Genomic DNA, 67,942 nt, shown 5'->3' with positions numbered 1-67,942 from the left:
ATGTTTGGAAAAAATAAAGAAAAGAAAAATCTGCCTAAAGCACGTAGGTCTAGAATCCTTAAATAAATGCAAGTCTTTATGCGAGCTTTACGTGCAGCACCTTACGTCACTAACCGGAACGATGAGTATCCCCGCGGAAGGTTATCCGCTCGCAAGTGGGATTTTACGTCGCAATAACAAACTACTAGAATGGACTTTACATAAAATAATATTAGGTCAATGTAATAATGTTACTGCCATGTTATTAGAAATGATAAAAATTAAAGATGATAAATCCACTATCTTAGTATTATTTGTCTTCGTTCTTATCAAAATACTACTTTGTGGGTTTTTTGCTTCTTCCAAAATTTTATTATGACTTTACCTTATTAAGAATCTTTCAAATTACTACCTCAAACGTTTTATCGGTATTTGCTAATACAACAATGCAGCATTAATAAAAAAACTCAAGATGTTTAATTATTTTATAAAGTTTACGTGATTGGAATATCTGTGGCTTCTTAGTTCTATGTTACTACGTAGTATATTCAGGTGAGGAGTGCTGGAGATCTGTATTTATAGTAACTCCGTGCATACAAGCTCACACAACTTCAAGGTAGTCCGTTAACTACAGACGTCCATTAACAAGTAACAACTGATTTATACCTAAGCTAAATACAGGTAAATATTTATGTTACAAACAAAGCGGTTATTTTTTTTAACACTTTGTTTTAAAAAATTAAATCTTAAAGTTTAATTACCTTATTTTGATATTTATTACTTTCTTTGTGATGTGATACATAACTATAGTTGTAATATTCAGTTACAATCAGTGTCAATAGAAAATATTCATTCAGTAATAAAAGAATTGACGGAATAAACCAGGCAACTAACAAACAAGCCGCAATGATTGTATCCATAAAATATTCTAGAGAAAAAGACGTATCAAATTACATCTCAATCTTCAAAACCAGTCTAGCCATTTAAGTGATAAAGGAGACTTACTGCGTGCTAAATTATACCAAATATATAAAGCATTTGTTTCTTTTTCAGACACCATGCATTCCATCAAATTCTTTTTACTCCTGGCTGTCATCATCTCAAGTGAAGCTCAGAGGCCATTTTACGCTGGCTCAAGTGCAATCGGATATCCTGAAACAAAACCTAATAGTCTTCTACTCAACCGTTTCGGAGAAAATGAAGGTCCACTCGAAGCAAGGGGTGACGGAGATCTGGTGAATAGACTGAACCAAATGCCGTTGGATAAGAGACCATTTTGGTTTATCAATGCTCAGGCATACGACGAATTAAGAAAGAATCCACAAACTTATCCAGTAGCACAGAATTCGTTTACTAACAAAAATTGAAGGAATACAGGCCACTAAATTCGATGAAAAAATAGAGGAACTATTATGAAAATTCGTGTCGTAGCAGTTTTTGAATATTATTAAAAATGTGATATAAATACCCATATTATAGTAAGACTATCTTAGTGTTTTTATTTTAACTAATTTTTTGTTCAAATGTTTAAGATTTATTAAAATATATATTTTTTTAAACTTGCTTTTCATTTTCCTTTAGAAAGACGTCCCGTATTTCTGTTCTCTTACTCGTAGCTTTCATTATGTGACTTATAAGCAAATAAACAAATATTTGGTCACTGTCACAAATGTTCAATTATCTCTTAATTGTTTGATAACAAATGACAGTTTACCACAAATGTTGGATCAAACATTTTAGCATTTTAACCCTATCCAAATACATTTCACGGTAACGATTTAAAACATGAAACATTTTCCAATTCTAACATTATTCGCTTTTGTAAAACCCAACTCAGTAGTTAACGAAGCATAGCAAAGGCTATTTCTCAATTCACCCCAGTTACCAGAGTTCTAGAAATTTTTCGTGCATTCATGTTATAAAACTCTGTGAAATTCAAATATGCATTTAAATAAAAGTTCTATATTAGTTTTTACTCTTTGTTACTGGTGCAGAGTACCAATATGACAAATTGACTTATCACTACAAACCCCATTTAGAGCATGTCTTCTTAAAGATCCTAAACTCTAATTTAACATTTACTTAACTTTAAGTTGATATGCTAAAAGTTTACATTATACTCAGTCAGATTATAAACTAACGAAGTTCAAAATCAATTAGCGAAATGTCAACAACAATAAAAAACTGTCTATTGGTTTTTGAAACCAAAATCTCCGTTTAAAACATATTGTTATTTCTGTTTTATCAAAGATAATGACGATGTTTTATACAGATATTTTGGTCTCAGAAACCAATGGTGTATCAAGTTAACAACTTTTTATTGGTGGATAAATTTAATTTGACGTATTAAAAGCCCTCCAAAAATATTATCTTTAAAGCGGTTTATTTAAGCTTAAATTACGATCTTAATGCGGTTTATGTCCAACTACTTTAGTCAAAGACTAGCTGTCGCCCGCGGCTCCGTCCGTGCAGAATTAAAAAGTACCAAGTAACATATGTGTTCTTCCAGACTATATTCTATATCTGTGCCAAATTTCATCAAGATCCGTTAAGCCGAGATACCTTCAAAGAAACATCCATCCATCTATCGAAACATTCGCATTTATAATATTAGTAAGTTTATGTTCATACGTATTATGTTGAATGTCTGGATCGCATGTACGGGGTTTCACATTGTTTTTTACCTATTAAATAGGAATAATTACAAATTGTGGTCAAAGAACAATCATTAAGATATTCTGATGCAGATCACGATTTTTGTCGGCGTTATAAAATTTATATCACGAACGAATGAACGACTATAACGAAACCGCATTTCATTATGCTTCAGCACGTAAGCGAATAATCTTCTTAATAAAATGTTTGTCTCGCAACACCTGCTTCAATATTTAATTTAACAATTTAAAATATTAAAGTATGTGCACTAGACATTTAAAATCAAAGTCCCCTCTCCTGTAAACTGTTTACCTTTCATGTTTCGACAACTGAAAACATTATTGAATTTAAGATTAACTTAACATTAACATTCAAGTTGAATTCAAAAATTACAAGAGCTTTTGGTTCTTTGTTCGATTACCTGGTCCGATTATAATATGACAAAGTTCATTCGGTATTAGGTGACAAACAAACCGCAGAAGTAAAATGACACTGGACCGTAATTGTTTAAATCGTTTCAGATTCATCCTATTAGCGTTTTACAGTCGTGAAATGATTTAAATAAATCGTGACGAAGTTTGGGTTTTACCAACATATTCGAAATTAAAATATGACATAAATCCTTTTTTCCTGTTTATTGTTCTTTTGTAAAATAATAAATCGATAAGAACAAGGAAAAAACAGTAGTCGTAATGTCAGACAAGTTGTTATATTTCAGTTAGTACTTATTTAATTGTAAATTAATTTTATTAATTAAAATTATGGCTTTTTGAGTTACAGTAAAATCATTTCTTTGAACTAGATTTATAAATATGCTAATGGTGTGGTCTTAATACATTCAGTTAGTTAGTTTATTTCAATTTTGGAAGCAGAAAGGACATATAACCGTTAGTTTCCACTGAGGAAACACATTTAAAAAACATCATCCATCTATACTCTTTGAAAAAAAAAAACCACATTAATATGTTTTTTTTTTATCTTAGAAAACTCGCAGTAAATCGTACTGTTATAGACGTTTTGGATAATTAAACAACTACTTTTGTTTTGTTAATAAACAATTTTGCAGTTATCTTAACAAGATTGCCTTCGATAAATAATGTCATATTGTAGGTATACTGTATGAGGAAAACATACACCGGAGCTGACCTTTTGTAACTGATTAAAGTAGCGCTTGTAAATGTATGTACTACCAAGATTATCAGAACTTATAAAACAGAAAAATTAAAACTATAATATCGTGGAATGTTATAAGGATGTTTTGAACAACCGTTCGGAGTTTATTTTTAAAAATATATCAGTGAGTAAATTGAATAAAATCCATGTACCAAAATTACAACAAAATAAAAGTAAAATTGTAAAATACTTAATTACTTCTGAAAAAAATGTATCGTAACCTGAATTATGCAGCAAAGGAATGTGAACACAGGAATTAAATAAATGCAAGAATGTCATTGATATTAAAAAAAAAACTTGATGCTTAATTCTCCGACTGAGAGGTTTTTTATCTTTGGTTTGTAAGCATTTTTGTATGTGGGTTTGTATGTATGTCAGGCTGATTGTTACCACCTGTAACCTAAACTAAATGACTGAACCGATAACAAGTAAGGTCGTTACATTTCTGCCTAAAGTGTTGGGCAACAATCGATTGGAATTTTTAATTATAAAGATGAAATAATAAGTTACTATAAAATTAAAATTTTTCACATAAAAAAATCATGCAACGTGACCTTTTCTTCGATAAATTTTTATGGACTTTGAACGAAAAAATTAAGTAGATTATTCATGAAAGCATTTCAGCTTTGTCATACCACAATATATGCTTATGTTAAAAATACAGCTCAAATTTTTACGTCATTACATACAGACATTCTAATTTTATTGATTGCACCGATATAGATATATCGATATATATTGCCATCCTTTAACAAAACGTGGACTACAATATGTACTTTTATAAAAATCAGCAGTCGAACGAAAGATACTTTCCAATCCATTTTGAAAATGAAAAAGGTTTTTTGCTGGCACTATTTTTATTTAGTTCTTTCTACATTCATACATAGGGACCTTTAGAAAGGTTAAATTTGGCATGCTTTGTGTCATGAATACTTAAAAAATTTAGGCGCTACAATGATGTCATTGCTACATTTTAGTGATAATCCTAAAATAAAATACTTGGAATAGTTTCTTCGTTATCATTATACTTAGAATGTCCATCCAATCTCCAGACTCTGGATCAAGATTAATTTTTATAAAATAAAATTTTATTAAATTAAATAAAAAAAATTTAAATATAAAAAATTAAATTAATTTTGAAGATCTACGAGTGAAAAACTATTGTCAAATTTCAAAGTTCTTTCTACCATAGTTCTATATATGCATGTTTTATATGTATATAAATTTTATTCAGACATCAAAAAAATATACTAAGTTACTCCTTACCTTAATTACCTTCCAGTAAAAGTCTTGTCAAAAACCGTCCAGCCGTTTCAGAGATTATCCGGTACAAGCGTGGATTTGCAGACAGACAGAAAGTCAAAAATAAGAAATAAAAATTCTTCAGCAAAGCAAATAAATCATGTGTAATGTTTTTTTCGATCTTACACACACACCAATGTTATTGTTGCAATATATAGGGGAGGCCTACGTTCAGTATAGGACGAACTAAAGCTGAATATCAAGATGATAATAAATGTTATTATATGTATATATATGTAGATGTATACAGATATAGTTTAAATGTTTAAAATATAATATTAAACTACCTGAATTTGACTAAAATTCATAAAGTTTAAACGATTCTCCCAGGTTTCATTCAGCTACTATAAATATTAACGACATAGTTGGTCCCTAGATCTGCATAGACTTAAGTTTGTTCATGATGAAGTAGCAAACTTTGTAACTAAATATCGTGAGACTTCGACACTTATATGTAATTTCTAAACAAAATCTTTATCTATAGAGACATCAGAAGTATATGTTGTTGATTAAAAACTTCAAGAGGAAAAAAGTTATCTATCCTAGTGTAAAACCAAAACGCATTACGATTATTTATATTTTTAACGCCTAAATAACCTTTTTTTATCAATAATACTTCTCCAAAATAAGCTTAATAATCTAAGGAATTATGTGACTAAAGAAATGAATAAATCGTATTTCAGTACAGTGAATTTAAGTATATTTTAAACTAAAAGTGAATTACATGAGAAAAATTCAATAAAGCTCTAAAATTTTGCCATTAGCTTTAAAAGGGAAAATATAGTAAGAGCGAGTTCTGACTGACGAGCGCTTTCTCTCTCTTTAAACTAATTTAAAACGAAATCTCTTATAATATTAAACTTTTTCTAGTATAAATTCTTTGGTGAAAATTTTATTGAGTGATAAAAACATCTGCTCAAGTAAACTAATAATGTTAATGCAAATAAAAATGTACACAAACATACCGACTTTAGTGGCTTCCAAGGTAATAAATACTAACTAAGCAAAAAACAAATTGAACCAAAAATAATTTTTTTTTTACAACTGGCCCGTATTTCAGGTCGTGTCTAAACCAAAGAGTTTTTACAGCTAAGTATAGATTGATTATGTTACTAATATTATAAATGCGAATGTTGAGATGGATGGATCGATCTTTGTTTGAAGGTATCTCCGGAAATGCTCAACGGATTTTGATGAAATTTGGCACAGATATAGAACACATAGGTTACATTAATTAAGATTTTTTATTTTTGCTCGGACGGAGTCACGGGCGACAGCTAGTCTTGAATATTTTTTACTTTTACAACCGGGTAACAATTAAAAAAAAATCATAGCAGTCGACGTGTTGTGGTTTAATACGCGTTCTGTATTCATGGACGGAATAATTGATATGGTCCGACTTATTTGATTTGCTCGTAAAACTGTAGAAAACACAATGTAAATAAAATTTGTTTAAAAAAAATTATAAATTAATTAAATACGGTCAGTATTTGTAAAAATTGTATACAAAATAAAAAAAAGTAACGTACAAAGATATTTTAAATGTGGCGTAAAAAGAAATTGGCCATTAGGGCCATTTCTATAATGTGTCGTTATTGCGAACTCGCAAAGGGTTGCCTAAGCGTTTTTATGGTTCATACGATCGTTTTGATCGTGTTTTAAAAAATGTATACCCACAATATTCGTGAAAAAAAAACTCCGCTATTCTTACAATGTCAAGTTCATTTTAATTTTAAGAAAATATGTCAATAATATTGGCAATTTTGATGAAAAAAATTTCAAAAGAATTACTAAATATGCTCAATATAAAACTTGTTGCACTATCAAATACTGTTTCAAAAATCTGAGAGTTCAAAGTGTAATTTTGTCTATAATAGGTTATCTAAATTACTAACCTAGTATCTAAATACTTTTTAAAAATCTTTAAAAGCCTATTATAGCAACACATAAAACAACCTTTGAAGTTTTCGACTGAACAAGTCTTTTGGTTGTCTCTAATAGGATTAATGTAGGAATTTGTATATAAATAAAATAATCAATTCAATAAGGGAGTTTAGTATCGTATGATTAAGTTAACTAACAAAACAAACAAGTCAACAAAACTTAATCAATCCGTTTCACCAAACAGTAACTGTTCATAGTTCAAGTAATAGTTGATAACAAAATTGATTTCAAACTCTCAATATACATTATTTCCAAATAAGCAATTTCACTGAATTGATATTGAAATTTCACGGATATAAAGAAAAATCAATATCAAGATTTTCTTTCTTTCTTTCTTTTAAATATTGAGTATCAATATAAACTAATTTAAACTAATTAAAAAACTAATTTACAAAATTAAGTGACAATAATTATATTTACTCTAACTTCCTCTGTAATGTTATAAAGGTCGTCTCCACATGGGACAAAATATACAATGCGTCTGTTTTCAACATATCAAACAAATGTAACCATGTCCCTTGTAAATTATTGTCATCATTACTGAAAGCTGTTTCTGACACAAGATATGGTTTACGTCATTACTCGCAGAGAGCAATAGCTAACTTAAACAAGTAGAGACCAGCATTATGTTTTTATTGTTCGTCTATCAATTGTCTATAATCAAGTTACATTTAACAACTTAATGCTTAACTTACTTTACTATGGTACTTTCTTATTGACTTCAAGTTTTTAGTTTCTTAGTGGGGGTAATTTAAAGTCAGAAAACGCAATGATAACCGAATAGAAAATACTTTTTGCCCAATCAAAAAGGAGGGTAAGGTTTTACGCGGGAATGTACGTTCCATTCTGATCTCCAGTGGTTTAAATGACTAACCTAAGAAAATGGAGTAAATATGATAACAGTTACGGCCTAAGTAATAAATATCAGTTTTCAAAATTTCGATATATTAAGTTTTTATATTTCGATATATTTCAATAAATTTAAGCATAGTCTAAACCCAAATCATTATAATGTGCACAAAAATGTATGCTTGAAATGACTTGGATATATCCAAAATATAGGAAGATTGAAATAAATGCACCTAAATATATTACATTTCGAAACTTAATTTTTGCAGTAGTAATGCAGACTTTTTAAACATCACAAACGCAAAACAGCTTGTATGATGTTACATTTCTGTGAATTCTAGATGGAATCATAATTTTGAAATTTCTTAAAGGATATTTGTTTGTTATTCAAGATTTTCCTCGCTGAGGTAGAAGAATATTTCTCTCAGCGGACCAGTTACTTTCGCATTTGAAGATAAAAAATTTCTTTCAAGTTTACTGAATCTCTAAAAAACATGTTGAAAGAAAACTACTTGATTATTGTTTATTTGTATTCTAGAAGTTTCAAACAAATTGAAATAACGACTGTTGGTAAATTGAGTTATTATTTGGCCCAAAAGAAACATCGATTTATATGTTTATCTAATAAAATAATCTTATTTTCAAGTAGCAATCTTCACAATATTCAATAAGCGAATCAATTTCTATCGCCTGATGAAGTTTGCGGAGAAAACAAACTTGTCATAACTTAAATAAGTTTTAGACTATAGTCTGCAAACTCAAAGTACGATGGGTAGGTTGTTTAATGGATTTGATTTTTTATAGTGATAATAAAGAAAAGAGTTAACGAATATTTTTTAGTTAAATGTTTGCTAATTCAATGCATTAGGAGATAATGGAAATCATTTCAAAAATATAAAACATAAACATGGTGATATTGCCGTAAAATATAGCATTAATTCTTCCCGTACTTATTATAGAAAGGTTCTGTTTTCCTGGTCAGGCTGTAAAAATAATTTTAATTGTAAAGAATAACAATGATTTGATGATCGATCCTGACGAAAAAAAAAACGAGATGAAAAAAAATAGAAGTCAGGAAGAGGTGTCAACTAGAATTTATATCTACCAAATCATAGACGTGTTTATTTATTAGAAACAAATCTCTATGCATACGATACCTTTACCATTTATGAAACTTTGGCTTATTATCTAAAAGTACATAGATCGTTTTTTTGTTTAATTGCTTCGGTCGTGTCTTTGTTTAAGTGTGATTTAAAATAATAAATCGCTACAGGGAAAGCAAATCTCATTAGGCTGACCATGGTCAGTAGAAAAATTACAATTTAAAGATATTATGAAGAATCAGGTGTTTGTAATATTGTTTTTCTTTATAAGAGAAGGGAGCAAACAAGCAGCGGGAACATCAAGGTGTTCATCGACGTCTATGGACATCTGCAATACCAGAGGAATCGCAGATGCGTTGCCGGCCTTTCAGATGGTGTAATATAAATTTCTGCTTTCTGAATAAAATATAATTAACATATGAACTAAAATTATATAAATGAATTCGCAAAATTCGCCTAATTCAAGTCCTCTTACATTTTCCACCCTTTCCTGACAAAGTAAGGATGGGATGGGAAGGAATAGGCAAGGGGGAGGGAATGCATAGGAAAGAGAAATATCTTTTATTTCTTCACATTTGCTCTTCTGTTTGATAAAGGAAAACAACATTTTATTATTGGCTAAAAAACAGATTTATCTGAACATATATGAAAGTATAAATATATCTACATTTGAATTCGTCAATTTGATGAATAATACATGAATTTCGCAGAAAGATTTCGATTGTGTCTTTGGCTTTTATTTCAATTTCCTTACGTTTATGTGAAAAAAATATTTTGCCAAAGTACAATACATACAAAATTCATGAAACCTTACTAATATTATAATTGCGAATGTTTGGATGGATGGATGTTTGTTTGAAGGTATCTCCGGAACGGCTCAACGAATCTTGATGAAATTTGGCACAGATGTAGAACCTAGCCTGGAAGAACACATAGGTTACTTTTTAAGTTTTTTTAATGCCTCGTAGACAGAGTCGCGGGCGACAGCTAGTTGTAATTATAATTCCAAAAAAGTAGGTTCCAATGTGATTTTATTTACGAGAAACATTTGATTATATTTTTTCCCCTCCATTTTTAAAATAAAAGTGTTCCATCTCATGTTTCTTTAAGTAAATAAAGAAAAGATTCTGAGACGACTCCAAATAACTGAGACCAAAATAAAGAGAAATAGTTTTATTTTTATTCAATTCTGTATTAATAAAAGGAAACTGAATTTACACAAATAAGATAAATGTCGAAATACAGGCAAAAAAGCGCTATTCGCTTCAACAGAAGGCAACACAATTTGCCTGTCAAATGAGATTTACGCCATAGTCTTTATTACCGTGGAAGCATTTATTTAAAATTCCATCAATGTCCTGAGTGGGGACACAATTTGAGGGAGTAATGCAAAAATTTAAAGGTTCATTCAGCTAATGTAAAGCTTACGCTATTCAACCAAAAGGGGTTGGAATTATTTTGAATTTAAGTCGAAATTCCTCCATTGTACACTCATAATGTCCGAAAACTGATCATAATTAAGTCTTAATCACTAGTTATGTGGTATAGATTTAGTATAAGAAGTATGCACTAAGGGTCTTCTTTAGTGACCATTTAACCAATAAACTAAGCAGTAAAGTTTTTTTTAATAAAAATTATTAGTTGTTTTTTTTAATTTTTACATTTAATTTTGAATCATATCACTTAATTCCTTATTTTATCATGAACAAGCTAACTACGTTCTCAATTCTCTCATAAAGCTCTTTTAATCTGTAATTCCTTTAGTTATAGTTTCTAAATCGTATAGTTCGTACTGTAGGATAGTAGCTCAGGAATGCATGGAATGTTTTGGTTTACTGGCACCAGTTAGTGTTTACATTATCCCAGTTGTATGGCTACTGTACTGTCGTAATGTAAACCAGGCTTTAATCGTTTTAAATCTGGAATACCCAACGGTACAAGCCTGTACCTACGTCACTTTAGCAGTGATGTATCTACATACGTCACTAATAAAGTCATTAAAATAATATAATAAAGCGATTATGATATGAATAATGAATATACTTGTTACTGCATCAACATATAAGTAATTTGGAAATCAACTTTTAGTCAGTAATATAGTGGTACAGTATATGTACCAGTAATATGGTGGTATAGTATATGGCAACGTAACCAATTTTTTTATAATTGAAAATAAAGATTAAAATTTGTAAAAGACGAAAAAAAAACTTTTATACTTTATTATTTTTGTTACATCAGAACAGATTTAGGTAAGTACACGAAATAATATTTTGCTTAAATGAAACCTCTTCTGTTCTGGGTAAGCTCTTTTGCGCCTTTTAAAAATATCACATGTGCAGGTGTTAAATAGGATTACGACGGTAGATTTATTTTAATCCAGAGCGTTAAAAAACAATTTCCATATTATCTTATATAAAACTTGCTTTTACCCGCGACTCCGTCCGCGCGGAATAAAAAAAATAGAAAACGGGGTAAAAATTATCCTTTTCCTGGTTCTAAGCTACCTGCCCACAAATTTTCAGTCAAATCGATTCAGCCGTTCTTGAGTTATAAATGGTGTAACTAACACGACTTTCTTTTATATATATAGATATTCTCGTGTAGTTGTAAATATTAGTAACCATACTCCTCCGAAACGACTTGAACCGAACGATTTAGTAGGTCTGTGAATCGGCTTCTATCTATTTTTTATACCCCTATTATGTTTTTTTAACTACGCGGATGGAGTCGCGGGCGACCGCTCGTATTATTATATTAATCTATGCCCATAGATACGTCATCATCGATTATTTTCAGAAACTAGCTAATTACAAATATAGTCGAATTCAAAAGAAATGCGAAATTATTACAAACCTATCTAAATAATTTTATTTTTAGAAGGCTATAATCATAGACTTATTAAAACACGATTGTATTATAAATTTGAATTTATAATTTATAATTAATTAATTTATAATAATTTATAAAAATTTCTTAATTCCATGGAATTCGACGAGACATCTTTTACGCTTTATTATAATTTTCCTATTATTCTTATTAGATTAAATACCATTTAAAATGTCATTAGTAATACTAATGACGATTGATATAAACGATCGAAAACGAAAAGTTGGCGTAACTTTATCGACTCTGTATTGTAATTTGTGCAGCACCCTTCCAGGGCATAAAGTACACCGACAAATCTCATACAAATGTTGTCGATGACGTTACGATTACGTTCTCCCACTGTCACGCAACTATTCCTGATAGACCTTCAGATAGAAGTCACTAGAAAAAGTCCTGGGGAGATGTACATCTTAATAATCTATATATATAAAAGAAAGTCGTGTTAGTTACACTATTTATAACTCAAGAACGGCTGAATCGATTTGACTGAAAATTGGTGGGCAGGTAGCTTAGAACCAGGAAACGGACATAGGATATTTTTTATTCCGCGCGGACGGAGTCGCGGGAAAAAGCTAGTTATTAATGTTTAGTTTATATTAATTATTAAATGGATGGATGTTTGTTAGAAGGAACAGAACCGCTTAACGGATCTTGCTGGAATTTGACACAGATATAGAACATAGTCTGGAAGAACACAGATGCAAGACACTATTTAGTGCTTTTTACAGCAATTAAGTTTTTTTTAAGTTACCCGAACAGAGTCGCGGTTGAAAGCTAGTAAATATATATAATAAAAAATAACATAACAATGTTCTATTCACAGGAATCACTATGATCTCTCGGTATCTAGTCTTTGCACTCTTCGTTGCGCCGAGTTTATGTCAAAGACCAGCTTACGCTGGAAGTAGACCGATCGGTTACCCCGCTCTTGAGGAGACAACAGAAGCGCCTACGAGTGCTATAGTAGATTCAAAGTAAGTAAACTCTATTATGAAATGGGATTCGGAATAATATTCAATTTACATAAGCAGATGATTGTTCTGCATATGATTCTTTTGCTTCGTGTTTTTCTATTAATATAGTTAATTCCGAAATCTCAAGTAAAATAGCAAGGAATTGCAAACGTACAAAGAATATTTCATTCATTATATATTTTTACACAATATTTATTAATATTTAATATTATAAATGCGAAAGTTTAGATATATGGATGGGTGGATAAATGGATGTTTTTTAGAAGGTATCTTAAGATGAGCTTAAAGGAACTCAATGAAATTTGGCATGGATGTAAAACATAGTCTGAAACATAACATACGCTTTCAATTAAGTTTTTTTTTAAATACCGCGCTGATGGAATCGAGGACTACAGCTAGTTGAAACATAATTTGAAATTAAAGACAGTATTGAAAAAATTCTTGTTTTAATAAAATAAATATAAACGTTTTCTTTCAGAATGGGTTCAGAAATAACAACAATGGCGACAACACCACGAACAACAACTGTAAGGCTACCCATTGAGGCTATGGGAGACAGAAGACTTGTCGAATACCTTCTCAAACTGCCCTTAGATAAACAGCCGTTCTGGTTGATAAATTGGCAAAAATTGGAAGACAATAGAACTAAGCCGAAAACTTATCCACTCAAACCAAATTCGTACCTTCATCATATACCCACATCTCGTCCTCAACCCACACGATTTTCTTATCAACCGAGATCATTTCAATTATATTATAAGTGATAAATGATTTTTTATATTTGTCTTTTTTTAGAGAAATAATTACATTTACTTTGTGCATTATTTTTTTATTTGATTATTTTTTAATATTTTTACATATAAAAAATGTTTAAATTCATAAGTACTTAGAAATAATATAAAAAATAAATAAAATAATTTAAAAAAATAACAATAAAGATAACTTACCGCCTCGATACCTAGTTCACTGATTGTACACGGTCACATAGAAGTCTCATTCAAGTCAGTAAATACTTCAATACGAGAACACTATTTCACCGCACCCTCGTAATTTAAACTCTATATTTATTAAAGAAGCTAACATTGTTACTGTCATTAAACCGCGAACCGATAATTTAAAGCGTGTCTATTTGCAAATATGTACCAAAATAAAACGATACCTGCCCACACAGATACGTTCGCCCAATGAACTTATGACAGTTTTTAAAGTACCCACTTGTATAAGAATACTAAAAATAAGTTGATTTACCCAAATTAAGTTTGTATAAAAATACATTGTGAATAAAGTAAATAATTTAAGTAAGTATAACAAACTAAATTTTGGGTTAATGTTAATTTAGAATGCACAATGGAGTACGATCTCGGCGGGCTATTGTTGCCACACGGCGCTTCTTGAATATGTATCAACTATCTCTTAGAGTGGAGCTCTGGATTTTTATAGTTCAAGCCTCAATGGATTTAACGCTTCTTTATAAATTGTATTGAAACACATTCTTTCAGTGTGAAAATAATCTTCAAAGATTTTATAAGAACTAAAGTAAGAATATGTAAAGAAGGATCATGCAAAATATTATAAAGTAGGATCATAATATGTCTTTCATCGATTCACTTCTGTTTCCGTCATTCCAAGCAGCCATACATCCCTCAATGATTTCATTTGCTTTTTCTATTCATGTCTTATTCCATCTACATATATATTAAAGTTTATGTGGTACAATTTATAACATAACAACATAACCCAGAGAACAATAACATCACGTCCGTAACCCAAAGAGGTAGAGACCACTGCATTTGGCGCGGTCCTGACACACCTCTCTCGCTTTTTCTATATTCATACATCTAGGCAAATATGCACGTAAATTCGTTAATCTCCTTTCATTCATTCTTTCAACGTGTCCAAACTATCTAGGCATACTTTATATTACACTATAACAATACATGCATAAAAATAACTTTGAAGGTTTTTGTTGCATTCCGACAGTTTATACGCTACTGAATAAGTACGCACCGGGAGGAATTTCAATTTATTACTCGTTTAAATTCCCGAAGCGTTCCCTGTGCGCTGACATTTCACCTCCTACCTTCTCTAGCCAATCATTTATTTTAACCTATATTTACAATCTGAGATTCTTCAAGTTTTTTAAATTTTGTTTACCCAGTTCGGAGTTTGTTTATTACGTGAACTCACTAACACCTTGTTGACACGACGGAATATTTTCCTTAAAATTATTTGACTGGAAAATTGTTAATATTTTAGTAAAAATCAACTCTTTTATCTTAAAGAGTTTTTTTTCTTATGATAGTTAGCGACTGTAGTAAACTTAATCGTCATAGTTTAGAAATATTTTAATTCGAACAAAGTTTTCCCAAGTTAGTCTTTAAGCAGGAGTCACATATTATGACTTATTGGTCCAAAATTAAGAAAATAACACTAATTAAGTATTTTATTTGAAGAAGTAGCAGAAAAAAGAAGATGTAATAATATTTGCAGCGTCTTAGGCTGCAGCACCTATACAATAGAAATTTAAAATATGTAAAACCACCACCAAAACCATACGCAAAACATGTGAGATATTCGTACTTAATGTTTCAACTACAACCAGATCGATAGGTGAAGTCATATGTACCTATGTTATTGATTAATTTCATTTTAACAAGATTTCTTTAGTTCACCTATCCCGATGTTTGTCATCAAATCTTGCAAATTAAATTTGATCCACTTCTCGGTCATAGATTAAATTGCAATTTTGTATACTTGTGTATATCAGATGGCAACGCAATATTATGATAACTTGGTGTTAATCTGATGTTGGAGCTGGAAAGCGGACATAGGAATTTTGCAATGAAACACCACAACCTCATCGAGTTTGAGCTCGTTTGAATCGGCTTTACGAACAGTTTGTCTTTTTTTCACTTTTAATTAACAACAACATAAATAATGCTTTGTTTTAAGTTTTTTTTATGTTAATTTCGGTACAAAATAGTTACAATAACTCGACAAATTAACCTATATCTATTTTACATGACATTTAACACTTCGCTTTGATAAATCAAATTTTCGTCGAAGAGTTACACTGAAGTGTCATGACACTGGTATACGTGCTGAGAATTTCAACGAGTTACGGAATTGAAATTCCAGATGGTGCGTACCCATTTCATTAACTCGGTGTATGTTGATGGAAAAAATACAATGTATATTCATCAATATTAAATGAAACTCTCTCTTCGAAATCTACTGTTGTACTTCGATGCAGCCTTTATAAAGGTTGCATGGTTTTAAAAACAAACTTTCTTTCCATTCCCTTCTTAATTCACTCCAAACTCTTGTACAAAAAGACTAGCAATAGTAGCTTTTATGCGAGATGTTTGCAATTTATTAGGCACTACTAAAATCTATAATTACTTAAATGATATTTAATAATCGTTAACCACACACCAAATTTTGGACCTAATACGAATATTTGTGACAAGCGCTATCGTATTGTTATCGTCAATTATGAAAAAAATAGTATGAGATTTTTCACAAATGTTAAAATAAATGTTTTCGATGACGATACGGGGATTTTCGCAAACATTCGTGCTAGGCCCCACTGAAACAGTTGATTCAAGAGAACGTTTTTTTCAGACATCTACTCTGACTCTATAAAAAGACTGGCTTCACATAATGCATTAAAATGTGAATACACACAGGTGCACGTATATGAAACTTTCAGGTAGACTCGCTACGATGAGTTGTAACATGCACAGTCTAGTGTTACTCTCGAGAGAATTTCGTGACAAACTTGTACCTACACATTTGCACACGGCTTTATAAGACTTGTGGAACTACTTATATATTTAACTAGGTGTCACCTCCGACTTCGTCCGAATGAATTAAAAAATAAAACGTAAAACGTTATTCCAGGCTACGTTCTACATCTGTGTCAAATTTCTTTAAGATATGTTGAACCGTTTTGGAGATACCTTGTAACAAACATCCAGCCACCTAAATTTTCGCATTTATAATATTAGTGAGATTGAAGTCATTGTTGTCAATATTTAAGTATTATTTTAAAGTATAAATAATTGTTGTATTCAGGTTTGCTGCAATTGATTCTATTTGATACCTTTTCGTGTGCAAATGGAAAACTATTTCAATAAGGTTTTGTTTCTCTTAAATTACATTTTTATTTTTATATTCGTTAAAATCCGGTAAATTTAAGTTTTAAATATAATTAAAAACTAAACCTTAAAATTTCCAGATAAAGTGTATACTTTGAAGTGTGAAATGAGGTTAGCAAATATTATCATAAAATTACATCAAGCTAGGATTCTAAAAACCAATTACAGCTTTGATTGTTTATTAATTGGAAAATTGACAGGATTGTGATAAGGAAGTCTTCAATTAAATTGAATCGTTCTAACGAAAGAATAACAAGATTAGAAATAAAAGTTTACATTTCATTTAAGATGAATTATTTGACAGTAATTCTTGTCTTCATAAAATGTAAGTTAAGAATTTTAATTTTAATATAATTTTTGAACCATTGGAATTTTAGTCGACAATGCAATTTATAAAACGTTCATATCAAGTCATTAAAGTGCGAGTTACCGTGGGTTTCTGAGACTCCGTTTAAACACATTGTTATCTCTGTTTTGTCCAAGATGACAGGGATGACGATATATTTTATTCAGAGGTTTTGATCTCAGAAACCCAAAGTTAATGAATAAATAAATTCTGACTCGTCGTGATCCCAAAATCATGGTTAGAACAAAACATAATCGTAACTTTTGGATCGTAGAAACTCGTATAAAAACGAAACTGTACAATAAAAACATTAAAGATGTTTCGAATATTTCAGGTATCACCTTTATTAGCTGCCTAAAATGTAATTTTAAATGCCCAAATGATGACAGATTTGAATGTGGCTTGGATATGGAAAATTCTGTCTACAAATTGTTTAACAACGCATGTTCTATGAGAGCTTATTCGCGCTGCACTGGGAACGGTAGTTTTTTTATTGAAATTTTTAAACAAGCATATGTAAAAGTCGCTGCAAATTTTAAGATGGCGGAGTAAAGTTATACAGTTGACATTTAAACGCGATACCCGATGTTGCGTCGTCGATTCAATGTTGTATGCACATAGCGCGCGCAACGCGATTTTTGCGACACCATACAATATTCGTTTTGAGGATTTGCGTGGTCTTGTGTACGAAGGGACTTAGACTGCATAAGCTTAAATAACTCTTCTTTATTAACAGAATACATTCCTGTACCATTGAGTTCATGTATGAAGAGACATAATAGTATAATTATAAGAAAAATGTTTAGGACTTTGTACGATGAAGTTTGTCCTACATTTTGTCCTGAATACTACCGCCCTGTCTGTGGTGTATCAAAACTGAGGGATTACGAATATAAAACATTTAGAAACGGTTGTTATTTAGATTTGGTTAACTGTCGAGGCATGGAAGATTTTTGTAAGTATATTTCTTATGTATAGATTTGTACGGTCAGCAAATTATGTTTAATTTTCCAATTCTCCTTATCTTAGCAAAATTTAAACAAATAATTGTAAAAAAATAGCCGACTTCAAAACAAAAAAAAACTATCTCAAACAAAATGCGCTTAAAAGTAACTTAAAAAAAACAATTTCAAACAAAATGCACTCATAAGTAACGTAAAAAAACAATTTCAAACAAAATTCACTCAAAAGTAACATAAAAAAACAATTTCAAACAAAATGCATTCAAAAGTACCATAAAAAACAATCTCAAACAAAATACACTAAAAAGAAACAAAATAATGTCATGAAAACTTCTTTCTTTCTTTCTTCTCTCTTTCAAAAACCCTCTAAACTCTAAAGAAAGTTCTCTTCTTTCTTGTAACATGTCTATATTGTATAATTATTGTTATTTCGCAGTCGGTGTCGGCCGAAGTAAATAGGTGACATTTTATATTTGAGATGTATTAGACATACTTACGTTTATGTCCCTACTTAGGCCGAAACCGACTCCAAAATAACAATAATTATACAATATAGACATGTTACAAGAAAGAAGAGAACTTTCTTTAGAGTTTAGAGGGTTTTTGAAAGAGAGAAGAAAGAAAGAAAGAAGTTTTCATGACATTATTTTGTTTCTTTTTAGTGTATTTTGTTTGAGATTGTTTTTTATGGTACTTTTGAATGCATTTTGTTTGAAATTGTTTTTTTATGTTACTTTTGAGTGAATTTTGTTTGAAATTGTTTTTTTACGTTACTTATGAGTGCATTTTGTTTGAAATTGTTTTTTTTAAGTTACTTTTAAGCGCATTTTGTTTGAGATAGTTTTTTTTTGTTTTGAAGTCGGCTATTTTTTTTTCTTAAAATGTTTGTTTTATTTCTCAATTTTTAGTGAATTTGAAGTTTAATTACAAATTTCCTTAATACGTATAAGGACATAAATAAGACAAATAAAGAAAAGGACTTTCCTATTTAATATGTGTGTACTTCAATTCAAAAACTAATTTAGAATACACCAGATAACCACTTATCCTTTAAACAATGAAATAATTATCAAAATCGGTATACAAATTGAAAATTAACGAACTAATACATCGTAGCGTACCTTTAATTTTGTCCAGCCGCGCGCCGCAGTAGCATTTTTCGAATGCGCATAGTTTTTAATAATTTAATATCTTCCAAACTATTGATCAGAATTACATAGTTTAAAGGCTAATGTAATCTGCATTTAATACTCTAGCCATCAAACATATTTATTTGGATAAGGATTCATATCGAATATAATATAATAGCGCCGTAAGCTTACGACGCTGTTTTTCGTGTGCAATTTAATCGAAGTTTGTTCATAATAACATGGTTTTTGTGAGACATCCATAGATGATAGATATATGCCACCTGAGACTTTTATTTAGCAAATTTAAGGATCTATAATTACTCGATACATCATTTTAATGTAGGTCATATAGTTTGACCTACGTAAGCCCAGAAAACAAATTTGTGCTATTCATTGTAACGCGATGTAGTATTTTTCGTTTCCGCGTAATTTTATTCTTACGATATCTCCTAAACTATTAGACAGAATGATATAGTTTCAATTGCAAATATAATCTACATTAAATTCTCTTGATAATGAACATATTTATTTACATAAGGGTTAATACTGAACTTGAATAATAGCGTCGGAAATAGGGCATGAATTTAATTAATGTTTCTAAAGAAAAAAATGGTTATTGTGAGAAAACTATAAAAGATAGATATATGCTATCGCGGACTTTTATTTAGCACATTTAAAGAGCTACAATTCGCCATACATCATTTTTATGTAGGTCCTATAGTTTAGCCTACGTAAGCACTGAAAGCAAAAATGTCCCTAATTTCCGCAACAAATTTTGAAGCTATATTCAAAATCTACAGGTCTTCTAGTTATTTAAAAAAAAAAAACAAAAAAATGGGACCCACCTGCAAGCACTTCCTTTCGATTAAAATAATTTTTATCAAAATCGGACCACCAGGGGCCGAGTTTCGCGGTAACACACATAAAAAAAAAAAAAAAAATACAGTCGAATTGATAACCTCCTTCTTTTTGAAGTCGGCTAAAAAGTAATACAGTTATTATGTAATCTTTAATTTGTCACCATTCAAAAATTTTACGTGTTAATAATAATACATTCATTTAATTTTCAGCTTACCAAGAAGTTTCTTTGAAATATTGTCCAAATCATTACATGAAAAATATATTTACGGAGCAACTCATTACCAGTAACATGAACACGTACAAGGAGTTTTTGTCTTGACACGTATTAAAATGAAATAAATCCACTAGAATGCTGTAGTTTTCATTTGAAGAATGCTATTATCCTGCAATCTTCATTTACATTTATGTCACAGACCGATCGTGAATTTTGCTAGTTTACTATTTGTCGAGGCAAATTGAAAGACTCAGCAAATTGCATATGATATGAATGCAAACGCTACGTCACTAGTGCACGGCAGCCCGCGATATTTCATTAGCGGCCCAGAAATGACAGCCAATGTGTCACATCTTTATATATATAAAACAAGATGTGTTAGTTGCACCATTTATAACTCAAGAACGGCTGAATCGATTTGACTGAAAATTGGTGGGCAGGTAGCTTAGAACCAGGAAACGGACATAGGATAATTTTTACCCCGTTTTCTATTTTTTATTCCGCGCGGACGGAGTCGCGGGTAATAGCTAGTTTTTAATGTATGGAAATATGAAAATACCTTACTTTATAAATTAATTTATTCAATATGCAATTTGGCATATCATAAAAAATTGTTTTAGCAAATAACAAATGAACTGAATTCATTATCAGTTGGTACATAATTAGATTACTCAGAACACAATTTTGCATCTTAATCAAATGCAACTTTGCACTACATTATCGTTATTATATGTTCAAAATTCCTTCAACAAAGTATTTAATAGCTTCTTGTAACTTCCATACTCAATCAAGCTTAACCACAGAGCGGACCAAACTATTAAGTTTTGCACTAATTACCTGTTCCGATACTGCAGCCTTAATACCGATACCTATTATTTTATATTACGTACATAATTCTGGTTATAACATATATCTAGTAAAATATTCAAGGATATATTCTGTAAAGGATATGCTATACTATTAGAAAGAAAATTATATTTGCTATATATTACGTTAATCGTTAGATGGATGGATGGTTGGATGGATAGGTATCTCCAGAACGGCTGCATGTTTCTCGCTTAAATTCGACATAGATGTAGAACATAGTCCGGAAATACACATAAGCTAAATTTTTTTTTTTTAATTCGACGTGGATGAAGTCGCGGTCGACATCTAGTATCGATATAAAAATACTAATTTTATGTGATTGATTAAAAATTAGGCCGCTTTATTGTTTTCTTCAAATAAAATTCAATATTTGGCAAATTTAATTTTTATTTCATCTCAATTTCGGTAACGTTCCAAACAGAATAAAATTTCGTGAATTACATTTACATAATTTTGAAATTACGCAGATTTAATAAATTGTAGCAAATTATACTGTAATGTAATTTTTGTTTTGTACAGCATTTGCTGAATGTTATAACACAGCTAGTCCAATTATGAAATGTCATAATTAGCATTCAATCGGTAACATAAACAAATAACACCTCAATAACATCTTAAGATACAGGCGTTATAATACAAATTTAAAAGAACATTGAAGAGAAGCGAAGGAAATAACCTTTTAGAAAATCACCTAAGAACGTTGGATCTCATTTCCTTCTTGAATGGCAATTTATATTATATTTAAAGCGGACCATCTTCCCAAGCGCAGCGTCTTATACTGCATCGTTTAATCGTAACGCCTATTTTTTATAGAATAAGGTGACGAACGAGCAAGCGGTCACCTGATTTAGTTAAAGTAGCGAAGAGACTGCTGACCGCAGCTTATCTTTAATGAATAGTGGATCCCTTCCACTATCCTTCTATATATAAAAAGGGTATTTCTCCTTGCTGTATATCCTCCCCCCGCCTTGTTTCCCTTTACATTCTTATAAGAAAAGGGAAAGAACTTAATAACTGGCACGCCCAGTTATCAGACGAAGCGTGCAATTTCCATTTCATACCTGTCTTCTGTGTGGTCATTCGTGCAGCTTATGCTTCTGTGGGCTCTACCATAGTTTCTTTATACACATAAATTAAAAATAGACATACTAGACTCTATCATGAACATGAGAGAATAATATATTTGACTTGAAAGGAATTCAAAGTAAACAAAATAATGTTGTGAAATAACTTTCCTAAACAGGACAACGATACAGGTTCGTACTCGTATTAACAAAAAACTCGTAAAAGGCGTACATAAAAACAAATTAACTGTGCGAATGATTCGAGTCCTAAACTGTGTAATCGTGACTTCAGGTCATCCATTACCATGGTTTACGATTTTTTTAGCTCACCGTAAGTTTACCTTAAACACGGTAGTTAAAAATAAACAAAATGGAAGTATCTTTTTACCTTATATGTACAGAAATAACGTATCTAAAATACCTATGGAGGTAAAAACAATATATCAATACTACTTATTGGTCGTTAGCATTTCAATACTTTGAGGTCATCGGTGCAAATATATAAAGCACTATTTGTAACGTATCTGCTGTTCTTCTGGTATTTCAGGATGATCTGGATGCTCAGATGGCGAACCAATCAAAGTAAAACAACTTAAACTTTGTTAGAGTCGTTTTATAAACATATTTAATTAAATTATTAATCAAACATTAATGTAAAATAGGTCTAAGGAACAATTAAACTTAAGTTTGATAATCCTTAATTTAACTTTTGAGATAATATTTCTGAACTTTGCTTTATATCGGAAACAAAACAGAGCAAATGTTTTGAGTTTGACGAGTTTTGAGAAAGTTCAATATCTCTCAAAACTGCCAACTGCCAACAAACTTAACGTCAAATGTTAATCTAGTATTTTAGAATAATCTCTATTTTTATTAAGTACTAGCTTTTACCCGCGACTCCGTCCGCGCGGAATAAAAAAACGCACACAAGATAAAAAAAAAAGTTCAAATGCATGCTTTACGTGCTTTAATCTCTAACCCATTTCTATTCGAACATCGACTTTAGTTTGGTCTTCTTAAAGAAGAAGTTAGTGAACGTCTAATAATTCCTCCCCTAAGAAATCCAAGATTTGAAGTGTTAAAATGTTGACTAATATAATATTAAATTAATACATTATATATACTTCTACTGATTTAAATATTGCTTGAACTGTTGAAAATTTTACGTAAAAAATAACACAAGACACTTTTAAAAGGAAAGGCTTTGTTCGTGGCCATTATCATATATTTATTCTCAAATAAACTTTAAAAAGATATTAAAGGGAACATTATCTAGAAGCAACGCTGTATAAGCACTTTCACAAATTATACCTATCTATTAGGGTTATATGAAAGATATTACAAAGTCAATGAGACGTTATAATATCAAAACAATTTGGAATCTATTAAATGGATTATTTGTGTTATGAAGTGATTTTTTACGGATCTTCTTTGTAATCATTACCAAGTTGAGATATGGATCGAAATCATCAATGTGTAAAATTAGTTTACCCAGCAAAATATTTTCTTAAATCTTGATCTTATTGAGATAAACAAATTAATAGAAAACTACAACAAACTTCTTTTTTGGGTACATAAAATAATATAGTTTATTAAAGAGGTTCATTTCATATTAAATCAATATAAAAGCAGAGCAAGATATTTCGAGATCGCGTACTTTAATACAATTCTCAACAACAAGAAAAAATAAATAAAAAAGAACCCAAAAAAGCTTAAAAAGAATAGTGCAACTTAATTGCGCCAAAGAGAAAATGCCAGGAAATAAAGTTATTGGATAAGAAGACTGAACAAGTAAAAGAAATTAAACTGGCCAAGGACTTCGAATATTACAAAAAGTAAAAGGCATAAATTTACTTATATGATCGAACAAGAGAAGCGATAGTAGAAAAAAGATTAAAGATAAACCTTCCGAAAATAATGAGAAAAGAAAAAGGTTTAGCAAATAGTAATAATTAATACTCCGCAACGACCAGACTTAAGCAATATCTCCAGACAGAAGACAAGTACAGAGCAAAACTTAAAAAAAAGAGAGAACTACAAAGACGAGTTGCAAAAATTACAACTATTGGTGATTTTGAGGAATGTAAATATCGTTTGTTATCTTTACCCGCCTTTTTCAATGATAAAACTAAATGTCTAAACATAATAATAATCCGAGGAATAATAAGATTCGAATAACACCTCACACATCATAGCTGTTACAGTTGTTTACGTTACAGGTGTCACCAATGCAATGGCATGCATACAAACTTATTTACATGCAAACACACTCATTGATAAATATTACCCTTATTTTGTCGAGACAACAGATATTATATATTTTAAACAACTCAAGGAAGGTAAATCTCTAATACCAATTTTCCTTGAGGATATTTAATTATAATTAAAGCTAAAATAGAAATATAGAGGAGACAAACATTTGAGATACATAAATTGATTTTAACAGCAGATTTTCATCGAAAACCTTCCTTATTACTAATTTTTCAGTGCTACATATTGCTACAGTTAATATTGCTTTACTAAGGGCCCTAATTAGCTACTTTTCGGATGTCATGAACAGATTTTAATGTCTACCGCTAAAATACTCATGATGTCTATCCGCTTAATAAGTTGAGAACCAAGAATTGAATAAAAATATGTAAAAAAAATAACATCTTCTATCTATATAATTAATATAATTGGACTGTCTGTATATGATGTTGAGGAAAAATCTTATTTCGGGAACATAATATATTTGAGGTGCTTACGGAAATCCAATTTTTTTAATGTTTTGTCTGCTCACCAATTCCTCGTTTGTTCCGGGTAATCTCCGTAACGGCTCCGATTTTGACTGGGCTTTAACTTAGGCTGCTTTTTTCGTCTTTAATTATTCTGAGCTGAAGAAATCGCGAGCAACAAGTTTATTAAATAAATTGTAAATTGTATAGTGATTTTTTTTTAATATCTGATTTTTGTACCCATTTCATTTTATATTGTAGATTGTTTGATTTGATTCTGGCATTATAGGCATCTGTCTAGACAATTCAAGTAAAGGACTTTTATAAAATGGAAAGTCCTTTATTTAAGTCGCCAGTTAAACAATATTTCGCAGTTAATAGCGTCGTTTAACTGGTACTGTTGAAAACAGTTTTATTTGAAAATTGTTAATATTTTTAACAATATTGGATAAAATATCTTGAAGTTTTTTGTATAATTATTAAATCATTTTTATGTTTTTTATTACAACATTAATGATTTTTCTCCAACCCAATCTGGTAATAATAAAGAAGTAACAGTCCGAGCCGAGGCTCCTGAGGGAGCCCTCGAGCCTAGTTATTCCTAAACAAGGTTTAGGCTAAGCGCCCGGCCACCTCAAGTCCGGTGAAGCTGTAAATGCCTCTTCGAGGAAAACAGTAACTGCTCAGTCACAAAAAAAAAAGATTTTTCTCCTCAGGATTATGACGACGAAGATCTAATTTTCGCTAATTCGGACATTCAATCATATTTTCTCTGTTTGTTTTAATTAATAATTCTGGCTGAAGAATTAGGTCCAATATATTTTATTATATTGGTATAAGCCTTGCATAATTAATGAAATATGATCTTGCTAAACATTATTAACAATATATATCTGTTTTAGGAGATTATGTTAGGTTAGGTTAGCACAATAAAATATTTTTTTCTGTTGAAAACTTTAGAAATCAAATCTATTTATTTATTTTTTCCCATATTATCATACAATAAAATGATCGTATACTTTAAAAATTGAATTAATTGCGATTGCCTTGATTTTGGTTTATAGGTTCGAGGAATGGATTTTGTCTCTGTTCGTAAGTCTGTGGCCTTCTTCTGTTAGCTTCCACAGCTCTCCAGTTAATGAACCAGAATGGTTGTTTGTCTATTGGCAATCTGCTTATGCGCATCACCAAGTCTCTGTCGTTTAATGCATCCAGAGGTAGCACTTGAACTCGCTCGTCGTTGCCGAATCTGTAATAAAAATAAATATATTTCTAAAATTATTATATCTGCAAAATCGTATAAAGAGAGACCAAATTCACTCAACAAAATTTTCACGCAAAAAGTCAGACCGAGTTCTAATTTAATTTCTCTACCCTCCATTCAAAGCACATTAAAGGCAGTTTGTTATCAGCCACGGATGCGTGCGGACGTGCCATACTACTCTATGACGCTTGCTGTAAACTGTGGATTTTGATGGTCGTGACAATTGTTGTCTAACTTTTCAAATATAATATGAAGGATGATCACTGCATTCAATACCAGTAATATCAAATCTTTGTACTAAGTCCGGAAATACTCATGTACAAACCTGTTCCCTAGTAAACCAGATGCAGGAGTCGTTTCGATTTCTGGGTACCCTATCGGCCTGCTTCCAGCGTATGACGGTCTTTGGCTTAAACAGCCGGTAAGGAGAAGAAAGAATGCGATGTATTGTAATAATGCCATTTTGAGGTTATCTGTAATGTTAAAAATTGACGTCACAGACACATTTATCATTTTTTTATTTTAACAAAATTAGTAGTCACTGACTACGTCTTTGGTTAACCTGGTTGAGACATACATTATTCTTGAAAAGTATTGTGATTAAGTTATTTTGTTAGTGTAAACAATTTAACACGCTTAATAAAATAATGTTAAATTAAAAATACATTAAGCCTTTGAAATTATTTAGAAAGATTAATTATAAAAAACAAAGACATTTCTATATACTACGTAGCGTAATTAAACAACAACAGTTTTATTTAAACAGCAGAACAGCATAATGTTATCGTACTCTTTAGTTATTTCAAAGTACATTAAGATTATTATGTTGAAAGGTTATCTAATTTATAATAAAAATAATTTAATTGCATTGCATTGCAGAAAACTTTGATACAAAAAATATGAGATTTCGAATCCATTACCTTCCAATACTCAATTAGATATAACTATTTAGTTTATATAAAAAACAAAAAAAAAACTATTGTCAACTTATACGTAATGTAACAAGAATGAAATATAAAAAAAACACTTACCTTTAAAATCGGACGTTAACAAATCAATTTTTTTTCTGTTATTGACTTTCACAGATATTTGCTTTATAAGGTTAAAATGGCAATTATAAATATATATGCGAACATTTACTAGCAAACTGAATTTATCATAATGATAACAGATGTAGCGTTGTAAACAAACTGAGCTGAACAACCAATCAGTTCATATTATAAACCATATAATGTTAATAAATAAGAAAGAGAGAGTTTAATAATGTTTTTCCACGAAGAAAAGGAACGGACTTATAGGAACGTATGAGATTAGATGTTATTCTTTTGGGCGATTTTACTTGGGTTTTACCAACGGGAGTCATCAGACAAACAAGTTATAATATATTTTTTTATAAATGAAGACGTAAGTTTTATTTATCCATGACGTTACAAAACAGGTTAGCAAAAGGGTGTTACAAAATTTTCACTTGATTTAAGTGTTGTTATTTAGCTAATGTTATAAATGTGCATGTTTAGGTGGATGGATGAATTGATTGATGTTTGTTTGAAGGTATCTTCGGAACGGCTCAACGGAACTAGATGAAATTTGGCACAGATATAGAACATATTCTGGAAGAACACATAGGCTACTTATTAAGTTTTAACGTAACAGTCCGACTGTAAAACTGAAGGTATAAATATAACCAGCCTAATGGCCGCAATTTGATCAATTTGACGTCTATTTACTTAACTACATACCTATCAATGACCTGGAGTTCAATGACTTTGTGATACTCATTTTTAAGAAATAACAGATTAATTCAAATAGCTTTTGGGAAATTAATATCTATTGGAATTTACTTGATATTAGTTCCAAGAATGGACTTTCGAATTGTAACGACACTAAGTACGGTGTGATAAAAGGTACTTGTTCTGTTAAAGCTGTGCAGTTAAAACTGAAGGTGTGTTGCTAGCTTTACGGAAATTATATACAATTCATGTAGTTTTCCCTTAACTTGCAAATATATCTCTCAATCTTCATCCGTCTCTGTCATCAATATATTATACCACGTGCCCCGTAGAATAGTAATAGGATTTCAATAAATTTGTTTGTGAAATCTTTATTACAAACAATCACTTACGTAACTCTATTAATGTAACATTACAATAAAAAGAAAACAATATGATTTTTTTTTTAAATCTTGCTCTACCATATTATGATCAAGAATACTGGGCGCATCTACAGAACAAACCAAGATACCTTCTTTTTAGTATAACTTTATTTAAAAGTGGGTATTAAAGTGGGTATATAAATATAAATATATATATATATATATATATATATAACTTTATGTAAATAGTACTTGTACATTAACACCGAAGAGTTCAGAACCAGTCGGGGCTCGTTCTTCGCCGTCATTGGAGGTAGACGTGAGTGTTAGTCGTTCTTAATAATTTTAAATATAATGATATTCCATATTTTATTTGTTCTAAATATTTACATACTTACTTGTATTTTTATAAACCACTAAAACTATACAAACAAAAGGTCGGCTTAAATTTTTACGCTTTTGAAAATAACCATAATGTAATTCAAGTAAAACTTGTTGACAGCCTGTCCTATACTCCAGAAACATTTCTCTTTATATTACGTAAAAGAGACGTATTTACTCTAATTTTGTCTTTGATAGACATGAAACCTTTTTTTCTTGAATAACGTAAAGTATTCCAATGTTTTAACTTGTTTATTTCTACACTAGCTTATACCCGCGACTCCGTCCGCGCGGAATGAAAAATGGAAAACTGGGTAAAAATTATCCTATGTCCGTTTCCTGGTTCTAAGCTACCTGCCCACCAATTTTCAGTCAAATCGATTCAGCCGTTCTTGAGTTATAAATAGTGTAACTAACACGACTTTCTTTTATATATATAGATAGATATGAACATACTAATGCTGTAAATTTTAATAATATACTTTATTGCATTCTTCACCAAAAATACTTACAGAAAGAAATTAAAATTGTCCACTTAATTGTCTCGAACTCTGTATTGCTATTTTTTACTATAAGTTTATGAACAAATATTCATTTAGTTTATTGTGTCATAGCTTAGTGAACAAAACAACACTGAGTAGCAAAAAGTAAATTAATTATCTCGATGTTAATACTTTAAACTTGTGGACGACATTAAATTAAATAGAACACTTCAGGATCGAGTTAATGGCAATGTATTGATGCTACATTAAATTTTAGATTACATTTTAAGATGGAATTATTTTTTAATCTTTGATAGTTCATTATTTTTCTTATTTTATTGTAAAATTAACAATGAATAGATAGGCGAGCAAGACTGAACCTACATTACTTATATGACACTTGTGACTTGTAACTTCGTTTTAAATTACATATTTTTGTATAAAAAAATAAACCTTTAAATTACTTCAATGTTTTGAAGCATCATTTGCGTAACAAAATTTATTGACGGCCTCGCCTAAGTTCTACTCAGTTTGCTCAAGTAATCAAGAATGTTTTTCGTGTTATATAACGGACAGACATTTTGCCGAAAACACGGGCTCATTTCTATATAGTGAAACACAAGTATTCCGTTCAGCCGTTTTGTTAGCTGTTACTCGAAGTTACGGCTTTTGACGTTGTTGTTTACCTGTGTACAACATTGTATTTTTTTGTATTTAACATTGTAATTAACGTTTATACTTGTACATTCAGTTTTGTATTTACTCTGTGTCTACACTAATCTAACTAATATTATAAATGTAATTGTTGTACGGTTAAATGGATGGGTGGATAGGTGGATGGATGTTTGTTTGAAGGTGTCTTCAGAACAGCTCAACGGATCTCGATGAAATTTGGCATAGGTGTTGATCATATTCTGGAATAACACATAGGCTACTTATTATGTTTTTAATTCCGCGCGGAAGAGTCGCGAGCCACAGCTAGTATTATAAAAAAGAGGAAAGATTGTAGTTTTGTATGTAACGAATATACTCAATAACTACTGGACTGATTTCAAAAATTCTTTTGCTATTAGAAAGCTACATTATTACTGAGTAACATAGGCTACATTTTATATTTGATATTGTTATGACGAAATTTCCATCAGTGAGAAGAGGGGTCGGATCACTATTTTTTATATGACGCGAACTCAATGTTGCGCTCCTTCATTCCATGTGGGAGGGCCTTAATTCTAGGTGGACCGATGACTGAAACTGAAACATCTGTAAGAACATATTTTTATCTTTGTTTTATTTAAAAGAAATGACAAGGATGCCATTCTTTTTGTACGCATATTTTGGCAGTAATTTAAAAGACGAATTAATGAAGCATAACGTGTGCAAAAAGAACATTAATCTAACAATTTAATATTTCAGTGTAGATTAAACTTTGCTCGGAAACGTTCTCTTTGTTCTTAAAGTAAATTTATAGTACTTGGTTTCAAGTTACGAAATGAAGTCTAAAATTAGCTCATTACTTTAGAGTTGTGTTGCTAAAAATAAGTCATATCATTACTTTACTACTTGTAGAATTTAATCTTAAAATACTGAGGTCATACGTCCAGCTTTCGTTATTGTAGTGTGAGAGAGTTTATAGTTGTATATTTCAATTATTTTATGTTCTTAACTTTTTGTTTATTTTCAATCCAAGTAAAAAAAAATCATTTTTTTCGTACAGGTTAATTAATTTCCACTTTAATTGCTAGATTTGTCATACTCATTGTCTATTTTGTATGATGCAATAGAAAGGGAAGTCATTGGCTACTTAAATACAGGTGATGCTGTAATCATTTAAGTATGCATTAAAGAATCTTTATTGTTATTATTATTTATAAAAGTGTTATTTTTATGTTATAGTTAATGCCTACGGTTGAATTTTATTATTGCTTCGGGTGATTAAAGCTTTCTCATATTGTTCATACTGTTTTCAATGAACTAGAACAATCAATTTATATTTATAAAGTTTTTCAATAAATTGTTAAATTAAGGAAAGCGACAGAAATCGTTCACGATCCGAGTGTAAATTAATAATCACAATTTCATTTAAATGCTTCAAAAGTTTGTCAAAGTTTTGAACAACTTTAAAATTTAATAGAAATCTTGAGAGACGGGTTAATGAAAACAAATTGACACTTAAAATTGTGTCCTAGTAACTTTTGGTAATAAGTACTTGGCAGGAATTGTATAACTATAATGTTTGTTAGAGGGATTACAATCTTCCATTAGTGCTGGCACACCTTTCTCACTTTTCTAGATCATGCATGCCCATTTGTTTCGGGTACTTTGAATTCGGCCCTTCTCGAGTGCGTCACCTTCAGGAAAAAATATACTGTGGAAAAGATAGCAAAACATAGCAAAGACCATGATTTTTTTATTAGCAGGTATAGCTTTATTGTAATATACACAAATAGTATTTACTTAAATAAATTATGACTCTATTAAATTTAAAACTTTTTATAAAAATAAATTCAAAAAATTTCCATTATTCCGTTTTTATCTCTAGAGCAAAACTTTTAAAACGAAAAATGTCACTATAAGATACAAAGTTACCCGTTTTGAATTCGTCGTCGAGTCTGAACCATTATCATCGATAACCTCCTTGCAACATTTAGTGCCTATTTCCACTACCTTTGGATAAAAATCTGTCCAGAATTCAAAAGCTTTATAATTAACATTGGCAGTCGTACTCATTGTGAAATTCTGTCTATCTATAATAAAAAATCCAGGTTTTTCTATTTCAAATGCGTCCCATTGAATAATAACACCAGAGTTCGTCGGATTAGAGTACCATGCAAAATTGCTCCACATTTTCATGATTACGTCTGATATACTTTTGTCTCTGTAGTCCCATTTCGATAAATCTTCAGGCAATGCTAAATGAGGTAAACCAAATGCAAAGATTAAATCGAAATTATGAGGAACTGCAATCCAATCTGGTATACCTTCGTTTGCTATATCAGAAAATGGTTTTAAATCAAATCTATACAAGTAAACCGGGGCGTGCTTGCTAATAAATTGTGCCAATTGATATGTTGTTGCTCCATGAACTTTGTCAGTATAAAAATCTAAAAAGAGCTTTCTCAGAACAGTTTCATTAGATGTAGGAGGTATTGGTTTGTAAAAGAAAGCCACGGCATCTTGAATATGATGTTGGTTTGTAAAACACGAGCTATTATCAACGGTAATATCAGAGAGAATTATTTCTTCACGCATTATATCAAATTCGCGTTGACTAATGCCTGAATCCTCAGAATTATCTTTATCTAGCAAAAGAGCATCTTCCATATTTGTAAATCCTGTTAAAACTGGAACTGGTGTAAAAATTTCATCTTTAAATAACCGGCTTGGTAAATCAGGTAAAAAAGGTTGCGAAATATTACTGAAATTCATATCAACTATTGGCTTCCAAACTGATATCGGTTCCCCAATATCAAGAAGTGCTTGATGATTGACTCTCCTAAGGCAATCTAAAAGTTGGAATGTTGGTTTCCTAAAGCAACTAAAAGCGGTAGCTACCTTATCTACCGTTGTTATTTCTTTTCTAGCAATGTTGACAGTTTCTGGTGATAGTACATTACCACTCATGGCTATTGCTTTTTGGAATAATCCAGAAGAATATGATGATAATAAATGTAAGCCCACACTAACGGCACCCGCATCGTGTCCGAATATACAAACATTTTCTGGATCTCCTCCAAAGTTTTCAATGTTATTCTTAACCCAGTGTAGGGCTGCTACTTGGTCCATTAATCCAAAATTTCCAGGTGCTTCATTATCTAACGTAGAAAAGAAGCCAAATATATTCAGACGGTAGGCGACAGAAATAAAAATCACCTGAAAATAATTAAGTCAATGTTACAATATCATTATTTTGTAACATATAACAAACTATTTCAATTTTCTTAGGATATCAGCTTATTAATAACTATAAAATTAAATGAGAAATAATATCAAGCATACCTTTTGTTTTAATACAAGTTGAAAGGGATTAAGTGCATTAGGGCTGCCTCGTATGAAGTCTCCGCCATGAAACCACACCATCGTTGGATATCCCTCCACTTTGAAATCTGTAATATTAATATTATTTTCAGAAGCGAAAATTAAAGTTATTACTTTAAAAATTACAATAATCAAATAAAAAAAAGTTATAACAAACAAAACCAAAATCAAAATCGCTATAAAAATTAAGTATGCTAGAATATAATGAAAATGGTCTTTGAATAATTTAATCTTTATGAATTTGTTTTCTAAAAACTCTTCAAATTATGTTTCAGCTTAAAGTTAACTTTCATTCAACTTCTACCTATTAAGTTAGTCATAAGAACACTGAAGGTCAAGCCAGCGATAACTGTGCAAAAAAGTCTAGGAAACAATTTGTAACAAATGACCGTTGTGCGGAAACATACATTTCTTTTCAACCGTTAAATTATTATTCAGGTCAGAAATGAGATTAAGGTTAGGTCGACAAGTCAAAGTGCCTCTAACGAGTAAGCTATTGGCACGGAATTCTTGCATTAATGACTGGAATTTACTTGAAAACCGCGATGTTTAATAGACTGCATTGTTATTATGTGTTCGCAGAAGTAGGTTACGCTTTGTACTCACACGAATGGAAAATAGAAATATGCATTAAATAATTCTTTAGATATTTCAAAGCATACGCTTTTAATTTATTTCTGAAAAACTACTTTATTAATATTACGTTCTTTATTAAATTCTTTAATTCCTTATTTGTGCAAAAATGTGTTTTCTTGCAACTGATGTTTTTATATCAGGCTAACTAAAGCTTTTATTTCTATTTTTATTCCTTTGAATGTATCAAAAATTTTCCAGAAATAGGGTTGACAAATTAAGACTTCATGAAGATTCATTCAGAAATCAAACTTTTTGAGGCATAGGGCAAGGGAGGCTAACCCAAAATGATACGAAAGGTATAGAAAGACAAGGGATAGACACAGATTCATTTGATCAACATGTTAGTTATGAACATAGTTTCTTTTAATTTGGCGTTAGAGAAAAAAAAGTTTTTTTTTTATATCATAACATGGCAAACGAGCGAGCGGCCTGAATTCGCCGAAATAGCGAAGCGACCGTCGCCCATAGACATCCGCAATTGCAGATACGTTGCCTACCTCTTATCGACAGATGAGGGGACGCACAAAATAAGAATATTTCTTATTGTTATGCATCGCCTACTCGCTTGTTTGTTGAAACTGTTTCGGAAAAATAAGTTAATAATAAAAATGTAGTTCTAGGAACCCAGTTGTTTATTTATAACAAAAAAGTCACAAGTGGAATTCACCCTTAAACAATCAATACCTTATTACCTCATGAGAAAATTTAACCTCAAACTGTAGCGCGTATACGAAAGTAATTATTATGCGTGGTTTATTCAAATTTCCAGCGTAACATTGCGACGCCGTCACGCATACTCTGCCCCCAGTTTAATTACTGCCTTCTAATACGTACGAGCATATACGACATATTTCACTCAGGGTTATTACTAATTACTAATATGTTAATTATCTTATTAATATTACAAATGCGAAGATTATAAAAATATGGATGGACGTATGGATAGATGTATGGATGTTTGTTTGAAGATAACTCCGGAATCGTTCAACGGATCTTGATAAAATTCGGCACAGATGTAGAACATAGTCTGGAAGAACAAATGGAATTTATTTTAATTCCGCACGGCTAGAGTCGCGGGCAAAAGCTAGTATAAATATAAACCTATGTTTTCATCGCACGGCTAGAACTATTGGAATTGAAATTATCGTCCAAAAAGTTGTGGTAAATGTAACACCAAGGATTTTGATAAATGATTGCAAATAAATGGAAGTTATTATTTGATATAGTCAAAGAGTAAACAGTTAATTTTCCACTACTTAAGATAGAAGTAGGAATTATTATAATAATTATTCGTGCGACAACCCTATCTACATTACTTTGTGCCTTTTGATTTTGCCATTCCAGATTAACAAAGCGAGAATTGCCTACATACGTGTTAAAAGGGTTAAATACAGTATAAAGATTTAATAAGCTAAGTCTTTTAACAATGTACGGTAGCTGAAAACCAAGTAAATTCTTTTTACCATGTTTTGATATCTCCAAAGTCCATGTCAAACCTTTTACCTGATTTATTTTAGGTACTCCATACATTTTGGAATTTTTAGTACTTTAATTTGGATCGAATTTGATTCAGTAACATTTAAACTGACCAAAATAGTTTGTACCTGATTGTCTTTTTTACAGTTATCAATCGTTTTTGTTCATATTAACTATAACTAATATTAGTTTAAAAAAAATGAACTCGAAGGAAGAATGTAAAGCAAATTTCGCTTCACATTATCGTGTTTCGATCTGGCGGCTTTATGTCTTTTCCATTCGGTTCTGATTCGCTTTTGTGGCTATGTGCAAGAGACTTTATAATTTATTAAAACTTTATTAGCGTGTGTATTTGTCGGCGCTAAGGCTCGCTGACAGGGCGGGCTATCGTAATATCAAACATGGCTGCACACGTGATATACGTTCAATGTGAGAATGTCGAGCAATGTAGTGTTAATGTATAGGAAAAAGGGAACATAATTAAGTTACGGTATCAATTTAATGTAAAAGTGATATACGTTCAATGTGAGAATGCCGAGCTATGTAGTGTTAATGAATAGGAAAAAGGGAACATAATTAAGTTACAGTATCAATTTAATGTAAAAGTAAAATAACTTCGCAATAATTTTCTGTGCGTATTAATTAAATATTACATTAGACGCATCACAAAAAACTTTAACATTTTATACAAACTCTTCTGTATACTATTATATAATGCTTTTGTAGATGTTTAAATGTAGAAGAGGCGAAAGAGGTGTGCTCTGCCTATCCGTCTGGGTCACGAGCGTGTTTATGCTTGTATATACTATTAGACAATTAATGCATACAGCAAAAATCGTACGATAAAAACGATTTCTAAGTCAGACTAATACCCACTCGAGTCGCGTACCAAAAGGTACGTCAATTTTATAAGGTTCTGAAACTTTCGAAACGCCATCAAAAAGTTACTGGATTTCGACGATCAAAGAATAATATAGAGGGATCGAAAATTAAGCGTTAAAGTCCTGAGACGTGATTTTAATGTTTATGAAAGCAAGCGGTTCTAAAAGAAACGATTTAAAAAAAGTTTCATTTCGCCAGACAAAAATAAATATGAAAAACGCTAGAGTAATAACATTATGTAGTAAGTAAAGATAATGTATTATCGATACTCTATTATTGAAAATAGCATAATAATATAAATTTGAAATAACATCTCGCAAAATTAATTTTAAAGGTACAAAATATTTTTCATCTCTTCTGCGGAGCACAAAAATATGACAAATTAAAATAACTTAGTCTATAAGCTATTCCAGGCGTTTTGGAATTACTTTCTAAGAAACATTCATCTATCTAAACTTTCGAATTTATAACACTTACTTACTTCTTACCAATATTATAAATGCGAATGTTTGGATGTATGGATGTTTGTTTGAGGGTATCTCCGGAACGGCTCAACGGTTCTTGATGAAATTTGGCACAGATGTAGAACATAGTCTGGAAGAACAAATAAATAGGCTACTTATTAAGTTCTTTTTTTTAAATTCCGCGCAGTCTTAGTTACGGGCGACAGCTAGATATATAAGTATAGTATGACATAGTATTGACAACAATATCTATACGAAAATATATTTCTATCTCCATTAATTTAAGAAGAATAAAAGGGATGATAGTTTATTTTTAATTGTGGAAATCAACGCTTAGACACACGCCACGTATGTCATAAGGAATATTCCTTTTGACGAATTCCAAATATTTTTTCCGTCACAAAATCTTTCGTAAATTATGAATATCGATACTTCAAAGTTTAGATTAAGTAAAGTAATATTAAAGAAAAAAGTTTTAATGAAAAAAAATTGGATTCCACAAAATTCTCGTGTTGGGAAATAAATTATCCTAATGTTAAAAGAACACGTTAATATAAACTCGATTATCCAAATAGGATGGATAAAATATAACAAGTAAACACTACTTCCTAAAATTATCGATTAAATGAAAATAATAGCTATTCTTCTACAACGCTAAACGATATAAAACACCTTATTATACAAATCTTTAATTAAACAAAAGAACTCTGCCAATTTTTTTTTCTCAATCCTAAAAGAATGCGCCCATGACATTCGAATTATAGGTATTATATCCAGTGATTGATAATTTTTGGTAGGATTTCTTTTATTACGATATACAAAAATTTCAATAATACGCGGACGTGTAACATTCTTTACGGTAGCAACATCTCATTCTATTCACAATTAAAATTAAAGTCGTCTGTACAAAATAATTAGTTCTCTTTTCACAGATTAGTCTCTTACTGGTAACATTTAACCTACATACCTGAAAAAGTTTTTTTGTTTAAATTTTATGTTTCTAGTTATTTTGTGTTAAGAAATATTAAACCAATCTTGTGCTACATGGATAATAAGAAATTGACTTATCATGTTTTATGAAAATATATAAAAAGAGGTCGTAAAAAAAGGTTTAACACTCCGGAAGCGCAATATCAAGGTGAACAAAAGGCTGCTGATTACAGGTACTAGTTTCCTTTTTCTTTTGAGAGGGTAATGGGGCGTTCTTTCAGCCCCTCCTTAATGCCTTTCGGTGGTTTCATATTTGCCTGATTTTTTTTCCTTTAGATATTTATTTGACATATTACAATAGCATTAAACAACGTACTTTGTAACGATGTTGCATAAACTTTGTATTGTTATTTTATTTTTTATATCAAAAGGTGGCAAACGAACAAACGGCCACCTGAATACGCGAGGCCGTTGCCCATAGACATCCGCAAATGCAGATGCGTTGCCCAGAAAGAGGATATTTCCTATATGTCCCCTCTTCCGCCAAATCCACTTCCCCTTCTCATCCTTTCCTAATAGGAAAATGGTGGGAAGGGGAAATGGATTTTATTTTTTCATAAACAAAAGTGGTTTATGTTAATCAAAAAGATTTTGATACGTTAATATTTGCAAAAACATCTGTTAAGATATTTGTAAAATATAATGGTTATCTCTTTTATATCTAATCATAGATTTCCATAGCAGAAACTGATATTGTTTTCAGTTACTGAATTTTTAAAAAGAGAAATATTAAAAGCTTAGAGGGATATAACAATTTGTTTTTGTATAAATACAACTACGGCAAAGCTATTTATTTTACGGTGTTTTAATTAAATTTTAGCTTGAAATTATCGCATCCTTTTACCGCACGTTGATATTAAATATTACTAGAAATGACGATTATTAAAATAAGATTATGCACAGGCTTTCAAAATGCCATCATGATATATACTTAAACCAGAAGCAGTTTTTGTGATATATATGACGTTGACGTCAATTATATCAATCAACGGCGGTCAAAGGATTAAGTCTCGTGTTTAACTAAACAATGCCTAATGGCTAATATTTTAAAGTTATATAGTTAAAATAAAATATAAAAAAAACACCCATTATAACGTTATTTAGATAGCAAAATAATTTTTTAGAACTAATTCGTTCTATCAACCTTGATATTTCGCTGATACAATAATGAAAGAAATAAATATGATTCATTGCTTGAGAACTATCGGGCTTAAATCAAACGAGGGGAGGCCTAGAACACCGACGAACAAAACTTGATACACACGGTCGTAAAACGAATTTCTTATCTGATCAAAGGGAGACCATTTGGTATTTGTAAACTAGGTTAATAAAGTACTGAGCGAAAGTTTTATCTAAATAGATTGATCTATAAAGAAAAGATTTGATTGAGTGTTTGTTTGCATTGAATAGGCCAAAACTACTGAATCGATTTGAAATTTTTTTTTACTGTTGGGAAGCTACACTATTCCCGAGTGACATAGGCTATATTTATTACTACATTTTCTTTAAATCCGCGTGGACGAAGTCGCGGGTTATAAATAGAATAATCATTAAAGATATCTTGATTTATAATTGGAGAAATTTAATTAAAAACAAATTTAAAAAGAATAAGATTGTAAAAGCTACTTTACCGTCTGGAATATAAACATTTAGGTATAGGCAATCTTCTGAATATTCCTTTTGTCTAGGTTCCTCCATCTGCGATTCCAAGAGTTTCATAAACAACTCGTCATGTTTATTTAAAGGGTTCTGTACATCTTCTTTCTTAGGATCTCTTTGCATACAATCAGGTGCATACACAGTGGCGTTCCTTACACCTTCCCATTGGGGTAAATCAGTGTATTCCGGTGGAGTGAATCTTCTGTAATCTATTGGTGGTTGTGCGTATGGTATTCCGACGTATGCTGCTATTCTTTTGGTACGAAACCGAGTTAAATACATCCCTGATATCATTCCTTGGTTAGCTATCATAACCTGTTTCGGTTCTCTAGCCGATAGAACTTCGGACACTAATAATAACAACACTATCGCATAAATCATTTTCACTATTCACTGTTTAAATTATTTTTTTAATTATTTTATTTATCACGTGCGGACTTGTGACGGTTATTCGAATGTATGGACATTGTTAAAAGCCCTTGGTACGTTGTTGGTAGTAGGCGCCGGCTCGGTTGGTGCGTTACTGTTTCTCGTGCAGACTTTGGCTCGTAAACAGTGGGGCTATCCGTCGTTATAGCGACCAAGGAATTGCTTTTGTGCTTTATGTATTTGCATAGAGGGGACATTGTTCATAGACAAAATTTCGTTAACTTTGACAATAATTTTTGTTACACAAGAAAGATATCGTTCGAATCATGTGAGTTAAGAATTCTGCATTAACTCTGAATCAACGAGTAGGCGATAAATATCGAACAGTGTTAAGATTTTAGTTGGCGTGCGTCTGTCATAATCCACACATTTCCTTCGCACATTAAAAAAGCCCTTTCCTTCTTTTTCCTTTATTCCGTCCGTTCCTTTTTCTAACTCAATAACCGACAACATTTAACTCATGTTGTGGTCTGATAAAAAATATGTATTATTGGTTGTCATCTCTAAACATTGTTATATCTACAACAATAGGCAGTAAGCTTGCGACGCGAATGGATCGCGTGACTGTAAGCTAAGCTTTGGAGTCAATGCATTTGCTTTTCGTTTTTTTGTTTCACTTCGCATCATCTCCCCTTATATAGGTCAGTGCGACTAAAATATTGATTAACAAGAATTCTAAAGTATTTGTCGTCAGCTCATATATATGTCTCAACCGATGAGCCTGCTCGCTAAATTGAGAGTGACAAGGTCTAATGGTACACTTAGACTATGACACTGTGCACGTTACACACAGTGTGTACATCGAAGTATCTCTGTATGAGCACGAGTGCCTCTTGATTCATTTATACAATTGTAAACAAAAAAGACATTAAATTCGTAATTTATATCGTAATCTATTCGTACCTTTAAGCAACTGGCAATTTTAACTCAATAAGTACTTAACTTTTATTAAGATTATGATATTTTTAAGAAAAAAACATCTAAAAGTAATCTCTCGAGAGCAAGAATTTACTAAGTTTTAAATTCGATCAAAGTCAGATAAATGTTTCTAAAGTTATCTAGACAAAGGCGCGCGGTGAATAATGTCTTAAAATCGAGTGTAATTACTCATTATGCCATTTTAATCCCAATAGTAGTTTGGTTTTGTTTTAAATAAAATAAAAAAAGTATTAATTTTTATCAAAATTAAAATACTGTTAGGACTGTTGAGGGTAGCCACACAAAAAAAAGGTTTTATAAGGAAGCATGCGCTGCTGCTCGAGGCAGTCTCTTTCCATTCGTCATTGCGGAACGTCTGACATTTTTGTTTGTTTACGTTCGGTTTGAGTTTATACTACAGCGAGGATTATTATGAAGTAGAGTTAAATTCATTATTTCGCTGTTAGTTTAATTCTTTTAAAATACTTTTGCATCAAATATCTTACATCAGAAGTGGGATAGGATCCGCGTGATTCTATCCACTTTGCTCACTCTGTGTTTGTGTTTGCATTTTCGTGAAAATAAATGCAAAGAGAAAAATGTCAGATCGTTACCGTGATAATTGTTGTAGTCGTAGCAAGTTGAGTCGATATCAAAGGCGTATAGAGCAAGAGCCCGTGAACCCCAGACCTTCGTTATTTTATAAAAGCTGAAAGTTTGTCAGCGCATGCTCCCAACACAGGTAAGAACGATGGACTATTATGAAGTTTCGGTTACCGTGGCTTTGGCAGGTAAACGGTACTAAAGGTGTGTAAAATACCGATCTAAATTCGTCAAATTATAAAGTGTGATTTTTTGGTATTACCTTCAGAATATTATTAAAAATCACGTTATTGATTGCCAGACACTTAACATCGTGGCAACCCCTTGCCAGACACCCCTAATGTTCATGAAATTATAATTCTACTTATGTTATAGTATAAAAGCTGATTTTTATATATAATACTTAGGTAATAATTAGATGATGTTTCCTCATCAGCCAGACATTTTTGATAGTTCCAACCCCTTGCCAGACAATGATGTAGGGTCGCTGTAGGAGCGAGCGCGAGACAGTATATGTATGGTGGGTGCGAGTGAGATGGCGAGATAGGTCTATCGCGATCCCTCAATAACAGATTATAAATAAAAAAAAAACAAATAAATAATACTCAAAAATTTAATTAAAAATATATTAATAACATTACAAGTTATTATAGAGCAAGAGCCCGTGAACCCCAGACCTTTATTATTAGTAGTAGTTAGTAAAAGTAGTATCCATTTCAATGGAATTCTCTGCATATATTCTCTCCAATGAATCAGTATATAATTCATGTAAATGGAATTATATACTGATGACAGCGGCCATTGTTGATAATATCTTCTTCTATGATGCTACAAATTTCATTGAAAGATTCTTGGTGGTACTCTCGATAATGATGCCAATCACTTTTAACAGATATTTTCGCCAATGAAGATATTTTATTATTAAACTGAATCCTACAGTCAGTGTGATAGTATATTTTCGGACTTGCAATACTTTCCAATCTACTTAACAACTCATTATACTCTTTTTGATTTTCAATGCTAGACATTATACGAGACTGAAATTGGTTTTTATCACCTTCATGGAGTGGAAGCATTTTTGATCTCACTTGTCTCTTTTTTTTATTACAAAATAAACAAATTTTTTTACTTATACTGATTAAAATGACTAATGACTTATGACTGATGAAAAAATATTTTACCCCAGAACCTAAAAATTCTAAAAAGACTGTTGAAACAGAGCAAGAAAAAGAGCCATCTAAAGACGTAAATATATCAACAGACGATTCAATACCAGGTTCATCGCATTTGTCTGAGTTAACTGTATCACACCCACCTTCAGCTTCTCAATCAACAGAACTTCAACCTTCCCAGGCAGCTGTGGACATTCGCGAACTTGAAGAAGTGAGTGAAAATGCTAATGCAACCACAGAAGTAAATAGTTCGATTCAAGTGATACCAGTGTTGATATAAGTAAAAAAATTTGTTTATTTTGCAATAAAAAAAAGAGACAAGTGAGATCAAAAATGCTTCCACTCCATGAAGGTGATAAAAACCAATTTCAGTCTCGTATAATGTCTAGCATTGAAAATCAAAAAGAGTATAATGAGTTGTTAAGTAGATTGGAAAGTATTGCAAGTCCGAAAATATACTATCACACTGACTGTAGGATTCAGTTTAATAATAAAATATCTTCATTGGCGAAAATATCTGTTAAAAGTGATTGGCATCATTATCGAGAGTACCACCAAGAATCTTTCAATGAAATTTGTAGCATCATAGAAGAAGATATTATCAACAATGGCCGCTGTCATCAGTATATAATTCCATTTACATGAATTATATACTGATTCATTGGAGAGAATATATGCAGAGAATTCCATTGAAATGGATACTACTTTTACTAACTACTACTAATAATAAAGGTCTGGGGTTCACGGGCTCTTGCTCTATAATAACTTGTAATGTTATTAATATATTTTTAATTAAATTTTTGAGTATTATTTATTTGTTTTTTTTTTTTTATAATCTGTTATTGAGGGATCGCGATAGACCTATCTCGCCATCTCACTCGCACCCACCATACATATACTGTCTCGCGCTCGCTCCTACAGCGACCCTACATCATTGTCTGGCAAGGGGTTGGAACTATCAAAAATGTCTGGCTGATGAGGAAACATCATCTAATTATTACCTAAGTATTATATATAAAAATCAGCTTTTATACTATAACATAAGTAGAATTATAATTTCATGAACATTAGGGGTGTCTGGCAAGGGGTTGCCACGATGTTAAGTGTCTGGCAATCAATAACGTGATTTTTAATAATATTCTGAAGGTAATACCAAAAAATCACACTTTATAATTTGACGAATTTAGATCGGTATTTTACACACCTTTAGTACCGTTTACCTGCCAAAGCCACGGTAACCCAAACTTCATAATAGTCCATCGTTCTTACCTGTGTTGGGAGCATGCGCTGACAAACTTTCAGCTTTTATAAAATAACGAAGGTCTGGGGTTCACGGGCTCTTAGACTAGTACCAGTGTTCGCGAAACAAGGGTAGCGTGGACCAAGCCGTTTATTCTGCATGGGAATATGTGGGCAGTGAGGCTCACGCGCTGTCTGTGTGTTTCACAGCAGACAGGATTGTGGACGCGATCTATTCAATTTGTACTGCGGTAAGATCGAACCAATATTTTTATATTTCAAGTTTTGACGCCAAATAAGTCAACATCAGACTTTTCAATTAATTTAAAGATGTGTTCTTTACTAAAGACTGTTATTGAATACCTCTATCAGTTTATTAGTGAGGGTCAGGTAAGGCCGAGTCGTGGCAAGATTTAACACGTTACATGCCAACATGATTTTTTTCATTTTAAAGTAAACTTGTAAGGCTAGTCGGTTGCGCTGAGCGTGTTAAGCCATTATCTGAGTCAGACGTATGTCATTATGTCGTAATAGTCATTGATGCCCTTTATTAGTTCAGTTTGCTTTGTCCATGTATTGTCGAGATGCTCTGCGTTGCGTAGACTGCGGGATACCCAACTGCAGAAGTGAGATTGTGAACGGAATGTGAGACGCTCTGTATGAGGAGATGCCTCTAGGGTATTTTCTGGACTGACAAACTGCGGGTTGCCATTAATATCATGTAGAGGACGGACTGCGGGACGCTCCTAACGGCAACGGACTGCGGGACGCTTGCCCTACATGATCTTGTGAATTAAGGTATTGAACGGACTGCGGGACGTTCAGTAACTGGGATACTGCGGGCTTCCACTGATGTCATGGCTCGCATGGTCATGTGTCGAATGTTTTGAAACCATAAAGAGTTATGATCAACTAATCCAGTACACCATTAACGGTATAGATGCGGATTCAGTCAGCTCTTGCGTCCTACTATGTAGCTGTGCTGCTCACCGCGCCGCAGCTGCGCGTGTCTACAAGCAGCGCGCCACAGCCGCGCCTGCCTACAAGCAGCGCGCCACAGCCGCGCCTGCCTACAAGCAGCGCGCCACAGCCGCGCCTGCCTACAAGCAGCGCGCAACAGCCGCGCCTGCCTACAAGCAGCGCGCCACAGCCGCGCCTGCCTACAAGCAGCGCGCCACAGCCGCGCCTGTCTACAATCAGTGCGCCTGAGCGGTGCCTGTCTACGATCAGCGCGCCTGAGCGGTGCCTGTCTACGATCAGCGCGCCTGAGCGGTGCCTGTCTACAATCAGCGCGCCTGAGCGGTGCCTGTCTACAATCAGCGCGCCTGAGCGGTGCCTGTCTACGATCGGCGCGCCACAGCCGCGCCTGACAACGAGTAGCGCGCCAGTGCAGCGCCTGTCGACGAACAGCGCGCCAGTGCAGCACCTGTCGCCGAGCAGCGCGCCCGCATAGCGCCTGCCAACGAGCTGGTATCGAAAGACTCTATGCCATTGTTACAGACGAATTCCAGTGTTGAAGATGCTGGAAGAACGAGCCCGAGGACGGTCTCATGTCAGGAGAAGCCGTGTTAGGACTGTTGAGGGTAGCCACACAAAAAAAAGGTTTTATAAGGAAGCATGCGCTGCTGCTCGAGGCAGTCTCTTTCCATTCGCCATTGCGGAACGTCTGACATTTTTGTTTACTTACGTTCGGTTTGAGTTTATACTACAGCGAGGATTATTATGAAGTAGAGTTAAATTCATTATTTCGCTGTTAGTTTAATTCTTTTAAAATACTTTTGCATCAAATATCTTACAATACCTTATTATTTTTTGTACAGAGGTTTCGATAGTGAAATCTAACCGTAAGACAATATTTGAAAACAAAATAAGTCCTCCATGTTATACTTTAAATGGTCAAAATTGCGTTGCCTACTCGTATGTTAATCTTTGCCAACTGAGTTAAGGAAGAAGATTAATGTTACAAGAATAAATTACTTCACAAAATGAAAAACTGGGCACATTCACATGAGGAAGGGTTGTTGTTTAAATAATTATTTGTTGGTTTATTTTAATATGAAGCAGTAAATTCAGTGGATAGATAAATGAAATTACCTAGAATTACATCTTAAGAATAAAGGTAAAGGGGAAAATTAGTTAAATAGGCTAAACATTAATCTTACTAATATTATAAATGCGAATGTTTAGATGGATGTATGGATGGATATTTGTTTGAAGGTATCTCCGAAACGGCTCAACGGATCTTGATGAAATTTGCATAGATGTAGAACATAGTCTGGAAGAATACATATGCTACTTACTACGTTTTTTTCAATTCCGCGCGGACGGAGTCGCCTGTGACAACTAGCAGTATAATAAAGATTAATTCCAAATGTAAGTAAACAAAGCAGATTACAAATCAAAGTGACCGGACCTTGTACGCTTGCCAAAATTTTAAGTTGGTCAGTATGTGGGGCACCCGAAACAAAGGTGGACAATCACTTATTACGTAACAACACAAGTTGTTAAAAAGTAAAAATATACCTATCGTTTAAATGTTAAATATTTTTTTTTATTATTGGTCCTTCAGATAAACTTTAACCAACATTGTTAACACCGAATAACCGATTGATATATGTTGATGTTACCGGTTCATGCCTAATGGAAGTTCGTACACAGCTTTGTAGTTCGGAGAGAAAATTCAGGCTCCAATATTCAGGGCATACATATAAGCATTATTGAGATTTAAGCTTGTTCTGCTGAAATTTACCCTTTCTATTTCAACCTTGGAATGTCTTTACCGTCATGCCTATTATTATAATCTTCAGTAACACAAATTGTAGAGCTTTATGATTTATTATAATTGGATATTAAGCGTCGGAAATAGTTACGTAGAAAGAAAAATGATCGACTACGTTTTGCACTAAAACAATTGAATAAAAGGCGTCATTTGTTTTAAACAAATGTTACTTACAAGGCCGGTAAAGTTCTGTTCTGTTTGTGCAGCAAATATAGAAGAAATTGCATGTAGGGTAGGATCCGAGGTGTCTTTTTCGCCGCTTGCTGTAATCTTACTAATATTATAAATGCGAATGTTTAGATGCATGGATGGATGGATTTTTGTTTCAAGGTATCTCCGGAATGGATCAACGGATCTTGATGAAATTTGGCACAGATGTAGATCATAGTATAGAAGAACACATAGGCTATTTACGTTTTTTTTTATTTCCACGCCGACGGAGCCGCGGGTGACAGCTAGTGTAACAGTAAATCGGAATTTAATTGCAACAATTACATGTCTCGAAAATCATTTTGGTTTCAAATTGATTTCACGCAGTTCTTACCAATTTCCATCAGCTGAGATCTCGACACAACTCCCTCGTCTTCGTTCTTCTACATGTGATATGCTTGTAGAAGAACGTATACTCATTTATTTGATATTCATGTGAATATAAAAATAAAATGTTATATAATATTTTATCGTCGTATCAAATTAATATTCAGAGTGTTTTAGTTAAAATCTTACATATTTGTACAGGGCTTTGAAAACAATAAAATTCCCAGAACTGAAAGTCGGTTCAAGGTGTTTTTTTCCGGCGACAAACTTTATCAGATTTTCTTTACTACTGTAAAAATTAACTTTTTTACTTTGTAGTTTTTTTTTTTTTGTTTAAAGTTTTCATGACTCACGTAAGCTCGTTTTAAAACGATATAAGAAAATTTAATTTACTTTATAAATTACTTCTTGATTCATTTATAATTTAATGCGCCTACAAACTTTTACGTCAATATAGAAAGGAAATTGTTTCCTATTTTTATAGGAAAATATTTTTAACATCAAATGACGTTTAAATATATTTAATCATTGTTTTTCTATTTTATATATTTGTTTAAAATGTATTGTTTGCATGAATAAATGTTTGATTAAGTTTGCTTTATAATATTCCGAATTTTTAATTCAAATCCCTGTATTTTTTCGTTATCTGTGTAAAATCCTCGAAGTGCCAATAGCATATTTTTTCTTCGACACGGATTCCTGATCTATGAGTCGTAGGTACGAATCTTCAAATTCGACTATTGTCATGAACCATCTTCCACAATCGTTCAGCTTGTTTCGAACGGTTTATGTTTAGGTTGAAATCAACATATAGTTTTACATGCAATAATATAAAACAAGTTTAATAGTTTACTAAGCTATCTATTGATTACGTGAAAAAAGTCTCGTATCATCCGAGGGTAAGGGTTTCGCCGCGACCTATATCAAAATCACGCCTCAAAAGATGCGATGTCATCCATGAAAATGGAAATCAAATGCTATTATATATTTGGCTATATGTATAACCATTTATCTTTATGTTGATATTAGCTGTCGCCCGCGACTCCGTCTGCGCGGAAGTAGAAAAATGTTTAGTAGCCTATGTGTTCCTCCAGACTATATTCTATATCCATTCAAATTTCATCCAGGTCTCTGCCGTTCTGGAGATATCTTGTAACAAACATCCATCCACCCATCAATCCATCCAAACATTCGCAATTATAATACCTATACCTACCACAGGAGGCAGAGTCCTAAGAAAAATTAAAATTTGGTGGATCAATAAACTTTATTTCATTTTTTTTATTTTATAATATTAGTAAGATAACAAATATTTTTCTTGGTATTTGCGTTTTTAAACGTTTAAGACTAAAAATTATTTTTTATTCAAGAGGAGTTAAAAAATTGAAAGTTTCAAAATTTAGAGTCGTTATGATTTAACTTTCCCTTAGTGTTGATTTCTCTTCCATCTCCGGGTGTGGCATTTAGTGTCATTTTTATTTTCCAATTAAAACAGATTTTCTCCTTTCAGAATTTGAAAAAATCATATTCAAATGTATAATACTACTGCAATGCGATTGCTTCGATAACATTCCAAGCAATATGAAACGCTTTTTGCGACCTTGTTTTTGGGGTTTAGATTGACCGACCCTAGCATTGACTAATGTAATAAACAGTTCAAGGCTACATTTAACTGCCCTAAAACGTCTAATAAAACTTAATCAGATTGTTCTTTGCCTTTCAACCTTTTTCAAAACGTAATAAATGATTTAAGTCACGACATTTAAACTACGATATTTTACGATGGCGCAGTGACACAAAATGCCATTTCATAACGTTTCAGTTGAAAGTGCAGAAGCTCTTGTACTAAATTGTTTGTTGTCTTTACTTTTTCAAATAATATAAGAGGGACAAAACTATATTTTTATATAGATATTTCATCACGGGAAACCCACGGTTTGAAAAAAAAATCACTGGTGTCGACGTAGCTATTGATTGGAAGATATTGTACAGACGAATGTTTGTAATTGATTAAATTATGTATTGCACGATACGAAGGCACTCCTTTTTCCGATAATTCCGTTTGTGTTCGTCAGAAATTTCGTCAATGCCACTCACTTTCCTAATGCATGTACCGAGAAATAAATTCCATGAATTATATCTAAAATATTAAGAGCTTCGTCGTTGTTTAAATGAGAACATAGGTACTTGTAATTATATAAAGTTCAATACAACATTTTCAATATTCGATTATGTTGGTTTTTAAAGTTTAATTAAAGTAAAAAAATTAACAGTGATAGATCCCGTAACAACAATATTTGTTGGGTGCACGAATAGGTCGGCCGGTGAAATAGCATGACCACACAGAAGACAGCCGTGAATTGGAAGCAATTCCGCGTTTCTTCTGAGAAGAGTGCGTGTCGAAGGCCTATATTTAGTCCACGTTCCTTTCACACTTTTTTATTTTAAGGAAATGAAAGGAGTGGATCTGGCGGATGAGCGGAAGCATAGGAGGGAGAAATATTCTCTTTTTGTACGACCGGAGGGGTCCATTGGTTAAAGATAGACAACGCACCTGCAATTGCAGATGTCCATGGGCAGCGGTCGCTTCGCTATTTCAGCGAATTCAGGTAGCCGCACGTTAGTTTACCACCTTATAATATAAAAAAGATGTCGAAACTCAGTAACTACTAAACATCATGGGTGTGATAGTACCCAAGTTCATGTTCTGAACTCCTAAGTTTGTGGCAACATGAATTTTCGACCAACAGATTATAAATTATTTTGTCTGGCGTAGCTGTTGTCATCAAAAATGTAAAAGAGTCTTATCAAGCATATTTTTTTTTCATCTCAAATAAAATCAAATTATTTAAGAGTTTGCGATTTATATTTTTTGCAAGTATCAAAATCAAGCGATTTAATTCACTCATCTTTTTTTATTGCAAAGCTCAATGCCTGGTTAACATTATGTCAATGCACGACAGTATCGCTGGCCGAGAATGGACTGTTTTGGCTCACTGGTGCCAGTTAGTTTTCAAATTACGTCAGTTGTATTCCAGTGCTGAGTTTCAACGCTACTATCCTACTGTAATGTAAACCAGGCTTTATTATTATGGTTACATTTACTCTTTAAAGTTTTTTTTTCTTTAGTGCACTTTTATAATTCCATATGATTTTTATCAGCAACCATTAAACTATGAAATGAATTCAAAACTGATATTAAAGGAATTGAAAAAAGAAAAATAGTTCTGTTAATTGCAGATTAATATATTATACCAGACGAAAAAGTAATTGCTTCTGAATTCTAATGTCTTTAAGATAAATAAAACTGCACAGCTTACATTATAAAATGTATAATTTATTACGAGTATTATAAATCATCCAGAATGGACGAATTTTATCATCTTACCAAAATACTGCGAATTTAGCAGTTTTATAGGACGCCAGATGGTGTGCAGATTACTAAAGGCATAACGTTAAAAGTCATAAAAGGTTTGCGATATTCATGAAATGTAATATTTCGTTTGAATAAAATTAACTTAGTTATAATTTACGTTATTAAAATTCAGGGAAATAGAAGCGTTCGACAAAGAAGAAAAAGACGTACGCCAATTTTCCGAAAGAGCTCTCATAAGTGATTAAGAGCCGCGGTTTCGAGAGTGCAGATTGCCGACCTTCGAATGAAGATGGCACTTTAAAAGGAGAAATTACACTTTGGACGTTAAAAAAGCAAAGCAATTCAAGAAAATTCTAATGCATATAATGCGCAGTCTTCTCAAATTTAAAAGAACCGAACAGAAGTACGGTGGTGTACAAAAATTATCACCTCTGCCTCTGATAAAAACTCAATATATGTTCGTATGAAGATATACAAAATCCTACATCGTTTTCTGAATGTTAAAGTAAGCTAATAGGTTAATTATGTCTTTATCCCAATGTTATAGATGTCTTGTCACCTCACAGGGACAAGACGGAATGTCTCGTTGGTGGTAATTATGGCTGTTAATAGACCGCTATTAATTACCTCTTAGTTAGCTTTATCTACACTGATCACATATAACTAAACCACTAATGGAGATGAAGGATTTAGATATATAAATTAATTTAATGGTTGAATTTTCGTATTTGACTACTTACATAACATTATGGTTTTGATTCTGATGACTAGCTATAGCATTGCGGAAAAATTATTAAACAATGAAAGTATTCAAAATCGGTCAAGCCGTTTATGTACCAGATCACAATTCAAGAAATATAATGTGTGTATAACACAGAAAATTCTACTAGGTAGGTTACTTACTTGACTAGTTTTATAAATCTAGATATGTTAATAACTAAAACTATGTACTTATATATAAACTATATAATATATATAAACAAAAACAGCTTTTAAAATATTTGTCTGTCTGTACGTATGTCCACAAGGCCGCGTTTGTTACGGGTAATCTCCGAAACAATTAGACCTATTTTGACGGGACTTTCACGGGAAGGTGGCTGATGCACGCGGGTATAGTATAGACTACTTTTTTAAACATCATGTTATGGAATTCACATTTCGATCACACTTCAACTTAATTGTGGAATGTGTTTCTTATTGACATCGACTTTCATTATCTTTTATAAAAAAACAGAGATAGCAACATGACACATTAATGTAGTTGTTTCGGAGGTGGAAAGATAAAGCTGATAAGTTGGAAATACACGTTGCAATGCAAATAATCCGCCAGCAGTACTAATTGCAAGATAAATGTCGGCGTCCGGGGAAACATAAATCAAATCACGGAATTATTTATCACCTACGTTTCAGACGTTGATATGCTCGCAGTTCGCCTGCTTCAAAATAAATTATTTGTAAGTTTATCATAAATTTCATTTTAAATTACTTAAATACAAGCGTATCCTACAAGAATTGTAACGATTTCCGGGATCAAAAGTAGGCTTTGTCTTCTTAAAGACTATTCCAAATTTTACCGTGAATCGTTAAGCCATTCTTAAGACACCTTCTTACGAACATCGACCTATCTATCAATCAAAATATTCGCATCTATATATATAAAAGAAAGTCGTGTTAGTTACACTATTTATAACTCAAGAACGGCTGAATCGATTTGACTGAAAATTGGTGGGCAGGTAGCTTAGAACCAGGAAACGGACAAAGGATAATTTTTACCCCGTTTTCTATTTTTTATTCCGCACGGACGGAGTCGCGGGTAAAAGCTAGTTTATAATATAAGTAAGATGTTTCTAAACAATGTGACAAATATTGGAGTTTCATACACCTGTAAAATAAATAGCAGCATACACAGTAACATTTATTTTGCCCTTTGGAAAAGCAGGAAGGAAAAGATTTACTTTTTTATGTTACAACTTGGATTAATACATATTGACTCTGTATTGTTAAAGCCAATGAAAACGATGGCAATATGTATCAATACTAGTATTCCTGCAGTAGTAATCCACTGTTACGTAGTCATCAATCAAAATGTGGATATTCTTATCAACAACATGCTATTGTTTTAGTTGGATCAAAAAGGATCGAAATAGCACATTGTTCAGGAACAAAGGCACACTTCTATTTGTTAACGTGAGGTCGTACTGGCGAAATATAAAAAAATGTGAACAAATATTTTGTACATGTCATCTTCTATTCTTGTCCCCACTCTGTGGCATACAGGTTTACAGTGTTCAAAAACCGTGTAAGAAAATTTTCTATCGGATTTTAAAATTTATAACATAAACGTGATTTTTATAATTTTTTGGTAGTCCAAATTCTTAATAATTCGCAATCAACTATCTAACTTGGAAAAGGTACAAGGAAAAATCTAATAAAACTTCACGTTTATTGGATTTATGCCTACGGATATTTTCACAACAGTTTCTGATTTTCCTGTATTAATAAAAATATTAATCATTAACTATACTGTATTTATTTTACAAGACAAATTCATTTATTTCCGATAGTTATTAAGTAGGCCTTCATCTTAGAATTGGATATGGAACTATGAGAGAAATACCTTTAGAACAGACTTTTGGATTTCTAACAAGTTTCTAGAATCAAATTCGAAATTTAAAACCGTGTACAGCTTCAGAAATAATTAGTGCAGAGATTTGGATTGATGAATACAATTTGAAATCCGTTGCAGTGCTCGTGGATTACTGTCACGTGCAATGGACGAGAACTTAACGATTATTAATGACGAAGAACGGCGCTGATCCGTAACGTTATATGCTAATATTAGTTGTAAAAGTTTTTTTATTTATTTTAATCTTCATACAAAAGTCGGTAAAAAAAGATTAGCTAAAATAATTAACGAAACAAAAGGTGAACTGAACACATTTACTGGAGAGCTTAACTCGTGTCGTTTAATGATTTTTCATTGTTTTATTATTAAATCGGTGTAGATTTCTAATATTAAATCTACGCTTAGAGACTTGCTTAGAGACAATTAATTGTGACTGATTGCAGCATAGTTGAACAGCAGATCAATAGGGGTATTTTATTTTGGTGATTAAAAGTGATAAGTGTTACCTATACGAGTACAATCTAATCTCTTTGAAGAGTGAGTTACCGTGGCTTTCTGAGACCTCACTGTATAAAACGTCATCTCCGTCATCACCTTTGATAAAATAGATATAACAATATGCTTTAAACGGAGATTTCTGTCTCAGAAACCCATGTGTAGTGATTAATATTGATTTGCACATTACATCTTTTCTTTTCTCTAAGCACTCCACAGACTTTGGCATAGTTTATATTTTTTCACTACCAATCTAAATCTTATGATTTCTTTTGTATGAAATAGTAATTGTTACAAGGAAGGAGAGAGAATTCAACAGCAACAGTATGAGTTAACCGAGTCATGTCTAGATTTATATGAACGATTGGTAATACTGTTTAATGTGTTTGAAGTGTGATAACTAAAAGCTTAAAGAACTTCGTAACAAAAAGTAAAGTACAGCAAATTTAAATTATTATTTCGAAGCTAATTATCAGTTCTAGTTAGTTAATCTCTTTACATCTCTTATACTTTCATTTTTTGATTCTTTTTAATATGTTATCTGAGTCAAAAGTCAATAATATACATTGAGTTAACATGTATCATACATGTCTTAGCATAATATAGAGAACCTTTTCTTTGCTTGTCTATTTTAATACCGTACCTCATCTAACCCGATAGACCTTTTATCCACTCTTTTCAATTTTCTCAACCCTTTGTTTACCTTTGTCTCAAGTATTCTTGTGTAAATGATAAAATTTCATCTTTTTAAATTGATCATTTATAGTTTTTTTTTTTTTATATTACAAGGTGGCAAACGAGCAAGCGGCCACATGAATTCGCCGAAGTGGCGAAGTGACCGCTGCCCATAGACATTCGCAATTGCAGATGCGTTGCCTACCCTCAATCGACGAAGGGGGACATGCACAAAAAGAGAATATTTAACCTTCTTCTTATGCATCTCCTCCTCCATCAAATCCACCCCCCCCCCCTTCCCATCCTTTCCTTATTAGAAAAGGGGTGGGAAGGGAAAGAGGACTAAAATTAGGCCAAAATTAGGGTTATTCATCGTTTACAAAATTGAAAGTCAGCAACTGAAACACACTTGGTAAACTGATGCTTTTCCATATAATTAACGCCTGTACAAACATTTTATCCATGTTTTAAATAAGAGTGAAAGATTTGACAATATTTTTGATATCATATTTTTTATACTTATTAATTTTATTACATTAAGACGAATGTCAACCCAAATGTTGGTGATGATCTCAATTAATCACTAGTAGAAATTGTCACTATAAATTATTGATTTGTCGTGCTTCCTTTTTTTTACATTATCCTTAAACTGTATACATTAAATACTCTGTTAAAATAACCTCCTTCTTTTTGAAGTCGGCTAAAAAGTGAAAAATGTATTACTATCCATTATAAACGATGAAGCCAAGCTTGATGGATGATGTTAAATTCTAAATGACTTGGATTTACTTAGAAAATAGGAGATAAATTAGTAAATTTTTCAGTGTCCGTCTTTGAAAAATTTGATAATTTATCTTAATCACACAATAAAAATATTCTTGAACGGTTTAAAGGGATTTTATCGTGATTTTTCATTGCTGAAATTGCTGAAGAACAGATAAAATAAAACAGTGGTCTTAATCATGAAAAACTTAGACAGCGTTTCAATTAATAATTGGCGTTAAAACATGTGTTTAAACCAAACAATGTGTAACTGCATTTTTTGGAGTAATACAGTTTTCTTATGTTTTTCAGAGTAAACTCCAAAGAGGAACGGAGTTAAAGTTTAACAAACTGGAAAGGAACAATTTCTTAGCGGGTTTCTTTTTAATAACTGAAACTGACTATAATGAACTTAAAATGAAATGCCATTTGCAGCTAAAGAAAAATAGAGGTAACAATAAACAAAGAGAAATTTTTCAATTGCTGTTTTTCCAAGATCTTAAGATACTTTCTACATTTAATAAACTTTACTCATTTTTTTTTTGTAAAACAGCTGTTCGTTTAAAATCCTAGTATTGGCTTTTTTTGTATCGGGGAGGAAATCTTCAAAAAGATACCCTGCCTTTTTGGAATAAAGGCAGGGTTATGTTAGATTTCTACTCACTAAAACCCCCTCGGTAGCCTTCCTCGAGTGCGACTGCGAGGGTCTCGGGACACATTACACTGAGCTTCTGTAAGCTCCCAGGAAACATACTTACTCGTGCATTCAAATATTTTAGCAACACGAGACCATGTCATGCCACCTTCCCGGGAACTTACACCATTCATCTAAGTAGTCATAATTTTTTTGCTCAGTTGATCTTTCGCGCAATACACCTATCGTTTCTTTGGTTATCCATATTCATAAGTCTATTTTTTTAAAGAATGGTTGGGAACTTAGCCTTAGCTATTGTGGAAAAATGACGAAATAATATTGCGTTTTGTTATTAAGTTTGAATAATATGTTTTGTGTTTATAACTATATCCTCGGTAGTATAGTGGTAAGTATCCCCGCCTGTCACGCGGGAGACCGGGGTTCGATTCCCCGCCGGGGAGACTTTTTTATAAACTGATATTTTAGGGCTTATCCGGAAGAAGGCTAATGGGAATGCATATTCAGTGGGCGTATCACGAATATTTGTGACAATCGCATTCGTAACGTCATTGTCAATTATGACAAAATTAGTATGAGATTTTTGGTGTACTTTACGCCTGATAGGAGCGCGGTACAAATTTTAATACAAATTTTGTCAACAACGATACGAAAGCGATACGATCATAAATATTCGTGCTAGGCCCACAAACATCTTGCTGCGGGTTTCGACTGAAGTGAGAGTTGTAATACCACATTTTGTAATTTCTCAGATTTATTAAAAAAAGACAGACAATATAAATATAAGTCACGGCAGTGAAAACCCACGGTTTAGTTAGTATTTTATAAAGGTGAACGAGAGAGAGAACATTGGTTACTGTTATTGTAAAATAAATGTTATACGATTCAAACATTACATCGGCTCGTAGTAAGCTAGGAACACTTACTATGTAGTTCGAATAAACAACAAATTATAAGTAAAATGCACGCAGGGATATGCCAATCTCCACATCCCTGTCCGGCCTATACCTAAATTGATGTTATAGGCAGCGTCTCGTATGAATCTGCGAGCCACCATAAAGTTTGGATGGTACAGTACTTAAAAGAAGTACATATATGCAAATGTGTTCTTCGAAATATTTTTTATTACTATCTTCCTTATATCTTGTTTTCCTTATTTACGTCCTTCCCTTGTTTTACGTGTCAACGTTATGTCAACAAAGTAGGTACCTAAGTAATCTGCCTGGCATCCTACTTTATAACAAATCCGTTCGATAAAGTTAATAAATATTTCATCCAATACTATTTATGTAATGTTAAAATATTTAGTTTAAATAAAAATAGATGTAGAATAAAATTACTTTTACTAATATTATAAATGCGAATGTTTAGATGGATGGATCAATGGTTGGATGTTTGTTTAAAGGTATCTCCGGAACGGCTCAACGGATCTTGATGAAATGTGGCATAGATGTAGAGCATAGTTTGTAAGAACACATAGGCTACTAATAAAGGTTATTTTTAATTCCGCGCGGACGGAGTCACGGGTGACAGCTAGTCAGCCCATAAGTAGTAAACGATATGACAGTATCATACAATTCATCAATTTATTACGCTAGATGGCGTTATGGACAGACAATTTTATTTTATTGGATTTGGTGGATATTTATTAGTAATTTTCATCTTAACTGTGGATATCCACTTTTACAGAAACGTAGTAAAGTGACAAACAAATAAGCATATCCATCTATCTATTTTAGTAAAACTGGAGAGTCTGTAGTAAAATCGAAAAAAAAAAAACATATTTCTGCAAATACATAAATTGTATTTATGAATATAACATATGCTGATTACCAAAGTCCATATTTAAAAATTCTTGTCTGTCTGCCTGTCCGCAACGACGCGCTTGTTCCGGGTAATCTCCGAAACGTTTGGACCGATTTTGACGGGACTTTAGCGAAGGTAGCTGATGCACGCGGACCTATATCTATTATATAAAATTCTCGTGTCACAGTTTTCGTTCCCGTACTCCTCCGAAACGGCTTGACCGATTCTCAAGAAATTTTGTGAGCATATTCAGTAGGTCTGAGAATCGGCCAACATCTATTTATCATACCCCCCCCCATTTTTTAACTGCGCGCGGACGGAGTCGCAGGCGACAGCTAGTTCTATATATTTTTCAGCTCCGACGAAGCCGCGGGCGATCGCTATTTCAATATTTTTGTCTCTTTTTTAAACTAGCTGTCTCCGGTGACTCCGTCCACGCGAAATTTAAAAAAAATCACTCAATTGGTAGCCTATGTGTTCTTCCACACTATGTTCTATAGCCATGCCAAATTTCATCCAGATACGTTGAGGCATTTTGGAGATATCTTCAAACAAATATCAATCCATCCATCCACCTAAACATTCGCATTTATATCCATCCACCTATATATTCGCATTTATAATATTAATAACGTTAGGCATTTTCATTGCGATCGAAGATAAATGATTTCGAAAGTTTTATAGGAATTTCCAGCTTTAAATAGAACCCTTCGTTCTACGGAATTGGTGTCAATTAATTCTGTAATGACATCGTATATTACTTTTACGTCCTAAAACTGTTAAAGTTAAACTTGTGCTAAATTAGAAAAACACATTAACACATTACTTTGACTTCCACCATATTTTTTGAAGTTTTTGAAAAAAAAATTTGTAAATACATATATGAGCGAAGTTTTTTCCAGAATTTTTTGGAACGTAAAACGTTTTTGGTAACATTTTAATATTTGTTACTTTCAAAAGATGAATCAATTAAATGTCTTTATTATATGAAAACTACACAATTCGAGTGTTACAGGAAATATCTACGTGTTACTATCATCATGCGTAAAACCCCCAAGCACTTGACTATGAACCTGGTAATAAACAAAAATTTAAATTAAAAAATAAACGCAGAGGAGAACCCACATTAAAAATAAAATATAAAATCTTGGAATAATTTCGTTTAGGCATAATTAATATTAATTAATAATGACAGCCTATTTTTAGCTAAGCACTATTTTTGAACAAAAGTATTCGCACGAATTTACAGTTTAGCAAGTTCTTAATTAATAAATTCTAAAGCGTGATAGCAATAATTGAAACTGAATTGATATAAATCAGATCAGATTATCACCTCGAATCATTTATTACGATATCAATTAATTTTCTTTTTGTCTTCACTGTTATCTGGAAGTCATTTCGTCGAAGTGAGATCCTTTGGTCATTAATACAGGCTGACGGATGGTCTGTCACCGTCAAAGAGACCTGAGGGGTCTATTACGAATATTTGCGATAGACATTTTTGTAACGTCGTCGACAAAATATGTTACGTCCGATAGCGGCGCTGCTGTACAGATCTAATATAAATTTTGTCAATGAAGGTACGAAAACTTGCTCGTTATTTTCATGCTAGGAGTCTTAATATATTTATTAACTTATATTTTATAACAAACCATAGAATATGTTATCAAAATGCAAAAATTTTCAACCAACATATTATACTGGCAAAAGTTTCTAACTAGATTTTTTCTTAGATTTAACGAATCAATAATGAAGTGTTCTCTGAGAAAGATAATCCAATACTCAATCCACAATAGAAGAGTTTATGGTTAGGTTAATTAAATTCCCTTTTCTCAAAATAACTGTCAAATCACTGTTTTAATTTTGAACGCAAGTAAAAAAACATTAAAACATAAAAGTATCAAGCTATGTCATTTTAAATATTAAGACTGAATTTATAAACCCTTGACAAATAATACCCTTGTTGAATACAGAAATGAGTTGAATAGTTTTTCATTTCAATAGAACAGAAAATGGAGCTGCTCTCATTAGACATAGCAGCATACGGAATGTCATTACCTATGAGAAGATATATGCTAGGTATTTCGAAATGGAGTCTTTCATAAAAATCACAAAGCGCCTGCATGTTTATTAGCGGCAATATTTTAAAAAGACATCATTGCAACTACGCCTGCAGAAGGAAATGTATATTTTAAAATTATAATATCTTTGTGGACCCTATAATAAGCCCGTTAAAGGAGGAGATGAAAATCTTCCAAGCCTATAACATGTCTGTAATATTACGTAAGACAGTAAATTACTCAAAGAGGTTTTCGTTGTTAAATATATAACGTTATCAGTCGCTCAGTATGGTTTATTATTAATTCAATAAAGGTTTTGGGTCTTTGTGCGGTTTCTGGAAACGGAATATGTGATAGAAATTTGACATTTACGCTTAAGATGTTTATTTATAAATCGAGCAAATTCTATGTTTGTATATCCACCAAAAAATATAAACCAATAAACTACAAGTGTATCCTTTTAAGTAGATTAGGCAAAGATAATATTAGTTTCCACTTCATACTGTGGAAAGAAGAATGAAAATATTTTTGTTGTATGTCGACTTCCACACTGTCTAATCATTTACTAGGAGTTTCCTTTTAACATATTAGGTGTTGCCTGCGACTTCGTTCGCGAAAAACTGCCAACAAATGAAATATTTTTTTCAAATAGGTTCAGTATTTTCGAAGCCTATTCAACGCAAACAAATTAACAATGAAATCTTTCCTCTTCATAATATTGAGCATAGACAATTAGGAAGTAAAATTATGTACGTAATACCTTTATGAATAAGAAACTACGTTCTCTAATCATCATCTCCCTGTGCTTGTATCGCTCACGTATGCTCAGACCAATAGTTTTCTTCCTCCAGATATGTTTATCTTCCGTCATATTAGACGTCAATACCTTCTTTATCATGTCACCATTCACACAATTCATCTCTTCCTACGTTTCTTTGATAATAAAAGTTATTTGAAATCTATTATCGTTCTTTATAATTCTCTGCAGACTGTTCAAGACTGTCGACCCTTATGTATAAATTCATCATCTCCCTGACCTTGTCTCACTTACGTAGGGTCGATGCACCAGGTTTCCGTCCTCCAAATAAATCTGTCTGCCGTCATCTTCATTGTCACCCCCTACTTGATCTTGTCACAAAATTTATACGCAATAACACACTTTAAGAAGCGCAACTCTGGTGAGTAATATGTGCAATAGTGTTTTTCCCTCCGATGACACACTGCATCGATAACACAAAGGTATATTTACCACGTATTAGAATTTCCATACATTAAGTAAATGAAACAGTTCCACTGAGAGGGGATTATATTAAACACTTGAACGGTTGGTGAAGGCGGTTTTAATTACATCGAACATTATTTAATTCTTTTTTAAGATAACTACAATTAATTTTCTATTTTATTACGATAAAGATTGAGTATATAATTACAATAACATGTTAATTTACCTTGCGATAAATAAATTGTCCAAGATTTTAAACCGGTGTTCGCATCACAATTTTCCTTATTCATTTTTAGAGATCCGATTAAAGTTGTATAAAACAAAAAAAAATCCTCAAAATATATTTTTTTTTATAAAAGTCACTTCTTTTTATATGAAATTATAAATAAAAAAATCTTATATAGGTTTATGCCTATCTTGGTGTACCGGGACTAAATATAATTAAAACGCTTCAAGTTTCTGAAGAGATTTTAAAAACTGTAGTAACAGGTGGGCACTAGGAATCCGCTTGTAGGACTCTTAATGTAACGATACAGAACCCAATAATTAATCTCTAGCCATTTCTGCTCATCTAAAAACAAATTAAAGAAAATCAAAATTGTTGATAAATTACTATTAAATTTTAAATCAAGTCATATTTAAAAAATATCGAGAACCCATTTATAATTTATACTGTTTTAAAAACAATCATACAAACGAATCCTTTGAGAAGTTTATAAATTAAATTTAAAAAAATAATAATTAATTTATATTTAGAATTTGATTATATATCAATAATAATATTAAAACTGGTAATAAATAATTAAAACTGTGTTACAAGGTGAAGATTTTTAATTATTATAACGGGAACCCGCATTGGACGATTACTGGTTCACAGGTTTTTATTTATGTTTTTGCAAAATGTCGGACAAACCAGTCGACGTTGAACCGTTCGAAGAGCAAGACGTTTATCGTGTAAATTGATTTTATTAATTACGTATTGTAAGTACAATTTAATTATATTCATTTTTGATGTTTAATTCCTAAATTAAATATGATTATAATGAAAATGATTTCAGTTTACTATTACCATTTGTTTGTACTTCATTTATGTTTTTTTTTTCGCTAGTATATCTTATAAATCTTAATGTATTACTCAGAAACAATTGTTTACTGTGCATTAGCAAACATACCTTTTTAAGTAATACATTTCTGCTTCTATAATAGACAACACTTTAGGGGAATATTTTGTATTGAGCACATGTTTAGTTATTCATGAAGAGAATTTTATTTGTTTGAACGCGTTTGTCTCAGGGATCTACTTTCAAGGGTAAAACTGTTGTGACTTACCATAGTATTTTATTGAAAAAGTTTCTTAGTATTAGATAAATAACTTTTAAGATATTTATTAAATAAATATTTTATTGTTTGATAAAGTAATGTATGTTTATATTTATATACAATACAATAATCTGACGATGACGTGACTCCTGCGACGCAAGGAATTTTAAACTTAGAATTCGCGAAATAAAAGATTTATCATATTTTAAGTTTAGGAATCTTTTTAATGATGTAGTATTAAAAAAATCACAACAATAAAATATACTACAAACAAACGACGCTCCAACTGAACAAGAATATCAACATATAAATTTAATATTATGATTTTGGGTTTTAACTTTGCTAAAACTTGAATTGACACTTACTGTTGACTTTATTTTTCCAATGAGAATGTAAGGGATGACAAAATTTGTCAGAACAAGTGTCAGTGCAGTCGGAAAGAAGTAAGGTTCAACATACCACTTCCGACGTTAAAAACTCTAATCGCGAAAGTTGTTTAGATTTTATTATATTTAGAACATTGAATTGTAAGACGTAACAAAGAATGTGTTAATACAGTCTTATTAAATAACTAGCTTTCACCCGTGACTCCGTCCGCGCAGAATTAAAAAACAATACACAATAGTGTATGTGTAGTAGCCTATGTGTTCTTCCAGTCTATGATCTACATCTATGACAAATTTCATCGAGATCCGTTAAGCCATTTCGGAGATACCTTCAAACATCCATCCATCCATTATAATATTAGTAAGATTAAATATTTTTGTCATTCAGATGTCTTACATACAAATCTTGTTGATCGCTGCGTACGTTGGCCTGGTGTGGAGTCAACGACCTTTCTTCGCGGGTTCCCGGCCAATCGGATATCCGGAGGTGGAAAAACCATCAACGTCTGCAGATGAACTTGGAAATCGGTAAGAATTACTAAGATCCAGTACACTCTGGATTTATATTATTAACACTTAAATATTAGATTCCAGTGATTAGTCACTAATCGGAAATCGAAATTTGTATTCCTATTTCCACTGAAGCGGTCACGACAGCTATACAATAACTGCCGTGCGACTAACCGCTTAGTGGGAATAAGGACTAAACTGTTTACTAGTTTAGAGTACAAAATCGTGAAAGATTTTTAATACATTCTGTTTACTTTACCGGTAAAAACCAAAGCTCACAATCTGTCTTGGAAAATTTATCATCAAAAACTTTATTTGCTTCTCAAGCAGGTTTCTTTAATATATTAGTCAGATTTACCTGTTGTTTTAATATTCAAGAAACTTAGTCATATTTTAAGACTGAATGGTAGGGAAAATGTGGTTTTAGGTACACAAAGGGTAGGCATAAGTCACCAAATAACCTTGAACATCAGACACAGAACATGCACAACCTAACTTATCTTACGGATGGATAAATGATCTTATGGATGGATAGATGAATGGATTTTTTTTAGAAAGTATCTTCAGAACGAAAGTATGGATCTCGTTGAAATTTGACATAGATGTAGAACATAGCTTGGAAGTTCATATAGGTTACCAATTAAGTATATTTTTAATATTGCGCGATTACATGCTCCTTGTTGTTGTTCATTTCAGATTTGGCGAAGGTACCACGCAAAGATTACCGCTTGAGGCTCAAGGCGACAGAGATCTAGTTGACAGATTAAGCAAACTACCATTAGATAAGCAGCCGTTCTGGTTTATCAATTGGCAGGCGCTGGAAGCTCACAGACAAAGACCGCAGTCTTATCCAATCAGACCTAATCCATTTGCTCAAAATCCTATTGTTCCTAATAACTCAGGAAACTTCAATACTGGCGACCTCGGTAACAGAAGTGGCGGTGCTAACAAAAATACTTCAGCGAATTCCAGTTCATCTGCACCTCCATCTACGGAAACCATTAAGTCTAGTACAAACCCCAGTACACTCAAATCACAAGAAAATAATCCAAAATCAAGTACTTCAAATAAGGATGCGATAGAAAAGAAGCTGTGAAATTGAATATTCTAAGATCTGTACCAATTTTCATTTATTTACTACGCCTAGAAGAAAATCTAATTTGACTGTACTAATACTGAAAATAATGAAATCCATTATACTAATATCAATAATGAAATAAATCATTTTATTTAGTTAATAAGTCTTTTCTTAACCAATTAATGCAACATGTTACTTTTAAAGACAAAAAAAAAGTTTAAGCGATCAAAGCGATGATTGCGCCTGACAAAAATAAATAGCTACGAGCTATTTACTCACTTTAACAATTTTTTATCACAATAGCATTGTCAATAAGGAAGGATCTTTAGTATAGGAAAAATATCTGTATAATACAATCTTGTTAAACACTACTATTGAGTTGTTAATTTATTTTGGTTTTACTTTATTGTTCCTGTTTTATATTCAAATCGTAGTACAGAGCGAAAGATTGACAATTTTTGATTTCGTCATTCTTTATTTGGAAGAAAAGGCACGCGGGAACAGAGTAATCCTGATTTCTACGTCTTTTTATGAGCAAGCGCTATAAAAGTGATCATTTGGTTTGGAATCTTCTGGAATCTCGGAATGAAATAAAAATAAAATAAAATGAAGTTAGTATTTCAGTACACCAGTGGTAATAAGAAGAAATAAAAACGTATACTAACCCTTTCTGCTGCTCACAGAGTCATGTAGTAATGTAGTCAAAAAGTCCCTTAGTGCTTGTTCATGTTGACTCACGGGCGCGGTCTTGAAATATCAAACACATGGAAATTACACATGCGGTCTAGGGCCCTTCGAACATAAGGCTACGTAAATCGTCGTTACTATTGTTCAGTGATTGTCGCGAGTATGGCGCAGTACCCGAGTGACACATCATTGAATCTTCGACGCGAGTCATCTTAGCGGTCAGACAGGTACACAGAAAAATTGAATTTCGTTATATATGTGTACGAAATAATTATGAATATTTTATATTACATACAGAGACTTTAATTTTTTTTAAACTGCATAGATGATTGTTCGTCTATCTTGAAAATCGTCCCTACTTTTCCTGCGAAGATCTTGACAGTTTGCGGGAGACTGGCGCCGCCGGCGATGTGCTAGCGTACGAACCTCTAAATGTACTCTATGACATTGTATTGCGCTCGTAGCTTGGAGATAAATATCACCAGGTATCGAAGATTTACGTAGCCTTGTGTACGAAGGGCTTTAGTAGCCCCGCGCCCGCGTGTTCAACGTGAACAAGCACTTAAGTGTTCATTTCTTATACACTTATGCACTAAGAGACAACTTAGAACCTTTAGGTAACTCTGAATGAAACAGTTTGTCAGCTGTTTCATTTTATATAGTAACTTGTTAACTATACTAACATGCGTAACACATAAAACCTCATGCACAGATAATTAAAAGTTACCATACAATATGTCATAAAAATTCTGAAAGCGTTTTTCTGATTCTTCTTGAAGTCATGATCATGAACTAAATATTATTCTTTAGTTTATTGCCGTTGTATCTACATAATTTAAGTTTATAAAGAAATCTTTGTTATAAACTTTTTATTATGTCTAATAATGGTAAACGTGCGTAAATACATGCATAACGTATTTACTTAAGGGTATATATTTGCAAAATACTAGAAATATTAGTTATTCTTAAACTGAAGGAAGAAAACAGGTGCTTGTACAAACATTTCATATTGGTTATATACGCGTAAGTAATTTTTAAACTAATTATATGTTGCACTGAGAGTCAAGCACGAATATTAGTGATAATGTTTTCGTAACGTCATCGACAAAATTTGTGCAGCGCCGCTCCCGGGCGTATAGTACGTCAGCAAATTTCTTACAAATTTTGATTAATTTTGTCGAGACGTTACGAAGGAGCATGTCACATATACTAGTGGTAGGCCCTCTGGTATAATTTTTTTCTAAATTCCTAGATTACAAATTATTTACTTCATACGAGTTGATACACAGAAGAAGCCATCCTACGACACAATTACAAATCTTTCAGAGATCCTATCAGATAGGTCGAGAACTATCATGTAATTAATCTAAAGTGGTTATTAGGTTAGTTTAATCTCTCAATGTAGTCATTTAATTTTACTGTTGATTTCTAAATAGGTGATGGATCTTAAACCAGTTTTGTTGTTGATTGCATCTTTATGCTTCGTATTGAGTCAACGACCTTTTTACGCTGGGAAACATCCGATTGGTTATCCGGAAGTAGAGGAGACTTCTGATGATGGCGGGTAAGAAACTGTTATTTTGGAGTTAAAGTTATTAGAGTAGTTATACGATTATCAAAAGAAAATAATACACTTTCATTTAATGTTGAGTTGTAACAAATTTAAATATAGTGAAATACAAAATTATACCATTCTGACTACATTTCTTAGCAATCATGGAGTGATAATAGATTATAATCTTATTACCAATTAGGTAACCTTAGAGTAAAATGAGGTGCGTCAATGGCTCAGGGGTTAAGCACTTGACTTGCAATCTGCAGGTCCTGGGTTCGAATCCCGCCATGTGCTAATGTGTTTTTTGATTTACATATGTATATTTATCCGAAAATCTTACGATGAAGGAAAACATCGTGATGCTGCACATATCTGAGAAGAAATTCAATGATATGTGTGATGTCAATCCGCACTTGGCCAGCGTGGTTGACTATGGCCTAGTCACCCCTAACTTGGGGTAGGCTCCGAGCCCCTCGTTGGGGACGTATAGTTAGCTGATGATGATGATGGCCTACGAATTATTTCATATTAGCAAGCTGTAACGGTCTATTTACTGTGTTTCAGCTTGTGATTTGTTAACCTAAAAAATTATAATTATTTTCAGATCTACTGAATTTCCATTAGAAAGATTACCTCTCGAAGCTCGCGGAGATATAGAACTAGTAAAAAGGTTAATCAAATTACCGATAGATCAGCAACCGTTTTGGCTTATCAACTGGCAAGCTTTGGAGTGGTACAGGCAACATCCAAGGACATATCCCATACGTCAGAATTCATTCCTCGATAACCAATAACTTTTGATTAAAAAAAATACTTTCTTCTGCTAAGAAAAAACTGCTTCGAATAACCTTTCTTTCTCTCTCAAAGGATTTTGCTTTATCTTTTCTAATAGTGAGTTGTAGTGCCGAAACATCTGTCTAAAAATGTATTGTTTTCCTTTTCATTATCTCTGGAAAACCATAGATAAAAATATATGTAGTTTCGGCAGTTAAAGTCTACTGTTAGGTAGATAACTTGTGGCAGTTTTTTTCGAGGCAATTGAAATAAAACACGATTGTACTTTTAGGAATATTAACATATTCAATGTATAATTACACATACAAAACAATAGCATACTTGAAGTAATAAAAACACATCATATTGACTTTTTTTTTTAAATAAATAAACCCTTAACACTAAGCGTATACTTAAAATTAACAAGTCACAGGAGTAAAATAGAAATAGATGGGGGCATTTAGAACAACTGGATGACTTATTTTTAAACTTATCCCATGTACAGTCAGAGAATTTCGCAGTGTTCCACTTTGAGATAAATTACCTTGTCCCATGTAAAGAGACAAATTCCGCCCCTTTTTGCCGATTGACATATTTTCGTACGGACACATTTAAAAGCTGCGTCCTATTCGGTAATTTTGAAACATTAGCTTTTAAGTTGGAATACCGCTAGTTTCCCTGATTGTACATACATAACTATGTGTACTGAGTTACTTTAAATGTACTTAATGAAG

General features: G+C 32.1%; 6 protein-coding genes and 1 non-coding gene across 9 annotated transcripts; 5 read left to right on the top strand and 2 right to left on the bottom strand.

Annotated features, from left to right (window-relative positions):
* Positions 1-121: 121 nt before the first annotated feature.
* LOC106710265 lies at positions 122-13,629 on the top strand. Its single transcript, XM_045681377.1, has 5 exons — positions 122-140; positions 1,033-1,200; positions 12,620-12,637; positions 12,742-12,865; positions 13,344-13,629. The coding sequence occupies exons 1-5, from the start codon at positions 122-124 to the stop codon at positions 13,627-13,629; spliced, it is 615 nt and encodes a 204-aa protein (XP_045537333.1).
* A 4,127-nt stretch (positions 13,630-17,756) lies between these two features.
* Positions 17,757-20,643, top strand: LOC106710261. Its single transcript, XM_045681180.1, has 3 exons — positions 17,757-17,852; positions 18,108-18,326; positions 20,534-20,643. The coding sequence occupies exons 1-3, from the start codon at positions 17,780-17,782 to the stop codon at positions 20,641-20,643; spliced, it is 402 nt and encodes a 133-aa protein (XP_045537136.1). The 5' UTR covers positions 17,757-17,779.
* A 5,490-nt stretch (positions 20,644-26,133) lies between these two features.
* LOC106710262 lies at positions 26,134-27,639 on the bottom strand. Its single transcript, XM_014502275.2, has 3 exons — positions 27,482-27,639; positions 26,776-26,923; positions 26,134-26,435 (listed from the first exon to the last, which is right to left on the bottom strand). The coding sequence occupies exons 2-3, from the start codon at positions 26,910-26,912 to the stop codon at positions 26,219-26,221; spliced, it is 354 nt and encodes a 117-aa protein (XP_014357761.2). The 5' UTR covers positions 26,913-26,923; positions 27,482-27,639; the 3' UTR covers positions 26,134-26,218.
* Positions 27,640-28,811: 1,172 nt separating this feature from the next.
* LOC106710225 lies at positions 28,812-64,348 on the top strand. 3 transcript variants are annotated; one of them, XM_045681176.1, is made up of 3 exons: positions 28,812-28,867; positions 62,993-63,132; positions 63,811-64,348. In XM_045681176.1, the coding sequence occupies exons 2-3, from the start codon at positions 62,993-62,995 to the stop codon at positions 64,208-64,210; spliced, it is 540 nt and encodes a 179-aa protein (XP_045537132.1). In that variant the 5' UTR covers positions 28,812-28,867; the 3' UTR covers positions 64,211-64,348. The 3 variants fall into 3 exon arrangements, with proteins under 3 accessions (XP_045537132.1, XP_045537133.1, XP_014357716.2); XM_045681177.1 differs by having other exon boundaries at positions 28,819-28,861; XM_014502230.2 differs by lacking the exon at positions 28,812-28,867 and adding an exon at positions 61,786-61,879 and having other exon boundaries at positions 63,811-64,347.
* LOC106710263 (carboxylesterase 5A) lies at positions 31,934-40,046 on the bottom strand. Its single transcript, XM_014502276.2, has 3 exons — positions 39,520-40,046; positions 33,402-33,508; positions 31,934-33,275 (listed from the first exon to the last, which is right to left on the bottom strand). Exons 1-3 carry the CDS (start codon positions 39,926-39,928, stop codon positions 31,941-31,943), a joined length of 1,851 nt encoding a protein of 616 aa, XP_014357762.2. The 5' UTR covers positions 39,929-40,046; the 3' UTR covers positions 31,934-31,940.
* On the top strand, positions 56,182-56,253 carry Trnad-guc. Its single transcript has one exon. It is a non-coding gene; the product is annotated as a tRNA-Asp (tRNA).
* A 1,933-nt stretch (positions 64,349-66,281) lies between the features above and the next one.
* On the top strand, positions 66,282-67,587 carry LOC106710246. The gene is made up of 2 exons (XM_014502252.2): positions 66,282-66,443; positions 67,039-67,587. Exons 1-2 carry the CDS (start codon positions 66,319-66,321, stop codon positions 67,226-67,228), a joined length of 315 nt encoding a protein of 104 aa, XP_014357738.2. The 5' UTR covers positions 66,282-66,318; the 3' UTR covers positions 67,229-67,587.
* The last annotated feature ends 355 nt before the right edge of the window (positions 67,588-67,942 follow it).

This window comes from Papilio machaon, chromosome 15 (genome assembly GCF_912999745.1).
Source record: "Papilio machaon chromosome 15, ilPapMach1.1, whole genome shotgun sequence".
NCBI lineage: Eukaryota > Metazoa > Arthropoda > Insecta > Lepidoptera > Papilionidae > Papilio > Papilio machaon.
The sequence above is the reverse complement of the archived record's forward strand: the minus strand, read 5'-3'. Positions and strand labels throughout refer to the sequence as shown.

Bases quoted from the DNA above. Each gene is read 5' to 3' on its own strand.
- LOC106710265 (XM_045681377.1), top strand. The intron at 12,866-13,343 runs GTAAGTAAACTC...GTTTTCTTTCAG, and splicing joins AGTGCTATAGTAGATTCAAA to AATGGGTTCAGAAATAACAA.
- LOC106710246 (XM_014502252.2), top strand. From the start codon at position 66,319: ATGGATCTTAAACCAGTTTTGTTGTTGATTGCATCTTTATGCTTCGTA. The intron at 66,444-67,038 runs GTAAGAAACTGT...AATTATTTTCAG, and splicing joins GAGACTTCTGATGATGGCGG to ATCTACTGAATTTCCATTAG.
- LOC106710262 (XM_014502275.2), bottom strand. From the start codon at position 26,912: ATGGCATTATTACAATACATCGCATTCTTTCTTCTCCTTACCGGCTGT. The intron at 26,436-26,775 runs GTTTGTACATGA...TTTTTATTACAG, and splicing joins TCTGGTTTACTAGGGAACAG to ATTCGGCAACGACGAGCGAG.
- LOC106710225 (XM_045681176.1), top strand. From the start codon at position 62,993: ATGTCTTACATACAAATCTTGTTGATCGCTGCGTACGTTGGCCTGGTG. The intron at 63,133-63,810 runs GTAAGAATTACT...TGTTCATTTCAG, and splicing joins GCAGATGAACTTGGAAATCG to ATTTGGCGAAGGTACCACGC.
- LOC106710261 (XM_045681180.1), top strand. From the start codon at position 17,780: ATGGAAAATTCTGTCTACAAATTGTTTAACAACGCATGTTCTATGAGA. The intron at 17,853-18,107 runs GTAGTTTTTTTA...CTTTATTAACAG, and splicing joins TTCGCGCTGCACTGGGAACG to AATACATTCCTGTACCATTG. The intron at 18,327-20,533 runs GTAAGTATATTT...TTTAATTTTCAG, and splicing joins TCGAGGCATGGAAGATTTTT to CTTACCAAGAAGTTTCTTTG.
- LOC106710263 (XM_014502276.2), bottom strand. From the start codon at position 39,928: ATGATTTATGCGATAGTGTTGTTATTATTAGTGTCCGAAGTTCTATCG. The intron at 33,509-39,519 runs GTAAAGTAGCTT...TTAATATTACAG, and splicing joins AAATGTTTATATTCCAGACG to ATTTCAAAGTGGAGGGATAT. The intron at 33,276-33,401 runs GTATGCTTGATA...AATTATTTTCAG, and splicing joins AACTTGTATTAAAACAAAAG to GTGATTTTTATTTCTGTCGC.